Source organism: Nothoprocta perdicaria, unplaced genomic scaffold, assembly GCF_003342845.1.
Source record: "Nothoprocta perdicaria isolate Ctin4 unplaced genomic scaffold, notPer1 scaffold_83, whole genome shotgun sequence".
Taxonomy (NCBI): domain Eukaryota; kingdom Metazoa; phylum Chordata; class Aves; order Tinamiformes; family Tinamidae; genus Nothoprocta; species Nothoprocta perdicaria.
The window spans coordinates 2,085,799-2,157,887 of record NW_020456121.1 but is presented as its reverse complement, the minus strand read 5'-3'; the positions used below and the strand labels follow the sequence as shown (position 1 = coordinate 2,157,887).

Here is a 72,089-nt window from a genome sequence, read left to right as displayed (position 1 = left end):
GCCAGCTGACAAAGGTGAGCAGAACAAAGCTGGCTTGTTACAGCATGAGAACTAATTTTTGATGTTCAGGAGTGAGGCCATTATGCAAAATTGAAAAAGAAGAAGAATTTTTCACATTATGAGATTTTTATTGCAGTTCATGCACAGAAATTCTGTTCTGCTCCCAAAGCCAAACAGTTGGCTAGCATTGCAGCAAATTAAATTCCTGGGACTCTGCCTGACTTCCTTGGAAAGTCTGAAGCTGTTTTAAGGAGGTTGTGAGAAAACAGACTGAATTTCACTAAGTTTAGTCTGCTTTTCAGGGAAGGGCTTGTGGTTACCCCCAGGCATAAACTTGATTATTTAAGGAGCAGAAAATACAAAATAGATCATATTCTTTAATTCTAAATTACATTATTTGCTGTAATAAGAGCTTCCATACCAGATCCAATCTAAAGTAATTGTTTGACAACAGTAATTCAGAGATGTCTGAGGAAGTTGCCCAATTCTTCAATCTCCTCTTCACCCCTCTACAAGTTTAAGGTATAATTGTATAACAACCTATCAGGAAGTTATTTTCCAGCTGCAGGCTAGTTGCTGATTTATGCCCTGAATTGTGAACATTTATATCCATTATGAATTTTTATCAGGTCCAATCTAATTCCTCACATAAATGTCTGAATATGCATATATAACCTTTTACTAAATCTCACCAACCGCCTGGCCTCAGTGATAACATGTCAGCATGTTTCACAAGCACATTACTTCTGTCATTTTAAAATATATGGCCTTTCCCTTATATTATGATGATCAGTATTTAATCGTATGTATAAGCAATGAGCCCCAACCTCCTTTTCTGCCATCGCTGCCTGGCCTGACCAGCTCTCCCATTGGAGTCTGGGTGTCCTTGCTGGATCAGAAAACAGCATCTTCTGCAAATGGGCATTTTCTGCTCCATGACCTGGTCGTTCACATTAGGGACTGGTGAATGGCAGAGAGATGATGCTTTTAGCAAATGAAGTTAAACTGCCTCAAGGACAAATATCTCCCCCCTGCTCCACAACTTCCTGAATTTGCAAGTGTCATTAGAATTTAAAGTTAAAAGTTTATTTTAGGGGGGAAATTGCTTGTCTTGGACTAAAGAAAAAATATTTCTTGTTTGAGACTGTTTTGTGGAAGGGCATAGTGGTTATAAAATTTAGTTATAACTAAATTTTGAGGGGGTGGTTTATCTCTGCTTATATTAGAAAAATATTACACATGGTAGAAGGTTGGATCTGAATTGACTTTGAATAGAAAAGAAAAACTGATTTTACCTACAAAATTTGACTGTAGGTGGACATTTTTCTGACAAAATAGTGAACTGATTTTGACTGGAAGCAAAGATGTCTGTAGGGAAGACCATTCAAAACTAGCAAGAGGGTGATTTCCTTTCTCCTCCCCAAACTGGTCATTAACTGTCTGCATTCATMGACACACAAGAGGTTGGCAGACCCCAGGGTTGCCAAAGTTTGCAAATCAAACCTCAGCCAAGCACCTGTAATGACAAGAGGCCTGAAACCGGCTTCAATAGTCCATATATAGTCACAAAAGTCAAGGAAACCTTCAGCCTGCCATTCCTCAGCACATATACTCTATGTGGAAACACTATCAGGCCAAAGAAAGATTTACACGGACTGGGGATGTATTCAAAGCCAGCAGCAGAAATATTCAGATTGGTTTTCTCAGACAGCAGAATTCAAGAAGCAATAATCATGCACAAAGAATATGTGCATAATGATGAGGTCAATAAGGCATTTGTGAACTGAGGCACAATACTTAAATCTTAATGTAAATTCTTCATTTTGGGAATGCCAAGAGATTTCCTCTTGTTGGTTCACTTAATTCCATAATGAGCAACTAAGATCTTTTCATTCAGATGAAAATTTCCTGGAACATAAATTAGTTTAGAACTAGGGTTTTGGCTCAAGCCCATTCCTAGCTTGWACTGAATATAAATTACTGGCCTAGAACCATGACATGTTCAATTTATCCTCCGTTTTATACGGGTGAAAAGTGCATGCATAATTCTGTGCATATYGCACTTGCTGTAATCTACCATGACAAACAGACCAAATGACTGCAATTGCTAGGTAAGACACTGTATTTTAGCCCACACCCAGACTTAGCTTGACTACCAGGCAAAAACGATGTCTGAATTATTTGATTTGAATCAATGCCAGATTCAATCCTGTGCAAACTCAGAGAAAAAAATCCTGGAATAAACCCAATGCTTTATGTGTGGGAACATAAGGCAATAACAAGCAGTGATCAGACTAATGACAAGAACGGGTCAACATGAAAAATCTGATATTTCATGCTTTTCATTGGAGCTACTGTGGTTGTGGGAGTGGGAACAGGAGTGATATTTTGATACATGGATAACAATACATGAAAGGAAGATGTGGAATCCACCATTCCCACTCCCACCTTCACATCTCTGTGCCATGTTCTCGCACACTTTGAGGTTCTTTAACATTCAGTAGAAGATAAAATTTCCCATTCTGGAGAAAGCAGAAAATGATGCTGCACCCAAATGACAGAAACTACATTACCCTAATCTCTTTCAAAATAACTATACTACATTAAAAGTTTTATCTTGAAATAATGAATCTCAGTGTTGTGCTTTGGTCTTTTGGTTCAATTTGAACATTAGTGTCTTGATTTCAAATTCAGGAGTAATGTAACCCAAACATCCCACAGGGATTATGTTTTGCAGGATGATTTTATACTCCAAAATACAATATTACTGTTTCTTAGGCATTCTTTATTTGGAAGAAACCTTTGTCTGCAGGTTATAGTTGTATAACCCAATGCTGGTGGTTGAGTTCAGAAAGATAGGCAAGACACCTCTTCTAGCTGTACCTACTTAGGCTGACATCCAACTCAACCCAGAAAAAAAAAAATGAGGAGCAGCAATTTAGGAAGTCTGCACCTGCAATGGTATTTGGCCCCTTGCTCCTAGAAGGGCACAGAACCAGCGTTCTCTGAAGTTATTCACAAAAACATCCAATTCGTTTCTGCTCAAGCAATTCTGTTCTCAGCCAGAGACCTATCCTCTAAATTGATGCTTCTCAGTGGGACTTCTGTTCTCTAAATTGTCATGCCAAACAGTTGTCCACTTGGTGKTTTTTTCATAAAAAGGCACCTGCTCCATTTTAGATACTGCTCAGTCTGTTCCACCCCAGCAGCTCCTCCAAGAGCCCCGAGCTTCTGACACACTTAAACTGCCARCTCTCTTATGCTCTTTTCCCCAGCRGMCAGTTTTGTTCCAGAACTCCAAGACGGAGCCATCTTCCATCCCKTTACAAGGGATACCCTCTTGCTACTGAAATTGAGTTCCATAAGAGGCTTTTAATGTCTGCTGAGTGCTCTTACATATGCTAAAGTCTTAGATTAAGCTTTACCTAACACTTCTTCATGCAATACTCATTTGCTGGCAAAATGCATTTGTTTCCGCTGCTGACAAATACTACCAGGTTTATTTCTAATACCACAATTACATGATTAGATTAGTATATAACAGAATAAAATGTTACATGTTGAGCTTGAGCGAGAGACAGCTAAAAGCATGAATTCAGTACAATATACACTGCCATCTTGTGTTCTGAAATTCTAATATAAACATGCACACTACACCGCTAGATATAAAGCTTTCACAAATACTGCTTTTCACTTTTATACTATATATAGTTTTTCAGAAAATAGGAGGTGGCTATAAGGTATGCAAAGTTACCAAGAGATGCTTGCTGTCAGAGTACAGAACTTGTTTTCCTTTCCCTCCCCAAGTAAAATAGTCCTTAACCTAGTAATTCTCATTGATAATACTGAATTTGTCAGTTCTGAGGATCCTTTCCTTTATTACAATTTGTGTGTAATCCAGTCTAAAAGACTGCAGACAGCGGTAAGGTTCAAAACAGTCTCCAAGGAACACCTTACGGAAACACCTATAAGGTGGCCTCTGAGCTTCTCTAAAATGCCAGGGTAGTTGCACAGCAGAGGCTTCTCTTCAGCAAAAAATATGTATGCTAAAAAAGGGGGTAGGTTTTTAATTTTAGCTGAAATCTCTCCCTTTGAAACAACTGTAGTCTGAACAGACCTAGAACATGTGAGGCTAGTAGCTCAGCAGGCTACTGGCTACTTGGGTGAAGGGCCTAAAGCAACACTTGCTTACAAAGAGAAGAAAGAACCTGGCATCTCTGCCCTGCGGTGCTTGTTTACAGCTGAATGCAAAGCAAAACACCACAACAATGCCACATTGTGGCAGATAAATAACTGTGCTTTTCTTGCAAAATAAGCATTCCTTCATAATGCACTGATCAAAGCAGCTGTGTACATGCATACCTCCAATTGCTTCACTGTATTATGGTATTTAGCTCTGCATTTTTATTATGTTTTTGCTAATTCCAGTTCCTTTATGTAGTTATTTACTATTGAAAGCATGCAGGAGCTCCCTGAAAACCAGCTTGTAACCACAGCTCTATAAAACCCAAAGGATTTATTCTATGCAGCTGCTGTTGCCTAAACCAAGCATAAACATGAAAGGCAGAAGGGTCCCAAAATCCAATAATAAGCTTTGAGMCAAGGAGCAGGGCAGGAGACAGTAAATAGCACCTTATGTCAACAAACACCAGGTAAAGGGCAGGAAGGCAGAGAAGAGGAGCAGGGGGCAGAGGAGTGAGGCGAGCTCCATGTTTACTGGCTTGGAGGTGCCCCTCAGGCCAGGCTTTCCCTCCCCGTAAACCTTCCTTTCTGCTTGTGTTGCGTTTCTTAGCCATTTGCACATACCTCTACAATATAGTTTACTGTATCACTTGCCACCTCCAAAGACAAGAGATTACAGCACCCATTTTGACTTATTCATGCAGAGCTGCTGTCTCCAAAGGTTTGTTTTATGGCTTAGATATCTAATATTCCATAAAACAGAGTTTAAACTACCTCTCTCTATTGTGCAACAAGCAAGTATAATGATCCTGAAGAGCTGTTGCCTCTGCAACAATACTTTTATAATACCCGGCCTTGCTTTAAACTTGTCTTCAAAAGACAACATTCATATTATGGTCCGATTGCATAATCTGCTGCTTCAGTAAGATTAGAACATTAAAACTGTTTGCACAACACATTGCAGTCAGGGTTTAAGTAGTGCAAAAGCATATTAAACAGGACTTTGCCATTTCAAAATCTAGAATATTTTGCTAAGAACATAAAGCAACAGAAATAACATTARTCTGCCTGCAAGATCCTTGCCAGTTGTCTTCATTTCCTAACATACAATCATACATTATAAGAGATTCCCAGACAGAAAAAGCTGATTGTCTGCACCTAAGGAACAGTGAAATAGTTACTCAAATTGTGCTGGTAAGTAGCAAAGTGGCAAACTAATTTTTGTAATCAGTGCCATGTTATGGTAATCTCTAACGGGATGCAAATATATATCCACCTCCTCAGTGGTCAAATAGCCCTGTAACAGCAACACCTACTAAGGGAAAAGCAGACAGAAAAATCACTGTAAATAAGTTAAAGCCCTGGGAGGATAATAAAGAGCTCTTCTGTCCTCAGTGCCTGCAGATCTGGCTTGGCACAGCATATGAGCATGGTCAGCATAAACCTTCTGAGCATCCTACACTGCAGGCTTTGAACCTCTGCTAAAGGTTGGATTATATTGCACAAGGTGGAAGTTTAGACCTTCAGATTTGCCTTTAAGTGAGACTTCAGGGAAGATAATCCTGCTACCAGCGAGAAAGCCCCGACTTCAGTTTTACTTTGTTACCTAGAGCAGTTGGCTGCCTGCTGGGTAAAGAGAAAGCTTTGCTGCATGTAGAAGCAAAGACRACAAATACCACAGCCCATCCTTTGCAATATGCTTATGTTGGTCAGAAAATGCCTTCTTAGCTGACTGTTTAGCTATCAAGAGCTGCTTAATTAGAATCCAGGACAACACCATTTATAATGTGTCTCATTTAAAGACACTACAATTCTTGCTGTCCTCAAGCACGGGAGGACAGATGGAAAGACTAGGCTTGGTTTCTGACACTGGCTTTTGGGGTACAGCATCAGCCTCTGCTTGCCAGCACTTGSCAGGACCCCTTGGCAGCTGGGAGCTCCCTGCTAGGCCACATGGAGAGAGGGATCAGCTCCTAAACTTTAAGTAAACAGGGTCTGACAAAAGCTTTAATCCTGCTGTTGGGACTTTCAGAACTGAGGATGCTGCTTCACAAACTCCCTTGTGCAGAGGCATTGATTTAAACCACTTAAATCCAGCATCCCAGAACTCTAGGAGATGTGTGTTCAGGAGCTGCTCTTGTGGCAACATTTAGTGTATTTTAAGGTCCCTCAGCACTGATACACAAGGTAAGTTGGAGTGAGAAAATTAAGAGTTAACAGAAAAAAACATGTCATGAAAAACTTAGAGATGAGGTCACTGGAATCCTTGAAAAGCTTCTTTGTTAAATTAAAATATAACTGATTGAAATGAYAAGGTACAATTGATTAGGCACAAGGATCAGGTCTACCTGTTTTAACAGCAAACAACAATGCCACGTAAGCCAGGTACAAAGTATAGAACCAGGAAGTATCACCAGGGAAAGTGATCCAAGGTAAGTAATCTTCCCTATTAATTACTGGAATGGCATTTAGAAGATGATTAATAGCACCAGKAAAACATCTACACACTTTAACAAAAGTTTGTAGAAAAATTTATAATTGTACAAATAGATGTTTTGCTTAACTATAAAATATGCTAAAAAGCTTTTTCTAGGTGAAATGTGCTGTGTCCCTGCATTCCTGCAGCAGGATCAGGGAACTCTCCACTGAGGATCCAGCCTGACAAGGCAGTGTTTGCAGCAGGGATCCTTTCATTGAAGAATCTCAACAATGCATGGAACAGTGAACAAGGAAAACAAAACATCTTATTGAAAGGAGAAACTCTCTAGGCATTTAAAATAGTATAAGGACTTGAGGAAAAAATCAAGCTAGGGGTCCAAAAGTAGGTACTTCAACACTGTCTTGTTCTTCTGCRTCCCAGGAATCTCACTCTCTCCCTTCCACCTAAAATTAAATGTTTAAAGAGGAGTAAAGCAGTTTAATACTCTTGGCCCAAAGTTCCTTGGTGAAGGTATCCAGGGCAAGTACTACTGTTGTCACTTCAAGACAATCTTTCCAATCAACGTTTCAAATTTCTAACTTTCCCTCTGCTAAATTTATGATCCTGGTTTCCTCTTTCCTTCAGTCACAAGATGGCATTATCCTCACATGCCCTCCATCTACACACCAGCCAGGAGGGAGAGCTCTCGGGAGCAGCCAGCCCTGTTCCCCAGGGCTGGGAGGCTGCTCCTTCCAGCAAGCTTGGAACGACTGTCCTGACCTTAACAAGCTGCCTTCAGTTCACAAGAACAGGAGTCGTCACTTGGTACTTCTTTTAATGCTCTAGTCACTGGGTATATTTACAGTCCTACTTTCTCCTTCAAAGCTTGGCATTGCTTCCTTGACCCCCACTTTGTCTTATTACTCCTAAACCTCCAGGGCTGCAGTGCTGAGGAGCCATGAACTTGGAAAAGTTTTTTTTTTTTAAAACTTGAAAATATAAAAAAATGTTGTGTTAACGRGGAAATAAATTCTCTTTCTTTTCTAAGTGCCCATCTTCTGCAGTGATATCACTGCATGTAATGGAGCAGTAAGCTCTTCCCCCAGCTAACAAAGAAAGCAGTAGAGATTAATTATCTCACAAATATTTTGGAGAATCAAGCAGTTCACCCATTTGTGCTGCTCCATTTCCCATGTTTTCAGCTGAAAGAGCAGGCTGCTGTCTAAATTGATGGTGTCCTTTTCAGCTGAGACCAGCTTAATCTATTTTGTGTTCCTCAGAAAAGGAGCTGCCTTTGTCATCCTTTGCAYGCACCACATTTCTCTGCTGAAACAAAGCACTGGAGAACAGCCCTGGCTTGACAGRGCTCACACCAGAGTCCCCAGCTCTGGCAACACTGCAGTGGAAAGGGCGTTTGAGGTACCTGCTGGCACTAACTTAACAGTAGGAGCTGAAGCCTTGCATTAGTTTTATACACTCACACTTGTACAATACAGTCAACAGATCTACCCATGAATTCAAATCACTTCATCATAAGGAAGTAATAATAAAAATCAATATATAACCAATAACCCCAGGCATTTAAGGGAGCAGCCTTAAAGACTGCTTCCGAGTGACTTGTGTGAGTCCTTCTACTTTAGCACTGCTTGCTTATTTATAGGTCCTGCTGCTTTTTACTGGTTGTTACCCATGACTATCCACCCTACCCTCCTCTAGGAGGCTCTCACTCCCATCACAAAGACAGTTTATCTGTCCATGGAGCAGCTGCTGAACTGCTCCAGTTTATAGCCCAGCGTATCTACATAAATTGCCACTCATTCCTCTTAATATACTGTGCTGTAATTTGCAAAATCCTGAAAAATCATCCATTTTCACTAGCATCTCTAATGYTAAAATATATTTTTAAAAACTGCAACAATTTATATCCAAGCAGAAACATTGCTCTTGCTTGTGTAAGTGGTCTATTGAGCTCCCTTGAACTCCCCAGCCTAAATCATGATTGAATCAACATCCACTTTGTTTCATAGAACAACATTTTCAGCTACATTTTTATGAAACTCCCTTGATTTACTACTTGATCTCCCTTTCATTACCACTGTTACTCCAGTCTCCATCTCTGTATTTTCGCTTCTCAGAGAGGGCAGAAGCCAAGGGCTGCCAACACAGGGTGCAATTGCTGAGCGCCCCTGCCCAGAGAGGCACCCRGGCACCAAGGGCACCCAAAGCTCCGCTCACGGCCCCATTGCCTCCGACCCAAAGCTTCTACAGCACAAGCTTTTCTGGACACTTTGCCCCCATCATATGGGGTTTAGCTCTGTAGAGACTTGAGCCACCCTTGGCACTGGAAGAGAACCCATTACACACACTGTGCCACCAGCTGCTGCTGTCTGCACTCTGCCTATCATCTAGCCCATGGTCATCTCTGTTCTTGGGTGTCTTTCTAAAATTATCATCCTCAGGTGTCTCAAACTGAACATCAACTATATTGTTATCCTATAGCTACTTAATACTTGCTGGAAGAGCCTGGTTTGTCTCTCAGCACCTATGATTTGGCAGAGCAGAGCTCAGCTGGGTAAGCTGGAAAAGTCTGTGCAGGTAGCGAACATGTAAACACAGCGAGGGAAGTTACAGCATTGCAGAAGACTTYAGAGGAATAAACAGTAAAAGAGAAATGATACTACCTAGGGCTAAAAAGACATATAAGTACACCAGATTATGAGACTAGTGGGCTGCCTGGGTGAGAGCCCATGAAGTCGAGTCCCTTACTTACAGATGCACCATGAGGACAGAGCTTAAMCCAGGCCTCCAGCAGGACTTAGTAGCAGGGACAGCCTTCACTTTGATGTGCATTGAAAGACCATGGATTTCAGTTATAGGAGAATATACACAAAGGCRGTACCTACATGCATTGGGGAGCAAATACAGAGACTCCAGGGTAGTTGTATCCCATCTTTACCATCTTCACAAGTCACTACCATATGAATTTCCCAATACATGGCATAATAAAGTTACTTGTTACTCGTTATGCATCTCCATTAACAGCTACTTTTATAGCACAAAGGAAGAGATAATTATGTGGTAACATAAGAGTATATGAGAATATAAATATTATGGAGTGTTAACAGTTCTGTCTTATTCTAAGCAGTAGATGTTTCATTCTGCTTTGACATCCATTTCCTTAGAGATAATGGAAAGCATGGGCTTTAAGCAAGGGGAAAAACAGCAACGATTTCACATAAATTTCAGGGAAAAAGCATCCAAGATAATGGAATTACAAGAAGGGAACCCTCACAGAATCAAATACTTAATTCAAATGTTAACACCAACCATTTAAAGGGCATTTTGTTCATTTTAAGTCATATGATTATTTGCCAGCTTTTATTCATGAGTAGCTTTAGCATGGCCTSTTCAAACACTCCTCCCATCTCAAGTATGCTGTTTACACAATTACATTGCTTAATTGTGTGTCTTATGYTGCATACCATGGTATCCCCTAGAGCACACTCAGGTAATTCTCTTTACATTTAATAGACACTMGGAGAAATTATTCCTTCTCATTAAACTCTGTGGAAGGTGTTGTGGAGCTGATTTGTCTGTTAAGTTGCCTTGTTACCTGACCTAAGTAGTTTGAGTAAACACAGAAATTGTCACACCTTTAAATGAAGGTCAAATAGTTTTCCTAACCTTCCTGCTAAATGCCTATTTTCTAATACTAAAGAATTTCGTAATAGGATTCTGCAATAAGAACTGCACAATTGTACTACTGTTGTTTCATCAGCACCTTTTTCATATTTTAAATGAGTAAATATCCAACTCAAACTGCATGCAAGGAGAATAAGGCCTCTCTCTACCCTTGTATTTCTCCTCATTTCTTGAGGTGCTATTTCTTACTCAAATTGGCAAGTTCTCAAAGTCTTTTCAAAAGGACACATTTGAATTAAGTTTAATATAAACCAAAATCTCCTTCCACAATACAGTTTATGATCGACTTATATTTATGTGGCCATAAAGAGGTAAAAGGAGAGCTATTAGAATCAATAACATTTATGGACATAAGCAAGGGAAAGATGAAACTAAGCAGAAGTTTACTAAGCCCTTCTTTAATTTCTAAGGAATTGACACAGATGGAGAAAAATTCACTGCAAAGCAAGTATTTAAAATGGAGTATTTTGCAAAATAACATAAATGAAGCCTAGGTTCCAGTATACTCCCCACAAATATCTGATATACATACAGATTCCAGCTATATCTGGCACTGAYCTCAGAATCCACACACATTAGAACAAAAGGGAATGGCAGAGCATAATGTTAAACATTCGTGTTCAGCATGTGCAGCTCCTGCTGCTTGGTTCTACATAGCCTGCAAGCGCTAGAGAAACATATCTGAGAAGATATATGGATATTCTAAATGGAGAAGCAAAATTATGAATTAAAAGCCTCAGAAGGAAACTACCAGTTCTGTTCAGGGTATATTCATAAATGGAACCGACAGAGGCAAAGCTCATTCTCAAAGGGGATTTTCACAGTTGCAACATTTCCTGTCAGCCTTCCAAGAAGAGCACAGAACAAATGAAAAATGGAGACTTTGGAAGTAAATAGAGAGAACAGTAGTTACAAGATGAAGTCACCAAGACAGATTACAGGTGAGTGGGTCTCAACAACCAAGAAAGCAACCAGGCAAATAATACCCACAGCATAGCCCTTGTTACACTGGGCAGATACATTTCTGAGACATCTCAAGAACAAGGAAAGGGAAAGAAACTCTTGGGGAAACACCCACCAAACAAAAGCASGAACCACACAAGGTCCTTTGGGATGAGTACCTTGAAAGCTGCTAAGTGTCTGCACATGCCATGCCCACTTGCACCTACTTTCACTGACAAAGCCAAAGGTTGGCATGTGCRGGTTTAACTACATTTTGAGTTTTATTGACTTCTCTCAGCAAACACATACAAAAGCTCTTTCCTTTGACAGGCTTTGATGTTGTGCTACAGTGGGAACTAGGCAGGGCTACACATCTTTACATAACTGAGAGTTCTGGGGAACTTGTCTTTCTTCCTTTCAGTAATTTGGATCCATCAGGACTCAGTAGGAATCTGTAGGATAAGTGCWTTTTAAGCATACTGTAACTATAAACATACTAATTGCTATATTGTTAGCTGTGAAACCTTTTTAACTTATTTATTGCCAGAATTTTTGTATCACTTACCTGTAAGGTACAGTATTTCTTAATGAGCTGATGTATTTGATCCTAATCATAGCAGGCTCTGACTCAAAAGTGAGATGTATCTTATATTTGATCTAGGGCAGACCAGAAATGAAATGTCTTAGGCTGAAAAGGCTACCCTGAATCAGCCTGTGCACAGTCTGATGCACAGACTCACCTAGGCATTAAAGCAGCCATCTAGCAAGTACCACTTTTGCGTGCAAGCAATACAGTCAAATCCAAGGGTTACTAATACACACGTTGAACAGGATCCCCATAAAGGGCTTAGTAAAACCCCAGCAATTGCAGACCAGAAATGCAGTGCTGCCCAGTAACRTTCCCATGTAAAAAGGAGCCAGCTTCCAGCAGGAGATCCCTAGATRGGAGGTTTGATTCGGGCTCTGTAGCCTCTACCCTTCTCAGGTTTCCATTCCTCTTGTCCCCTCATAACCTTTCCAGATGGGGCCTGGCCTCAGCCACTGCTCRAGGGCCAGTGCTCTTATAGCCCAGAAGGCCAGGGAGCTGCCACCTGAGGCCATTCCCATCCTGCAGCACTGAATCCTGCACGCTGAGYCTCATGTTCTCGAAGCTGGTAGCAACGTGACATGGATGTGGCATCCTCAGCCTTCACTGACRCTACAGAGGTGGCACAAAGCCTAAGTAGATCTTGGACAAGTTGGTTCCTTTCAAGAAACCTTCTTGCCCCATTCAGCTATCAACAAAACTCCTCCCAGAGGATTACTTACTCAGTGCTGAATGATGTGTTCATGAATCTGTTGATGCTTCCTACATTTCTGGTGATATAATAACTAACTTAGAGGTAAGCTCTGGGATTTATCTCATTCTCATCTTATCAGCTCCTGAGCCTGTGATTCAACAACACACACCCATTCTGTACTCAGAGTGGCCAAMCCCCCACCTTTTCTGGAGGTGGTGGCTTCTTGTACAGGGTTGTAGAAACAAAGCAAAAAGGTAGGGCCAATACATTAGTGTCAGTCACATTTGAAATGAGGCAGAACTAGAAAAAAGARTATCAAGCACATACCTTGCTCAGCAGGCATTCACTCTGTTTTGGCTACCGCAAGAGTTGCATCAAGGGAAGCCTCTTGAAAAGCAGTTTCCAGTGAAGGACTTCTCTGAACTCGCTGCAGGCTGTTTGCTGAGCTGGTGCTGACCTCTCAGCCAAGCTCTTAGCTCATCCTCCACCAGGAATCATCAGGACTCTCCCCAGCAGCAAGGAGCCCTCCTACCACCCCTAGCAAGGGAGTGGGGAACAAACAGAGAACAGCAGCCCCCAGCTGAGCTTAAATACAGCCCCATGGAAGGGCAGGGTGGGTGGGGGCCCAGGTGGGCCTGATCAGGGTCAATTAAGGYCTGTTAGCACCCCACAAGGATCTGGCAATTTGTTTATTTGTGTAGCCTTTTGTAAGGGGTGCAAAAAGGGAGGTGGGAGGRGTTGTCTTGTGATAGGTATCGTTGACAATTCTCTTGTTATTCAAGTAAKTTATGTCATGCAAAGACCAATTTTCCCGTCTTTCTTCATTGCTTCCTATGATGAGAACGCTGTTCTTTTGCAGTCCTCAAAACCAGGAAGTTTCATTAAAGATGATCTGGTAACTCAAACTTGTTTTTCTTTGAAAGCTAATGAAATCCACCCCTTCTCCCCCCCTTTTTTTCTTTCTGCTAGCTAGTCACTGAGGGATAAGTGCAGGTTTGTAGCAGGAGATTAGTTATCTGTTAGTTTTGAATGGGGTCATCAACTTTATTCAGGTTGCAATTTTTTTTGCATTTTGAGTTGAATACAGTACTCTGTACTGGAGTCTTCTCAGCTAGGTGTGTGGTGTGTGTAGTTGCTGTTTCATCATCCTAAGGCTGGAGGTGTTTCCCACCAATTAATTTTACACAACTGATACCTGCATCTCAAGGGCCTTGGGGCTATCGTAGGTGGTGCACACGGATCTGTTGAACTTCGTTCAGGGCACGACAAGTTACTGGAAGAGTCCTGTCTTCTTACAGCCTGTGTCTGGGTGTAGTCGTTGTCCTTAGCACTGTGTTCTCCCTCCACTCTCATGAGCGACTAACGCRTTGCGGAGCTCTGAGGCACCTTGCTATGGAGGTCTCTGCAAAAGTAAACAGCATTTTTGCTATTTTATGCTGTCARTCTGTAAACTTCTTAAAAAAATGTATTATTTGAAGCTGTCAGTGTGCATGGCTCTGGAAGTGTGCGTCTCTGACGACATAAGGAAATGCCACGTTGGGCTGGCATTGAGCTCAGGCTTGTAGATGCACTCTGATACGTGGGAGAAAAAGCTGCAGAACTGCTGAAACTCTGCAGAACTGCTGCTGCTTGATGACACCGTGTGCTCCAGACTACCACTCCGTAGATCTGCTAGATCTTAATCTTTTAGTGAAACGCCAGTTCTGTTGCCACAATTGTACTTGCAAACTTGCTCTATGGCTAGGGCTTCTTCTCAGCATTATCAGTTAGAGTCCATATGAATAACCTAGGCCTGTTTTATGAAAACCTRTCAGTGGTTCACCTCGGGTAAAGCATGAGGCATAGCAGTCCCGTGATGTGTCTGTACATTAGGTTGCCTCCTTGTGCTGTGAGGATGCCAGGACCCTGGCACCGGCACAAGGCAGCGCTTAGCTGGATTTTAGCTGCATTTTTGTTCTCTGCATGGTAAGAGTTCATAGTTTTGGGACCATACCACCCGGTCCCTCCTGCCAACAGGTCACAATGCAGACACTTGAGAAGTAATTGGGATCACCGCAAACCTTAAGCAATGTGGAAGGATTTTGATAACTATGACTTTAAATCCCTCCAGCTACATCCAGAACTTCAGTAAACAATGTGAATGGAAACACAGTCAGGAGACCTACATTTGTTCCCTAAAGACTGTTTTTTCACAGCAGCAGATAGTTAAATGCAGATACACATGAGTTAATCCAGAAAGTAGTACACAAATTATTCACAGGGGGGAACTTAACTCCAGAACCAAACAATCAAACTCCTGGAGCAGCTACTTACACTGCAGTAATACCAGAAACCTAACCTGGGGCTGAGAGCCCGTCGTGAGTGCAATTCCTGCTCCAGGAAACTATTTTCTAGTCAAAGCACACAAATGGTGTAAAATGAATTGATGAAATTGAAAACAAAAGCAAAACAAATACTAATACCAGGCTTTTATGAACTGCTTATCATCAGTAGGTCTGATGCTGGCTGATCAAACGTTTTCACACAGCCTTAGTGTATTCTAATATTCTGATATTCGATCAGTCCCTGTGAGGAGATACCCTTGGTTTCCATACGGGGAGCTATATGGGCACCAATACTGTGTGTGAGGCAAGAAGAGAGCCAAGGTCTCGCTGCTCCTGCACTGCTTATTGCTCCCTGGAGAACGTCCTGCTGCGGCCTCGCTCCTGGGAAGGCACCAGGACATGGAGGTATCATGGGAGAAACAAGATCTGTAGAGGGATGTGAAGTGCAGGAGTTTTATGATTTTTGAAGTTATTTCATATACCTAACAGAAAAAGCATAAGCGTGTATGAGAAAGGAATGAATGCATAGATCAACAAGAATGCGGAAAATATCATGAAAGTATTAATAGTCACACAGACATCAGTATTTCACTTCCATATGGCTGATGGGCTCCATCAAACTGCACAAACTAATCCTGAAGATGGGTCCCATGGTATGATGGAGTAGGTGCGGAGTATTCTACCTCCCTGAGAAAAAGTTGGAATTACCCCGAGCAGGTCACCTTGCCCGGAGCAGAATTGTTTATATTGACTTCATTCCTCACAGACGTCATATTGTCTGTTCTTAAAGCTGTCTTACGAAGGCACAGCTTAGGTAATCTACTTAGGTGACCTACAACAGCGTTTCATTTTCACTGCCATTAGGCAGCTTTCCTAACACTAGCGCTGTGTCTTGCAGTTCCAGCTCCCTGCTCCTCATGAATGAACCAGAAGCACGCAGGGCAGATTGATAGCTCCTGTTCCATTCATTACACTCTTTTATGTATTTGAAGACTTATCAGATCCCTCTTCGTTTTTTCTTTTTTAGGCTAAAGAGACTCAGTTTGTACAACCTCTTCTTCATCCTCTGGTGGTGAAAAGAAAACTCTATTCTCTTCTTATTCTTTCTGTTCTCCTTTAAATACTTTGCAAGTCTCACTTCTTTCCTGAGATGGAAACTCAAGGCTGATGATAGCACTCCAGGAGTAGCTAAGACCTTATTAATAACACAGCTCCGAATTCCTTGTAGCAGGCACCACTTGAAGTTGGTGCCACCTCCGTATCTCCCCCTAAATGTCGCTTCTTTTCCCTTTTGGTGACATATGTAGGATGACCCTTGCCATGACCTAGAGGGTGCTAGTGCTGGGGATGACAGAGGACGGCGCGGCGCTTCCACGCAGTGAGGCTGATGCAGGGGTGGACAAGCTGTGTGGATTGCCCACCAGCTGGGACAAGGAGGGCTCTGCTCCTGTGGGTCACAGCCCTGTCCATGGGCGACCCTAGGGAAGGGTCTGGGACCAGATCAGTCCACGGATAACAAACAATGTGGGTGGACTAGTTAAACAACGTTTATTTTGTGGTTTAGTCTGCATATGTATGTGTTTTGCAGCCTGGTACCCTCTGATCTATTTAAGCACTCTTCAGATTCCTTCAGGGGCCTGGAAGRAGAGGGGAATCTGTCCTAACAAAGCCATGATAATTTCAAACATTACTTTCAAATAAAACTCATTTTGAAAGTGAGTTGGATTTATAGGAGACTGGGTAACCAGGAGTTGGGAGCCTCTTTTGACAATATATGGTTTTTGTGTTACACAGTTAAAGGTAGGTGGCTAAGCAGTCCTTCCATCCATCACCCAAGGCCCTGCTTTGGGACTCTGCTGTTTGCTTCTTGCCAGCTGCAATGATAAGATCTGTAATAACTCCTGTAGGATTATTTGTACCTGACCAACCTATTTCTTAAGTATCCCACATATGCTAATGCCATTAATTAGCATTTCATAACTCGCTTGTGCAATCCCCCGCCTTCACAGCATCTCTGTATTCCCTCAGAGCCGTTCAGAGGTCTGATACTGGTAATTACGGGAAGATCTTCAATAATCCCCCTTTCCACGGGATGACGGAGGCTGGAAGGGGCCTCTGGAGGTGACGCAGTCCCAGGTGCATGGGGTCACATTCCGGGGGTTTGGAAGGTCTCCAGAGAGGGAGACCCCACAGCCCCTGCGGGCAGCTGTGCCAGGGCTCTGTCACCCTCACAGCCAAGGGGATTTTCCTCAAATTCAGGCCTAACTTCCTGTGCTTCAGTTGGTGACCATTGCCTCTTCTCCTGTTGCTACTCACCACTGAAACAAGTGTCCCCATCCTGACACCTTCCCTTTTGGTATTCATTACACACACTGATAGGATTCCCTCTTAGCCTGCTCTTCTTAGGCTGAATAGGCCCAGCTCTCTCAGCCTCCCATCCCTTTTCACCCCTCTTTCTTCATGCCCCAGCTAACTGACTTGGAAGGCAACCCCTATTTCTGAGTGCGGATGCAGGCTGAGGCCACAAGGCTTTGGAAATGTGGCTGCTCCTTCACAGGAGCTTCCCAGCTACCCCCTGGAGAAAGGAGAAGGCGCCGCGACACTTGAGCCGTCAAACCCGCTCCCCCTGGGACAGGAGCAGAGCAGCGCCATGGCCATGGCCACGGCAGCTGCACCCGCCCCCCACCCGCGCCGCCATCGCCCCCTGCGCGCTTGACACGCGATTTGGGGGGGGGGGTCGGGGGGGGCCTGGGCCTGTGGCGGAGGCGGGGCCCGGAGTCCGGGGGCGGGGTCTATTCAGGGGGCGGGGCCTGACCCGGAGGGCGGGGCCGGCCCCGTGGCGCGCGCGGGCGGCAGTGCATGCCGGGAGAGCCTATATGAGCGGGCGCCGAGGCCGCGCCTTCCGCTCCGCCGACCTTTCACCCGGCAGCGCTCGGCGGCACAACACGGAAGTGCGATGGCGGCCGCGGCGGAGGAGGCCGCGGGCAGCGGCCGGGGCGCCCCGTGCTCCGCGCGCCGCCGCCTCGACGTCATCTCCGGCCACCTGCGCGGCCCGGCCTGGGCCCCGGCGCCCGCGCCCAGCCCCTGCAGCGCGCAGGGCCCGCCCGCCGCCTCCATCCCCAAGAAGCGGTAGGTGCGGGCGGCGCCGCCGCGGCCGCCGGCCCGGCTGGGAGGGGCGGCTCTCAAAGGCGCCGCGCGGGGCGCGCGGAGGGCGAGGCCCGAGCGGGGCCTCGTGCGGGGCCGCCCGGGCGCCTCCGAGCGCGAGCGCTGCCCCGGGGAGCGGCCGCCCGCCCAGCCTGGGCGCGCTCGGCACTCCCGGCCTGTCCGTGCTTTGCCMTCTGCCTTACAGCGTTTAGTGAAGAGACTCGTTCTGGGGGATAAAGTCTTGTCAGCTCTCTGAAAAAGCTTTCATTGCTTTCTGAGTCTTTCTTTGCCACGTTCTTTCAGATGCTGCCGTTGTAATGCCACAGTGTAGCATCATGSAACTCACAGGCGTATCCTGTTGGGAAGGCCGACCTTGGTGTTATCCATTTTGCAATCTCCCCTCTCCCAGCTGTGGGTTTCCTGTGGCTYTGTTGGCCCCTTGCTGTGCAGGGGTGTCTCAAGGCTCTGTCTATAGACAACCGAACCGCTGCCTGCTGAGCAGCMTGTGAACAGCCCCGTAGCTCCTCTTGGTGTGCAGAGGTGGCCTCGAGGCAGCGGGTGACAGAGAGCGGTTCCTCCTTTGAGGAAAATCCATCCAGCCTGTGTTTTACTTGGAGCTTTTTTGTGGATGAGTTCAAGCCCCTGAGGGGTCTCTATGGGAGCAGCTCGTGGTGGTGGTGGGGGGGGACGTGTTTTTACGGGCTCTGCTTTCTAGGGCCTGCACTGGGAGGGCATCCGTGTTACATCCCTGGAGTCAGATGTTAAGGACTCGAGGAGGCCGCAGCTTTCCTTGTGAGCAGGTTTAGTATTTGTGCAGGACGGACATCCTCATGTCAAATGATGGACTTTTTGCTATAGGACATGCTTTAACGCATGTGGTGTGCCTCTAAAATGGTATTTTTCAAGGTATTTTACCTGTGTCATTATAATGCCTCAGTGAGGATTTCCCAGTCTTTCCCAGGTTTCTGTGGATATTCCAGGATGGCTTTTAGTCCTTCTCCATCTTGGGTAGTAAGTTCAGCCAGGCCGCCGCTCGCTCAGACGGCTCCACTGCAGCCCCGATGCCGCTGCCCGGTGCGTCCCGTGTCCCTCGAGTCGGTCAAGCGGCTGCAGGTCAGCACGGCCGGGACCAGGCTCGGCCCCCGCTCCGCTCCCCACTCTTTAAGCTGCAGAATCATCCCCATGTCGCGCACTTCAAAACCTGGGCTTTGTCCTTGACCGCAGTCTCTACCTAAATCCTAATATCCCAGCTACTCATTAAGTCTCGTGTATTCTTTTTATGTAACTTACATCAGGTATTTCATCACACCTTGCGTGTTCAGAGGAAACCCCTACCGGACGGGGACACTTTCTTTTCGGTTTCCCTGTTCCCACATGTGTGAGAACTTGGATAGATCAGGGTAGTTGTACGTTGTGCCTGTTGCAGTAGTCAGTTCTCTAGAATAACAATATGTTATATTCCTATAGCAAAAAAAAAATGGTATGGGAGAACGCTGTTGCTGAACTGCAGCAGTACCGTGTTGAGCTCACAAAACCGGAGGCTGTGGGAAGTGCAGTCAAGAGGTAGGGCTGGAAGGTGATGGTTGAACTTACGCCTAGGGCGGTGAGTACAGAAGAGTGAAGTATGGAGGAAATGAGCTCGTTAAGTACAACACAACTGCTCTTTGAAGTGCAAACGGGAGTGAAAGGAGCTGTGGCGGTTTGGTAGCTAGTTGGTTAAGTGCCTCTTCCTGAAATAGGACTATTTGCATTATGTTCAGCATTTAACCTTTGCTGGTTACGCTGCTTTTTTAATTTCTGCTCTTCTGTGTTACAGCTCTGCAAGGTTTACAACCACCTATAAAACAAAGACACTCAAGTATTCTAAGCCTTGACATAGTTCTAAGTGTTTTTATGTCTTCAAACCGACTACAAAAAGGTTCTGAAGCTTCCTTAAAATTTTGAACTTGTCAAGTTTTTCTGCTTTTTTGAGCTGTATGGGTATTCACACCTATCTTTGCACCACACTGTACAATATACTTAGATTGAAGCACACTAGTTTAATAGGTACCAAATTTTACATCACTGTCAAATTAAATGCCTTTCAGTGCTTAGTAAGGCTTTCTTGTGTATTCTCAGTCACAGCCACAGAGGTATGCAGTACTAAGCTCACAGATGTTCTTTTCTCCCTATCAAGGCAACAACAAAAATTTTCAGGAGTTAAGTTCCTGAAATGCTTGGCTGGAAAAATCTTATAAGAATAATTGATCTCTAAGTAGTTATGGTGATCCTGTGAGGCTTTTGTAGGGCAACCTGCACCAACATGCCTTTTTTCCTGCAGACCATTCATTAAACCTGTACCTGGCAATTCAGCTTTTCCCCCTCTTTCTAAACTATTAGTTTAACTGTGCCTAGCAAAGCTGTAAGCAAAGATAACTGTTTTCATTGTCTTGCATCTTTCAGGAGTGTTTGAAATAAGCAAATCAGAACATGGCATGTGCAAGATTCAGTTCAGTCTGGTTTCCCACCTCAGTTTTTCAAAGGATAGTAATCTGTCAGAATTGAATTTATCAATAAGTTTAGTAGATAGCTTGTTGAATTTTTAATATCAGGTAAACCTAAGTAGATATATTCATTGGTTAAATTTTGCCAGACAAAATCCCTGTGCACTAATAAAAGTCTAAAGTATGTTTGATACGCAAAGCATGATGTGTTATATGAAAACAAGTAGCTGTTTACAGGAAGAGAATTTGATCGATGACCTTCATGATATTTACCAAGGTGTGAATTCTTCTGCACAAGAAATGAAGACTGCCTATTTATTTACAATTTATTTGAACAGAATAGGAAAATTTCTGTTAATACAATAGCCTAGAAGAATTGCTTTGACTTCCTGAAAGGGGCCTTGAACTGAGCTAAGACCATCTGTAGTTCAACACATAGCGGCCAACCAGGGTTCCCTGCAGTGCTGCTGTTACCYGATTGCATGGCCTGTGCTGGCCAAGCACGGTGCCTTATTAAATCCCTAAGTGGCTGTTGTGCTGCAGAATATGCTAAAGATTAACTGCACAGTAAATTAAGTAGTACTGTCCGGGAGTTGATGTTCTTTTACTTGAAAAAATAAATAGTGGATTCTTGTTCTGTTTATTAACTTGAGCTTTTGAAGATGGAAAAGTAGATCTCATTCATTTTGCTAGCTTAAAAAAAATGCTATGGCAGGACTGATCTCTGGATTCAAAAAATAAAAACTTGAATGACTTTATTACCTGAAAATAGTAAACACTTTCCTAGGGAACACTGCCACACTTCTGTAGTGTGGCAATATCTTCAAAGAGAAAAACAAAGCTGGCATGTTCTGAAGCAGAAGATGCAGTATTTATTGCTTCTTGGAATGTATTCCATCACATAGGAATTATCAATTAGCTAAGTGTGCTTATTTGGAAGCTTAGCAATACTGGTTTTCCTAGTATTGATTTTAGTATTTAATATTTAATTCGGTCATATTGACTGAAACTTTCTAGAAAAGAAACTGTTGTTCTTTAGGGCCTCATTTGTTCCATGTACCCTAGCAGGGTGTGTAAGGAGAGATAATGCTTTGCTATTGTAACAGCTGGAAATGAAGAGCACACTTTGCTTCAGAGTACCTGGTACATTAAAGTCTATTTTATGCCTTAACTTTTGTGATTGCATTTGCAGTTTAACTTAGTGCTTAGGTTTTAAATGTGAGCSTGGGTTCCTGTTGCTGTGTTTGCKCTTTGGCAGAGAATAGCAGCTGAGTTGGATGTACAGGCTATGGGAGCTGGAAGCACAGGCTAYGGGAGCTGAGTGTGTCCCAGGCTGTAAAACATTGCTTGGCTTCACAGACTTGAGAATCCTTTTGGTTGCTGCAGGGAAGATGCTCCAAGAGGACAGAAGTGTAGGAATGATGCGCAGATGCTCGCTGCCTACAGCACACCATTCTTCTCCAGAACAGTGATGCTTTCTCAAAGCAGCTTGTAAAGAGAATCCTGGGGCTACGTTCTCCATCCCAACTTCTAGGTACCCAATGACTAACTCGATGCTGACTTCAAAACCGCCTGAGTGGCTTCCCTTCCTGGCGGCTGATAAGAGTCACTGTGCAACTTAAATAGGGACTCTGCTGCAGATCGGGAGGGTGAGAGACCTTCCAGTGTCACTGACGGGCTGGCGTCTGAATTTCCAGTCTGTCTTCTGCATCAGCTCAGCCAAGCCGGGCTTTGAGGCATTGCTGTTTGGATGGTATCTTGCTGATGCAACTCCTTAGCACCGTAATACTGCCTGAACCTTACACGTACCTTGGATTTTGCAGGACCTTTTTGCATTGCTACCTTAGGTGGCAGCTGATGTTTTAGCCACTGTGGCCGCTCTTAGAGCTGCCGCTTTAAACCGGCCTCTGAGAATGTGCTGGGTGTTGGATGACAGAGCAGGAGTATCTGTGTATATGGATCGTTTCTATGTGTAGGTTTCAATGCTTGGCATCAGCTGCTGATGGAATTGAAAATAGTGGTGGGTGTGGTGAGGAAACCATAAACCAAAATGTAAACATTTTGGTTGTGATGCTTTGAGTTGCACTGATTCTGTTGTGCTGGATTGCCCCGTGCTTTCATCCTGTTCTAGGGAAATACTTGGAACTGAATTGTTTGGTCTTCTAGCAAATCAGCTCCAGTTTGCTTTGCTCTGGTGTGGTGTGCYGGCTCTCCAGGCGGTGCTGGAGAAGAGGCAGAACTTGTGTAGCTGTTCGATGCACATCTGTGTGTCTTGGATGGAAACTCTGCTCTTGCCATTTGGTCTGCACTGCCTTCCYGGAGAAAGGGAATTAATTTCTGCATAGTCAGTGTCACTAAAGCGTGAGACTTGGAGCCCGCGCTGGTTTAATTCAAATGCTTAGTTAAGGCTGGAGGCCTTGGCAAGCAGGGGAAGCGTGAGGCCGGAGCCTCGGGGGTCCTGCCCTGCGGTGGGCAAATGCTGCCACCGCGTGGGCTTGTGTCTCTGCTCCAGGTGCCCTTAAGAGTGTCCGTGCTGAGTGCTGGGATTTGAAGAGCTTCCTGTGTGGTGACTCCTGGCTGTTCTGTAACGAGCTCTCGGGGGCAGTGAGGAGAGGCTTGGTTTGTTTAACAGACATGTTGCTGTAGAAATKAATCCTTGCTGCTTTAAGTGAAACGAGTGTTTCGATGCTGAGCACCGCAATGAAACGAAACACCTGGATTCACGCAGGCGGCTGCTCTGCTCTYGCAGCGCTGCCTTCCCGTGTCCCTGTTGCCATGGTAACTTGTCTTCCTTCAGATTTTTCCCTTCAGGCAATTCCATTACATATAATATTAAAAACAAGCTTTGCTTCATATCTAGTGCTCCAAGGCTTTTCCCACCTGCCCCCTCTATAGAACATGTCTGGCTACAAGCCAAAGCTAGAGGAAGGGGAAACCTGCTTTTTTTCTACCCACCCTCTAGTATTTCTGGCTAAAATATTCCCACTTTTACCTCCAGCAGAATATCAGGATAATCTAGCATTATTTCTGCTACTGTGAAGGTAGTGACTAGAAAAGCTCTCTTTGAACGATACAGTTGAGGTAGAATGTTGAACTGAATAGTAAACAGTTTAAAAAATGAAAAATAGCCAATGTTGGTGAAAGTCTTTGACTTTTCTGTGTATTTTCTTTGGAGGATGATAGGAAAAAAATGTGAGGATATGCTTATAAGATTGTCATGTTACATGTATAACATGAACATGCCAATCAGTCAAATCAAACTGAACTTCTGACTTTTTTTCAGTCTGGGTCATGAAATTATTAACACCTTTTGTGATGATGAGTCCATATACCCTGAGTAATGTTTAAGAGTGTGAGGTTTTTGRTTACTGTTTGGCCAGCACACACAGAATCAGAGCAGACTCGATATTAGTATAGCAAGTCTGAAGGCTCAAGCAGCTTTGGCCTAAGCTAGGGAGCTCCTGTCCTGTGAGGCAGCACCAAAAGCAGCAGCAGTTAAATGCAATGTACAGAAAGGCTTGAGGAAGAGCAATATTTTTTTTCCTGAAAAATCAGTCTGCTCTGACYGTTCTCCAAGCTGAAGGGATCAGGTGGATAGAAATACTGTGGATAGTCAGCAGAGGGAGAAATCCTGTCTTGAGGACGCGGGTCTGGGACTTTGAGGGATCCCTGAGTTCAACAGATGCCCCTTTGGTTGGTTGGTCCCTGCCAGCTGCACTCAGCTGTACAGTGCTAGGAATCTGGAATTCTGTGTGAAAATTATACATTTTTATAGGTAATGTAGTACATAAGTGATATAGAATTGCTTAGAATTAGAATTGCTTCAATTTGGAGGAAGGATGTTTGCAACATGCCTGGTGAAACACTTCTGGTTCAAACTAGTGCCTTAGGTGCCCCTGTGTTTTTTGTTTGCCTGATTAAAACCTTGCTTTAAGGTAACATTCAGGTTGCTTGGTTCATTATGCCTGCACTGATTTCTTTTTTCTTCTTCCYGGGAGTGCTTTGTTACATGAACATTTTAAAAATGCAAAAATGGGTTTCGTGTTGATGTTCTATTAAACTTCAGTTTATTTCTTGGCAAAGACTGGCAGTGCTAATTGTCTTTCATTCTGAAATTCAAGTACTGCGTTTTGGTGTTAACATTTGTATAGAATTAAAAAGGGCCTATTTCRAGCATCACTTTTTTGATGGCCTGAAAATGTCCTTGTATAGTGTGTGTTGGCTTCAACTGGTGGTCATTCTGTAAAATGCCATGTTTTTCAAACATTAAGATTCTGTGTCTGCAGTCTGAAAGAAAAAGTTACTGCACATTTTTTGATGCTGTCTTAAGCTGTGTGCCTGTKATATGCACTTGCTTTCTCAAATTACCACCTAAAGCTTTTTCAAAGCCATAAAAGTGCAGAGATACTTGTGGTTTGCATGTGCTAACGTATTCTCACTTTGTTTTTCTCTCTTTAAGGCAAGAACTTCTAAAGTGGAATGGATGGGGATATAATGACTCCAAATTCATATTCAATAAGAAAGGTCAAGCAGAATTCACAGGAAGAAGGTATATTGAACATTTATCATTGAAACAGAATAAAGTGTTTTATTAAATATTTTTCAAAATGCTAATAAATTTAAAAACGTGCAGTTTTCTGCCTTGTTTATTCTCAGAATCAGTTTTAAAGTTATTTGATGTTTATCTGGTTTGTTACACTCTATGTATAGTCTTTTGTATATGTTTTAAAATAGACTGTGTGGCTTAAAATAAATTTTATTAAAAGTATTATAAAAATACAAAATCTGCGTTATCCATAACTTCATATACCCACTGTGCATTGAACTTTTTTTGAAGAATGGGATCAGACTGCAAACCTGTGTTGCCTCCTAAAGGTCTAGGGAACATGCAGCAGTCCCGTGCAATTTGGCAAGTTTTAAGAATCTCATGAGCATCAGCAAGTAGCTTTACTATTTAATTTGCAATTCATTTTTTCCTAAACTTTCATGCATGGAGCTCTTCAATCCTCTGAACTTAAAAGTTGCTCTTTAATAGTGCGTTTTTGGTGGTAACTTGCTTTTCTGGCTTATTACCTCCTAGAGCTTTATTAGCAGACTTAATTTTCTAAGAATTGTCATCCTTGAGTAAATAACAGGAGGATTAAATCTACTTAAACGGGTCACTCTTCTGTAGCATTTCAGCCTATCACTTCACATAGTTTTTCCTGCTTAAATGGAAAGAGACTTGCAGTCTTTCTCCTGATTTTAGAAGGTATAAATGCGGTAACTAGTCGCTTTCCTCTGTATATCRTACTGGCATGTTCACATTTAAGCGAGTCCTTCATACTGTTTCAGTATTTGTATCTGAAGAACACAATGGTGGCTTCTTGCTAGAAATAATGGGATATGTGAAGCCATTTCTTGGAGTTGAAAGCCATTCTAGAACTTTTCTAAAGGTCAGGTAGGACCTTCTCTTCCTTTCCATGCGGTTTAAGATCTGCAGTAGATTCCAGGGACATTTGCTTTAGTGGCTAAACTGCAGCCTAGTTATGAGCACGCATCTTCCAGATTTGTTGTGTTCTGTAGGCACAGCTGCTGCTCTGTGGCTTGCCTAGCCACAAACAGGCCTTTTAAGCCTGGGAGAGCCACTGATGGAAATGCCCTTCCCTTGGGATTTGCTTGAGGCTTTTGAGATTGCACTTTTAGTTGCCTGAATTTTGGCCAGATCTATCCCTTGTCCTTATTTCTTTGCTTCCAAGGAAAGAAATAGGAAGCACTGAAAGAAAATGGGAAGAGTGGGAAAACAACCRTAAGTACTCAGAGCCACTTTCATAGCTCGCAAAGCTGAGGGTTTCAGGATCCTAACATGCCACACTAATGAAGTCAGAATATTATATTGTTTCCATAGTTTCTTCGTTAGGATTGCATGGAGGAGGTGTTTTTTCTAGACTTTTGCTCCTGTCTCTGTCGCACGTTCTTTCAGTTGGTATTTCTTTAGCTGTCCATCTGGAGTGGGTTTATGCTCCATAGGAAGCTTCTCTCAGGGTGCAGTGAAGAGAGAAAGGGCATGGAGCAGGAGTTTCATTTCAGAAAGAAGCACTGAGGCTGCTGCACTGGTCTGACTGATGAGTGCCAGTCAGTGCTCCAGAGTGGTGCCGCTCTTGCCCATCTGCAGTCTCTAAGTGATGGATAACATGAGAAGGGCCCTCTTGGGCCATGCCTGTTCCTGTGCACTCATCTCCCAGGGATAGGGGGCTCTTTGAGAAGAGTGGGAACTCAACTTCTTTGTGACAAACTGCTTTCAGCATCCACTAGGATTGTTGGAGGTGCCTAGTGCTTTTAGTGTCCATTTACAGATATATTGTTCATGAACTTGCCAAATACCCTTTGAGTCAGTAAACTGATACTGTCTGGCGCTCTAGCATCCCGTGGGAGCACCTTCTGGAAGGTCACTGCTGCTGTGTAAAGTACTTCTGTTTTAAATTGAGTACCCCTTATTTCTTGTGTGGCAGGATTAGGGGAACAGTGCTGCTTCGTTCAGCTTCTCTGCTGCTACCTTGATTATGCAGGACTTGGTCAAACCTCCTTCCCAGCCTTCTGACCATACAGAGAAGTCCTGGATCTTTTAGTCCCTCCTTGCAAAACTCTGTCCCCTTGATCTTACTAGTTGCTGTTCYGTGAATTTTCCCAAATACTGCCTGCCTTGGTGCAGGGGTGGGAGCTGCACACATGAATCRGGGTGGATGAAGGTCTTTTAAGCAGCAAAAAGTGTCTTGTTTCTCAAAACCCTCCCTGGTGCTGCCTGACACTTGGCTGCTGTTGAAGTTGTTGGTGATGATGCAGGAACTTTCACTGGATCAACAASCAATCTGAGAGGAGCAGAATGTACACGGGCCACTTGGTCTTTTTTCTTACTCCTGCAGTTATCTACATCAAAGCTTATCTTTTTTCATTTGCCTATTTAGTTTTTTTAAAGGTTCTGGAGTTTTCTGCAACCAGAGTGGCACTTCTCTATCCAAAAGGACTTAATTTCCACCTGCTTGGAGATTCCACATTTTGTTTGAGAAGGTGGATGAAGATTTTAAAGAAATCTTCAGCATTGTTCCTGCCAGTATTGCTCTGTGGGGACCTGTACTGCTGAGTTTATTTTGGACAGGAATCAATAATCCATGCCCTTTACTTCCTGTCTTAACTTTTCGGTCAAAGAGACTTTCTGTAGCAATATACTTCCTCTAAAACCTTTGTGGAAGTCCAAATGTTTTTTAATTGTGTGTTCATTCATATAACTCCATGATTAGTGAAACAGGATTTCCTTTTCCAGGAAACTRCTACTGGTAGGAACTACTTCTGTAGTTCTAGTTTGTCTTTTGAACAGTGGTGAAGGCTGATGCAGCTGAAGTTCCCAAACTTCAGAACTGTGATGGGTCAGGGTTGCAACTGGCTCAACGTGAATAAAAAAAAATCTTTAAGAACAGCTATCAGGCTTAATGCAGTGATGCAGGTGCAAGCTGTAGTAAGGATTCTCAGCTGCTGAAAGTTTCTAATACTGAAGAAGACTTTTTATTCTCCTTGGAGAATGTTTGTGCATAGCTGCATATGCGCTGTGTGTCCATATAATTAACAAYGACTGCCTGAACAGTGTCCTGACCTCACCTCTTCTGCAGGTGGTTGCATGGCTGTAATCAGCTCATCTGTCCGCCCAGCTAATTCAGAGTAAACTTTCAAATATTTTTATCTGCCCTCTGGATCAGCTTTTCCTAAAGTAGAAGCTAAATATCTTTCAGTCTCCATGTTTCCCTTTCTGAGTTTGACCTCAGACTTGTCATGCCATAAAATTTCTGCTGTTAGGACAGTGCAGCGTTTCTTGCCCTTCTGCAGCATTTGGGTTGTTCAGCCTGGAAMGTGTTTTTTGCTCACCAAGACTCCAGTCTTTTGTTGAAATATTCAATGAGAAGAGCGAGTTGCTTGGATTAGAAAATACAGAAAGAGTAAAAGCAGTTGTCACACAGCTTTCTGCCTTACTTGGAGACATTTCTTAAATGGAGAGGGTGGTAGTGTTTAGAAAAACAACCAACYRAACAAAAACCATATAAACCTAAATTTTGCTATGWTTCCCAAAGATCTTAAAGTGAAAATGATGTTTAAGTTAACAGTTGATATGATTTTGTGTTAAGTACAGAACACTAAGTACTGTGAAATATGTGGTTGTGTGAAAGCTGAATATGTGGAAGTCTTGCAGACATGTAGATAAAGCATTTCATTTAAARCTTACTCTTTGTGACTGAGTAGAATAAAAAGTGGAATGTCTGATATGCATTGTTTTCATTTAAAATGACCATATGTAATATTGACTTTACAGGTACAGGTTAGGTGGTATGGTATTACCAACTTTTAAGGAATGGATAGAAAAAACCTTTGGAGCAAGTCTGGAGCACAAATCTACCTCTAGAGTAAGTAAATAGCTCAAAAACCAGTTCCTCTGAACATTCATMTTGGTGATCAAGATCAATTTGTCTACTAAAAATGATTTGGAAGTTGTCAGATGGCCTTGCATATGGTTGACTTAGAGTGTAGTAACACTGTAGAAGAGCTGATACTTGTTACCAAACTGCTATATGAAACCTTCAATAGAAAAACTTCGTGTTCTCAGTCAGCTGATAATACTTTAATTGCAATAAGTTGCAAAGTAAATTTTTGTCCTTAGTTCTAGGTGAAACTTTTAGTCAAGGGGGAATTTCGTTRACAAAGACTCCTGGTTATTCACGATAACAAGTGTAGAAGATAGTGAACTTAAATATGCAGTGTTTTCGGTACATTTATTATAAGCAGGCTAAGCTCATGCTGTGCTTATGAAGTGACCTGCTTTGGAAAACAGTTTCTTCAGTTAGTTGAAGATTTAATTTTTGCTGAAGCAAATAATCTTTTAGGGCCTGAAAATGTGAACATGTCTTCAGTCTACTGCTGAYCATTCCTCTTTTCATCTGCTATGGCTTGCAGGACAATAGAACTTTCAGGACAGTTGGGAAAAAAAGAAATCTGTCTTCACAYGAGCATCTTCCTTGACCTACATTGATGTGTTTGTTAAAATTCTTTTCACTAGTTGTGACTAGTGGCCTGAGAGCAGTTTTCCCCCTTTTTTACATACAGAAACATAGAAAGGAGTAAGATTAGAAGGGAGAYTTCTTAAATCTTATCCTGCTTACACAGCACACCTTGCAGACCAGCTCTTTAGGAGATCGGTCAGCAGTGTGAGTGCCATCCTGTTATGTAGGAAGTTCTTATTCTAGTGTAATCTGAAATTTGTTGTAACCAAATAGGAGACCTCTCTGGAGTCTCTAGTGTAAGTCTGGGCTTGTAGTATGACTCTGGGTCTTCTGTTTGGATGTCTCAGTGACGGTTTCTAGTGTGTATTGCTTTTTACTGTCTACTGTCATCAGAGAATAAAGGAACTCGGGTATAGGAACAGTGGTAGGAAAGGGACTTCTTGGCCAGTAAGTCTTTCTAACTCATTTCTTGCTTGTGTTCAGTAAGACTAGAGTTTTTTTGCAGTGCAAGTTGTTTTCTTGCTATCACTAGCATGCAGTAAATGTTCCTGCTTCCCTGATGCTCAAAGCTTCATGAGTTCTTGGCTTATCAACAGAAGCAATTAAAAGTTAGTTCAAGTAGGCTTTATTCCAGCCTTCCAGTATATGAATCTCATTCAAATAGCTCAGTCCTACAAGAATAAAGGTATATTTTTCAACTGACGTTGTTATAAATAGCTATTATAAGTGAATTATAGATTATAAGTGAAAAGTTCCTGCCTTCTTCAATAACTTTCTCGCAGAAAGCACAAAGCTGAGAAATGGTCAACCTCTTAGATGTCATCTGGGATCAGTGTTATTGTGGGCCAGTACTTGCAGTGTTGTAGTAACAGGTCTACCTTTTTCTCTCCAAGACTTGATTTGTTGAGGATACTTTCCTTAAGGAAATTAACTTACTTGAATAGATGAGTCTGTTCAGAGTGAAYATAGACTTCCCTAGAAGATGCCCCAAAACCAAGTTTAGAGAAGAATCATTCAAACACACAATACACATGAAATCTGATCCTGGCTTCCTCTGTGCTTATTGTGTTAAGTTGTCATCTCTTAGAAGCAATGTGCTTTTCTTGAAGCTTGAGGCTCTTTGAGGCTTCAAGACAGCCAAGTAGCTGCCTCATGCAGATGTTTCTTAAAGAATTATCCCTGTAAGTACTTTCAAAAATCTCAACATATGTTATTTCTTTTATAATGGGCACCGTTAGGTAACTAGGCAAGTTGCATCGTCATGCAGCCTTGTTACCTGAACACTTTCCTTTTGAAGGTTGTCTGCCTTCCTGTAGGTGTCTTGCTGCAAGAGCCAGTCCCTTCAGTAGACTGGAGGGTGCCAGATAAGAGATTATTAATCTCCATGTTCTCCTTAATTAGCTTGGAAAGTGCTGTTGTGCTCTAAGGTTTTGTCTTAACAATTCGCTCATAACATGGCAGCAGAAAGTGTAGGCTGGGTGGAACAAAAATACATGAAGCCCTTTCTTCAAGGACAGGAAACTCTCATGARTGAATGTATTTTTTTATAGAAGGCTGAAAATTTAAGAAATGAAAGAAAAAAATCAGCTTTTACTTCTCAATAAGCATAAGCTAGTTCAAAAAAGAGTCTACATAATTAAAAGAGAAGCTTTCTTGTATGTAATACTTGGTCTTTGGTAGTAGGATTTTAAACAAGMTCATTTGGTGTCTTTAGGCAGTTTATACTATTTTCTGTTGACTTTCAAACAATTTCAGGAATGCCCTTTCATTTCAGTAGGAGCTGGTGTCACTTGCTAGGGTTGTCTTTGTGTTGAAATTCCGAAAGACCTGCAGCATATACGTCAGCTGGTTTTGTGCAGCTAAGTTTTTCAGGAGAATTAAATAAAGATATTGAAAAACTTTCTTCTGTTCTTGAATGACTCTAGTAATTAGAAGATACTGTGTTTCCCCAAATAGGAATGCATTGAAGTATAGACAGGTTTTCAGACATAAGATTAAAATTTTATATTCAATTAAATGATACCYTTTTTAAAGGCCACATGTAGTGGACTTACTTCTTTAGAGAAGTAACACATGGGAGAAAAAAAAAGTGTGAATAAACCTGAAACTTCCTCTATTCATTATATTAAAAAAGCTACTTTTTTGAATTTTCAAAAGTGAAYCTACCTTTTTAATGAACTTCTTGTTTTGTAGGCAACCTTAAATGTTAATGATGTACCTCCATCCATCGTAAATGAAGAATTCCTTCAGGATCTTAGAGCCACTAAAATCTCATATTCACAGGATGCAGAAGATAGGGTATTCAGAGCTCATGGTAAGAGAATGTCATTTATATAACTGTGTGCTTTTAGATACTTCCTGTTCTAACATCTTAATTTGTTATTTGGATTTTAGGTCACTGCCTACATGAGATATTTGCACTCAGGGAAGGAATTTTTAAGCGAATTCCTGATATAGTTGTCTGGCCTGGTAAGCTTTAGTTTTTGTTTTCCCTTCTGATCTGGGAAATTGTTTCTTAAACTCTGCATTCTTGTTATGGGGAGACTCCTAAAGGAGTCTTTTCCATGAGTGGTAACGATGATTATTTAACATTTGGATTACTAGTTTTACCTGGGAAATCCCAATACTCCCAATGTTGCCATGGGGAAGTCAAATTCATTGTTAAATGTAGTTGAAGATTTTTGGCAGATGAATTGGAATGCGTTCAAAAAAAAAAAAAAAAAATATGACCAGCAACTCTACTGTAGATGTAGTCTTCATGTTTCAGAGGAGACTTTTCTCATTTCAGATAAATTGGATATCCCACTGTAAAGGAGCTTTGAATTTAACTTACTGTCCGATGCTTCTAGCAGAAAGGTTTGCTAGGAAGTCTCAATCCATGAGTATAACAAGGCTGKTTTTTTCCCAGGAAACGAAAGCTTGTAGCTTTTCTTTAAAAGAATGTGATTGTTTAGATCGGAACTTCACTCTCAACTCTGATACTTTTGAGCCTGGTTTATATTTACTACCTAACTGCCTTTGAAATATCTTCCCTGCTGGTGCTCCTGCTTATTCAGCCTGCTTTGTAAACACAATTTTTGTTTGTTTCTGTGTGTTATCGTTGTTTATTTCTTTTTAGTTTGCCATGAAGATGTAGTTAAAATTGTGGAGTTGGCCTGTAAGCACAATCTCTGCATAATACCATTTGGTGGTAAGTATTAGCAAATCTCAGTCTGTTTAATATAGTTAAAATGTACTTGAAATAAATTTTGATGTTATTGTAATTCCAAAGTACTTGAACTTGATACCTTGGGGGATGAGGGATATTTAAGCAAAAAGCTTTCTCTTTTGTTGTGGGTATTGTATCTGGTGGTGTTCTTGAGTGTTTTATGTGCTTGGTTCATTGGCACTGTGTCTGGACTTGCTATTGCCTAAAAGGGATTCTTGYGGTACCTTGCTGGTACTTTCTTCTTACGGCTTTTGTAGGCTTTGAGAAGTCAGAGGATTCGCAGAGACTGTTCTATGTTATATAATAAAGATGCATTAGAAACCTCCACAGAGGTTTGCCATTTGGTTTTATGCATCTGTTTTTATACCCTTCCAAAAGTTTCATACTTGATTTAAGGTACGTATTGTATTCCTATATTAAGGAGATTTCTTCAGCTTTTGAGAGAGGAGCATTAATATCCTTGTAATTCTGTCAGTTATTTAGAAAACAACTGTTTCTTGGCTGACTTTGATATTGCCCTATTGTAATATTCTGTTCTGARCTTTATTGTGAGCAGTGAGGTGCTAGCCACAGATAAGCAACATAAAGAAAGTGATCTTTAAGTTCAAAACATGAGAGGAAATAGAACAGATTGCATGTAATATTCTAAGGTAACTTCTATTAATCAATGTATTTTTTTCCATATTTTCAGGAGGAACAAGCGTCTCTAGTGCTCTTGAATGTCCTGAGGAAGAAAAAAGAACAATTGTCTCCTTGGATACATCACAAATGGTATGTAGTGCCTTTGTAAGAAACAAGCATGTTGAAATTGAAAGCACCCTATAGCTACTTTAAATGATGATCAGTGAAGAATGATGTTTGTGCTTGATGTAGGAATAAAGAGTTAGAAATATTATGTGTACTATGCTTGATTAAATTCTCTTTTAATTCAGATGGTATTTTGATGTTAGCCTTATATTCTGTATGATCAGAAGCCACCATTCTTCATACCATTGTATGATAGAAAGTAATAGCCAAGGGTAAGTGAAAGCCTAGCAGGAAGTGGTTTATTGTAAATTTCACTGTTTGTTTTTTTGCAGACTAAAAAAAAATACTTGAACATTGAAGACTGAGATGGCCTAAGATCTGTAACTCAACTCGGGAAGGCTTAGCTTACCAAAGACTAGATTTCATATAGAGGGCATCTTGAGAACGTGAAGTTCACGGCTTCCTGGCGTTTTGGAAAAAAAAAAAAAACTAGTTCTTAGTGTCAGTTTCCTGTTCTCAGCTTTCTGTTATGAAGAATTCTTCATTTGTAAAATCTCTTTGGAGATTATGCAGTAGAGAGACCTCGACAATGGCTCTATATCCTTAATGTAAGGCTGAGCTCCCACTGAGCTTTTTGACTCTTTCAGCCTGAGAGTAAGGTCTGGATTTTGGGGTTCTACCCACCCATTCAGTGGTGATTGGGTTAGGTGAGCTGCTTCTCACTCTTTCTGGCTACAAAATGAGCTTTCTTACAAGAGTGGTAGATAAACACTGAAGGCAGCTACTTTATCATTTGGGCATCTTTGTGAAAGTGAAATCTGAAGAGTACAATACTAGAGAAAATATCTTTAAATGATAATTTAATCAGGCCTGTAAGATGCCTGCATCTTTTATCATTGAATAAATTGAGGGAAATGGAAGTTAGAGCTGTTCTTCTATGCAATATGAATACATAATATAAAAATACTTAAACAGAAATGAAATCGAATGCCTTTTTTGATCTGGTATTGCACTAAATGTTTCAGAATGAGCCTCATTTATCATTTCATGAAATCTGTGCATTTTAATACCAGCTGTTAMTATGACTTCAAATAGATGGGCATAAAAATAGGAAAGCTTCTGCCTTTGAGTAGGAGAAACAGCAGTCTTCTGCAGCAGAAAACTTCTGAACTTTTTTTGTGGTACTTCTTGGGAGCCTTGTTTCTTAATGCTTCCCCKACTTAGGGGCTGTAAGTTGTACTCCATGGAAGCTGTCTATCTAGCTGTGGCGCCTACAGGACATCTGTACCTGGAAACSTGAAGAGTGGACAAAGTTGTTTTTGATAGATGAAGCTTGATGCAGTTTCTGTCGATGGCTTATGCTCTGTGCCATATCTAAGTTCTCTAAAACAAATAAAAAAACCTGAAATCACGTTGAAACCACTAGCACTGCACTTGCTGGGTGAGCAGGTGGATGCTGCCTGGGAGATGATGCTACGTTCTGGGTATACCTGCAGTTCTGTGTCCTTCACTGCTCTTAATGCCTTGTTGAAACTGAGCAGTGTAGCCTCGTTGAGGGAGACAGGCATGTCAYGTCAACTGCTTTAATATTCACACTTTCTTTGCTCCAAAACTTRCAAAGAATTGTTACTACCTGTTCCCTCTATTAATAGCTTAAATTTATTTTCATAATGCTGCTTTTTCTAACCTGTAGTTCATGTTGACTAGATAATAATTMTGAGTGAAAAGGGAAGTTGAAGGTTTAGACTTGCTTTATGTGAAGTGAGCTAAAGCTAAACTTGCATTTTTTTTCAGTTTTGCCTGGATTTTTTCACAGGGATTGTTCTTCACATGGATTGTTCTTTTTGACAGTGATTCTTAGGGTGGCATGTAATTCATATTATTTGCTGGTTTCCTGTTCAATAGAATATGCTAATGGGACAATGAATGTTCCCATCAGGCAAAATGATGCAACTTTGCAAATATTTTAATTTTCTAAAGTACTGATAGCATGTTGGAGTTTATTTCCTGCTTCTAGTGTAGTGTATCAGTGCCCAAGAGCTGAAGTGGATTATTGCCTGTGATCTACTTAACCCACAATACCTACTCAGGAATACTTTCTTTGGTGCACTCTTAATGTCTAGATATGTAGATTCAGATACCTTCAGTTGTTTTAATTGTGCGGAAAAAAAAAATTGTATCATTCATTTCTGTAAGAGCTTAATTACTTCTGGCTTTTCTACTTGACTTCTCTAAACACTACCAGGGTAAATTTTGACTAACAAGTATAGTGTTATTTATAGTACTATTAAGTGGCTATACAATATACAGTGTAATATACACTTTACAAGTGTATATTAAGTGACTATAGTCACTTAATAGTGACTTTACAAACTGTAACCTGTCGTGTAACTGTTTGAGGAGACGAAGGAGCTCAACTTCCACTGCTGTCACAAGTAGAATTGTGTTAAATTTTATGTSCAAGTATGTGGGCTATGTAGTTTTTTTGGAACAAGTAAACAAATCCTTAATACTKGTTCTTATCTTTGACTTGTTTTTCAACAGAATCGGATTCTCTGGATAGATGAGAAAAACTTGACAGCTTGTGTAGAAGCTGGCATTGTTGGGCAAGATTTGGAAAAACAGGTATTTAGAGTCATCTGGAGTTTCTTCGTATTATTCTTAACGTTGCTCCTCATATCTTGCCAAAATCATTGGATTTATGGTATATTTTCATGCAGGCACTGAGCTACTAAGCATTAAATACATGATTGTGAACTATATTATACTGGATGCTGTATTTGATATATGTATATTAAAACTATTGTTAGCTCTATCTATAAAAAAATGTGCAGTAATAAGCTGACAGTTGATAGGCTGTAAGAGTGCACATCTTGCACATCTTAGCTATGTCTTTTTGTGATTTTTAAGCACTTCAGTTTGAAGTGCTATCACTTCACTGTTGTTCTATGCCAAATGTTTTAGTTATTTTAGCTAGAGGCAGAGTTTCCTTGGAGAGGTTGTAACATATAGCAGGGTGTGCTGCTGCTGGTGATGGTGCTTAAAGTTCTCTAGAGGAGAGCTGAGGCAGTTGAAAACATGGATCTCAGTGGAATAAATAATCATTTCTCAGTGTTCTTTGGATGCTTTTAATTGATATATCAGACAAGCCGTAGCATCTTGTCGGAGTCTTCCCAGTGTTCCTCTGTAATCAAGCGAGCTGCAGATATTTGCTACTGTTCCTCAGGAGGRACCCATTTGTTCACGAACTGTTAGATGATTTCTAGAACTTGCCCTATTTGACAGCAATATGCCATCTAAACTTTTTGAAGGGCCTTAATGCACTTTTTAAATATGCAAAAACTTGCTTGAAAAGTTTCTTTGGAACATCTTTTCACCCTCCTTTCCTGTTTGTGGATGGATGGAAGAGGAAGAGAATTTGTAAAGCTTTATTGACAGAGCARTTTATGATAGAGATGGGTTTTCATCTCTAGCTAGATTGTTACAGTTAGTACAAACTGGTTTCAAATGTACTAAATACAGTTTTTTATTGTGAGACTGCTGGATCTCAGTTTCTGTTGGCCTGCTTTGGCACAGCAATTTTGAGGATGTTCACTGGACCTCAGGTGCTGTGCAGATGGTAAAGCCAAACTAATACAGAAAAATGAGAAACAAGTGACTACTTAATGCACAGGAATGCCTGATCTGCATCACAAATAGTTGACAGCATTGCATGCAGGAAGCCCAGACAGATGGCTGTATATTAAAACACATCACTCCTTGAGAGAATTAAATACAAGCAATTTGGTCACACTTTCCATAGGCCTGCTGCATATCATATTAGGATAGAAGGAACAAGAGATTAAGTGCCTTATTTATTGGCAATGTTTGTGTAAAGTTGGCAGTTACTTGATTATTTTTTCCATATGCACTTGAATTGTACCTTCTTACAAGCAGTAGTATCTGTTTTAAAATGGGGGGAGGATTACAGGTGATTATACAGCACAGCATGTGCAGGGTAGAAGCAGAAGCATTTTGCATTGCACTTAAGTATCAAAGCAAAACACATAAGTTTGACTGCATAACTGATGGTGGAGGTGGTAGGATGTTTCTTGGTATTAATACTCCCAGGCTCAATATTTTAATTTTTTTAAGTAAATGCAGGCTCTATGTAGCATGTATTGTTTCCTTCCTTCAGCTTGCTGAAAGTGGCTTCTGTACAGGCCATGAACCAGATTCCATGGAATTCAGTTCCCTTGGAGGATGGGTAGCAACACGAGCATCAGGCATGAAAAAAAACATCTATGGAAACATTGAAGATCTGGTAAATATTTCTAATGCTTGTTCTGATTCATTTTCTTGATGGTTTGAGGGCCATCACAATTTTTGTAATGACTAATTATGATGGAAGAARGAAGGTGAATTGCAGTTCTGTTAACAAGCGATACAGTCTTGGCATCCAATTTGGCAGAGGTGCTTGTTTGCTTGCTTTTGGTATTAGTACTGATAATACGTAACACTGACATAAAAACAGGCCTGACTTTTTTGACGCTCTGTGGCTGCCTTATCTGTTGTGTGTTCTTGAAGCAGTCACGCTGGGTCAGCCCTTTCTGTCAGCAGGCTGGTTCTCTTACCACCTTCGCCCCTTAAGCTGCTTTTTTTCACRTTGGCAAGCTGAGCTGATGGGCCCTGTGGGTACCCGAGCGCTAAACGTCGTGTCACCACGGGACATGCAGAGTCGTGAAGAAAGCCAGGGACWGGGATGGCAGCGTTCTGCCCTAAATTCCTTTTAAGTATTAAGATACTGACCCAAGTAATATAGGCATATCATTGATTTTAAGAAAAAAACTACCTTTATTGGTGTCATTTATGAATAAAGCTGAAAGTAATAAACCTGGAAAGAAACACCTAAAAACGAATGAGCAAAAAGAGTCTTTTAGCCTTACATATAAATTTATATGTATATAATATATAATTCATTTCACAAAGCTGTCTTCTCTTTCCTCTAGTAGAAATATATTTCTGTAGCAACTGATGACTGAATGAGATTAGCTTTCTTTATCAAGCTTAATTTAAACAACAAAATGTGTTTCTYCTGCTTAAAAAATATTTTTTTTTCCTGTTAGGCCTTATATATTCTGGATGAAAATTCTAGTATACAAAGAAAGTACTGTCATATTGAGAGAAACAAAGTGGTTTTAGCCACGACTGTGTGCAATCAACRGTTAATTTCATTTGGCAGGGACCTGGGAGCAATCTGTTGTGCTGGCAAACTGTACTGCATTAGAAATAATGGTTAACAGTTCTCTGTTATCCCAAAAGTTTTTAGGGCAGCCTGCAGAACATCTAAAGCCTCCAAAGCTGAACTATGTCAAGCTTAATAGGAATTTTATAGTAAATGATTATTATCATTAAAAAAGAAAATCTATGCTTAATGCTACAACATGTAATCATTGTATATTGCTTAAACAGGTGATTCATATAAAAATGGTAACTCCTAGAGGGATCGTAGAAAAAAACTGTCAAGTACCTCGCATGTCAACAGGACCTGACATCCACCACTTCATTATGGGATCTGAAGGTATAAACACAGTAATACCATATAACAGCATCTTAATTCAGCTTCTGTAATGGCCTTGTGATTTGAATATGTCTAACACTATGGCTTTCAATGTGTTTATAGGTGACATTCTGCAGACATGKATTTCTTATGTTGTGATAACACATTGAGACCTTAATTAGGGCCATAAAGTTATGTAGCTGTGCAGTTACTCTGTATTTCTAGTAACAAACCATGTGATTTAGAGAGTAGCTTGTAAGTGCGTGTTTTCTTTTTAGCTGTGTAAGTTGTCAGGGATAAATCATCTAGCAATTCGGTGTTTAATTCTGGAGACTTCTAACTTACATCAACTTAAAACTTGTTTAGCAGTTGCTAATAAGTTGGGTAACTTGAAGTGCATCTTCCAGCACTTTACTACCTGTTTTTTCTTTTTCCCTGAAGGAACTCTTGGAGTCGTTACTGAAGTTACAATAAAGATTCGCCCAGTGCCCGAGTACCAGAAGTATGGCTCTGTGGTCTTCCCCAACTTTGAAAGAGGGGTGGCCTGCTTAAGGGAAGTGGCAAAGCAGGTAAGGACTTTATACAAGAATACACATTCTAGTGTTGTCCTGAGTGCAGTGCCAAGGGGAGGCTGATGCTCCAGTCTGCCTGCCKGGGCATTGAGTAAAGATTTGAGAGCCTGTGTAATGTGCTAAATACTTGCATGCCAAAGATCTTTAGATGTTATAGTCCAAAGATGCTTTGAGAAGTGAAATATTTTGTTGAACTATTTTGAATAGTGTTAGACATTTCTTACTGTAACTGTATTCTTACTGCAATTGTAATAAAATGAGAAGATTTCTAGCCTTAAACTGTATTTTGATAGAAAAGAATAGGAAGTATAGTTATGCAGACTTATCTTGTCTGATAGGTCTTCTATTGAAAATGCATGGAAAAGTCCACTTGAAGGTTGTCGTATAGTAGTGAGTGGATGCTCTTTATAGAGTATCTTTCCAATTTTAGGAAGATATTTTGTGTAACTATCTGACAGTGTTTTTTTCATRTTGCTGAACCTAGTGAGGTTCTGGTACACTGAGTTCTAAAGACTGTGTATTATGTAGATATCTGTGTGTAAAAGCCTTGTGAACACATTTTTACTGAAATGCATGACAGTGTTTTTAATTCTTCCCCGTCCTTCCTGCAACTTTGCCCTCAAGAGATGTGCTCCTGCCTCAATTCGCCTTGTGGACAATGCACAGTTTCAGTTTGGTAAGTTCATGCATCTTGTCTCAAATGTATACCTGTTTCTGAGTTAAAGTAGCTCAGTTGGCCTTTTTCAGTCAAAAGTAGACAGTAATGAACCCCAAGGTCAAGCTCCAGACAGTGCCATAATGCTAACTGTCTGTGAAAATCCATCTTTTGCTCTGGAAAAGCATGTTTGGATACATACTCTGCAGTTAGATACAGAAGACTCTTGGGACATATTCCTCGTTATCACAATTGTATACCAATTTGTTTGGTAAAAATTTTTGCTGTTTTAAATACAGAAATAGAACAATGTCGGACATACAGAGTGATCATATTTGAGCGCCTCTTAGAGGAAAYGATCAGACTAAACTGTAGCAGCTTTGTGGAAAAAAGCAGTATTCTGGCTCAGAATACTTTCGAAGAGTCCCTGAAATTCTACCGTATAAAGAGCTGATAGTTTACAGTACATCAAGTTCTTGCTAAGACTGTTGTATTTTGATTGTGCTCTCGTTGAAAATACCAAATCTGACCTCCAAAACTGATGTTTTAATACCATTTGGAAGAGTYGGTGATGAAACTTAATTTTTAAGTGCCTTTATTCCAATGGTATTGAGGAAGCTGAACACTCTTTTGCTCACAAAGTCAAGATCCCTTTTTAAAGGAAAAAAATAGAAGTAAATTGAGAACCCACAAACCTTGTTGCTTTCTCTGGCCATTTTTTTGTTGCACTGTTTCTCTGACACTGGTAGCAGCAGRCAGATGATTCTGTGCTTCTTTTTAACTGAACACAATTAAGGCAAATTATAAGCTTTGAAACCAGCAGTTAATCTCCAAAATCCAATGTTCCACTTTGCAGTTTTGATCTGAGGTTGTTTGGTTACCCATGAGAGCTTTAGGTTTACTGAGATACATCCACTTGCATTTATAGTTGTGGTTTAATAAATTCATCTCCTTTCATTACCTTATTGGTGCTGTTTTTTCCTTTTTGCATACTTAAACGTGTTGATCTGGATACTTTTGGGGTTTGCTTTTCTCCGCATCTTGTACAAGGGAGAGCCCCTCCTTGAAGAGGGGTGAAGGGGGTAACCAGTTACTGAAGTTCTTGCTTTATTCAGGAGGAAATACTTTGAAGTGTTTTAGAAGGAAGTATCATGTAAATGGTGCGTAACTTTTTTTATGAATTGGGCTTTCAGCATGCAGGCCAGATGCATGCCTGCTAAAATGAAGTAGTTACATGAGTTCAGAAGTTGCTTGTAACTGAAAACAATGGAACAAATAGTAAAAGGCTTTCATCTCAATTAAACCCAGTCTTGAGGCAGAGATGTTAATTTAACAGACTCCAAGACACCATTTATATATCCTGGTAATTGTAGTTCTCTGTATGTGATTAAGGAAGCAATTACTAGTTTTATGTAGAAAATTTTGCACAAGTGACATAACCATTAAAGGAAAAATTGCTTAACTCCTTGCTTGTACCACTTTTGGCTGTTGCTTTCAGTGCTTTTGGCATAACTTTAAAAAGGTCACTGGTTTTGTTTAGCTTTATAGAATAAAGCCTAATGAAGTGCTTTTTAAACAACTTTCTATGTACCATGTACTCGTAAAGATTTAAACCAGGTCAGCCTTAGTTACATCTCTGCATGAAGTAGTGTTAAGTGGAATATTCATGGAGGTGCACACATGCCTTTTAAAAATTAATAAAAGCCTCTTTGTAAATCCGTTTTCCAAATGATTGGAGAAAAGTGATTCTTGCTTTACATACCARATATTTCCTTTGTTTGATGGTAGGGCTAGGAGTTTTAAGATGACTGCTTGCCTAAACACACTTTTTTCCCACTTCTTTTGCCAAAGGTCATGCTCTTAAGCCACAAGTTGCTTCCATTTTTACATCATTTTTGGACGGACTGAAAAAATTCTACATCACAAAGGTACCTGGTTGGGGTTTTGATACTTTTGGGGACTTTTCATGCCGTTCATGGAGTTTGAGATTGTTGTTGTGCAGTCTCCAGTGGAGCAGACATGATGAGTGTAACAGACACTTCCTTCAATGTAGGAAATTGCACATCAGTTACCTGGACAATATCAAGGTGTTTTAATCCAAAATAAGATTGTCTATTTGAGCAGTTTTTCCCTGGAGCTGATCTCACCTGTGATATCTGTAGATAAGTGCCTTGTCTAAGAATGAGTAAGTGGCAGAGCAAGACTAGAAACAAAATGTGTAATTTAGAACCCATTGGTCCTTACTTAATACTGCTGGAGTGAGGCTAGCATTTCACAATTTTCGTGTATCTCTCCACATTTTCTCAAGACGTAGCTTATCTTGCTATTGTGCTAAGCTAGGAATTTGCAAGAACCTCAAGTTATTTTGTTGAGTTTTTGATATCGTTTGTTCTTTCTTGTAATTCGTTCAAATAGGTGCCTGTCTTTAATTCAGAATTAGTCGATTTAAGAATAATTTCACCTAGACTTGTATACTAGCTACCCTGTTTTGTTACTGATTTTTTCCCTAAAATATACTTGCTAAAGATTTTTACACAAATGCAAGCATTTTAATGTAGTAAACAATTACTGCTTATTCTTTGAAGATAATCAGCAATATCAGATTAAAATGGTTTCTTTACTATGTGCTCCCAACAGAACAGGCATCTAAAAATATCTTCAGATAGACAGACAGGACTGAGAAGGTTTAGTGGTTTGCATGCATATTTCAGCAGAAAGTGCTCTGGGTTTCTCTTGCTTGGAAACCGTGTTAGCTTTAGAGATGTCCTGGGAATAATTGTACCTCCTGTATAAGCTGTTGTAACACAAGAATATTCAAAGAAATGAGTGTTTCAGCAATACAATCTTCATCGGGTTTGCAATTGTAATCCCTGCAAGTCGTATCTACTGCAACAGCTTTACCACTTACCAAAGAAAATTGTATTGCAATCCCAACATCTGGAGGAATATGAAAAGCACCAGGTAACACCACAGGAAGTCAGCGTTGGTGACCAGTTTGCGTTTCTGCTTTCCCTAGTAGGGCATAGTCCTCTGGAAGTGCACAAGCAACTCACTTCAGTAAAACTCCCAGCTAGGAGGGGAGATGGGCGTAGAGAAAGGAACAGTTTTGATGACCCTGCTGGGGCTGCCCTTGCCATGTGCCCTAAGGACAAGCTACTCCATTCTACGGAGGAGTAGCAGCATCCTTGGCAATCCCCAGTTGCTGTTCATCTCTGAACTGTTTCCCATAATAAATTTGTGGTCTGAGTGACCCTTTAGGCCCCTTGCTGTATGAACACTTCTAGGTGCCTTGGAGGGTCCCAGTTCAGACAGTCACATACGAGTGTTTGCAAAGGCTCTAGGTATTTTGCCTGTCGCCAGTTCACACTGTACTCACTCTCCAATGTCTCTGAAAGAGAATTGTGTTGACTGATTATTGTGGTAGAAAGATGGAGCAGAAGACTAGAATAAGATTTAGTTAACATTGCAATCTCGATTTCAGGAAGGATGGAGAAAGATRTAACTCAGTAATTCACAGCATCTAATTAATCAAAGAGGTATCTAGAAAACAAGCAGTGCTCTTACTCTTTGGACTGCTCAAAGATTTGGTTCTTGCCTCTTCAACTCTTCCTTCTGGAACAAAGCCATGCAAGCAAGGCGACTGCATGACTGTTAAACCTTTCATGCAGATTTCCTCTCACTTCCACTGGGGTATGCTCTCTGCACAAGTTTAATGGTTATCTTCCCTCCTTTCCACAGTGTTTTCCCTGATTTAGAGGTTTTTCTATGGTATGCTCCTACAGACCATGACCTAAAGTGTGTTTTTTCTTCTTATTGCAGTTTAAAGGATTTGATCCCAACATGTTGTGTGTAGCCACCTTACTCTTTGAGGGTGACAGAGAGAAGGTTCTTCAACATGAAAAGCAAGTCTACGATATTGCCACCAAGTTTGGGTATGCTTTTCAAAAAACTTACATATGAAACTGCAAGTTAAATAAAGAGACTCTTTTTGTAGAAATTGCTGTATGGATTTGTTCTCAGTTTACCAACTGTGTGAATAACTGATTAGGTAAAGTCCCCTTTAAATATAGTCTGTGCTAATTCCAAATAACGGTTAAACTTACTGAGGCACTTGCGCTATTGATAATAGTGCAAAAAGTTTTGATTAAATATACTGTTGAAATTATTAGACCATGAGCTAGCCATTATAATTATTTATAGACTTGAAAGCTGCTTGTTTTGCAATGCTAAAATAAGCTTTTTTACTTTAGCTGCAAAGGGGTAAAGACAGAGTCATAAAGGTGATACTTAACATTTTTCAGAATCAACATMAGAATGTGAATAGTTTATTTTTAACAAAATATTTCCTTTTAATTAAAGGAATTTGATGTATATATCCCAACCACCCTGTCCCAGAAACCTTTTTATACTCTTAAAGAACAAGGAACAGAAAACACTACAATATTAGGCTGAGTAATGATTGAGAGGTTTCTGTCCATCCATTTTGKTTGATTATAAGAGTGACTGACAAGAGCAATCAAGAGTGTCATTTGTCAAAAACATACCTTTTTATTTTTAAAAACAGTATTGCAGGTATCTTAACTATTTAAATACACAGAAATGCCTTAACTGTTTCTAGAGTATTTTTTTCTGACACTTATGCTTTCATTCTGCCACTTAAGTGACTTAAGTTTCACGGGGGCAGTTTGGTATCATTCAGTGATCCCTTTTTTGAGGATGTGGGGAATGTGGAGAGGAGTTCAGGTTTTTGTTCACATATAACTTTTTTGAGATCTTAAATCAGTAGCTTTGCTGCTGTGACCTGCGAGCATACAAGTACCCAAAGCCAACACATTCTCAGAAAAGTAATTGCAGGTATTAGTGTAAGTGAACATCAAGGACGTACTCTGCAGTTTTTCCTCTGCTTTTTCATGAAGCCTAAACACTTAACATGACCTCAAATGTATATTTAATGTTCAGCCCTCTTTAATTCTTCACAGTTCTATCTTTATTCAGTGAAGATCTATGTTGAAATAAGTTGTCATTGCCACAGAAGAAAACAAAATTGCCAGTCTATTATTTTCCAGGGAGATGAATGTTTCTGAGAATTTTAGGTTATCATCACAATGCAGATATATTTAAGTGGTACTTGTCTGTACCTGCTATGCAAAAGATAAGTTCTCAACCATGAAAACAGTCCAAAGTTAAACCTGAGATGACTCATGGTTAATCAGGAAGCATAATAAATTCTGTTCTTAGCTGCAGCCTGACTGCAGCTCTAATTCACTGTCACACCTCCCTGTCTGTGACAGATTTGTACAAAAAGAATAATTAAGAAACCCTCACTGTGTTAAAGTGGCCCTCTTCAGGTACTGTTCTACCAGCTGGCGYGCATGCAGCAGCTCTGTAGTGATGAAGTGTAGCAGCTCTTAGCAGATTGGCAGGACTACAGCAAAGTAACAGATAAATTTTCATGTAAATTGGAGAACTTGAATCTACTTCAAATTTTAAACTATTTAAATTATAAAAGAAGTAGGAGAAATTAGTCATTGTACTTTATTAAACTTTGCAAAACCTCCGTAAATAGACTCTGAAGCTATTTTATATATATATTGTATAAAGGTTTATATGCTTCTGTAATTAAGCAATTAGTCTGTTAATATAGAAATATTAACATCTTATTCTTTAAAAAGCTTATATGGGAACGACTTCACTGATTTAGGTCAAAGATCTGTTTAGCTGAATAATGTCTGAGTGGAAGATATCTAAGTACAGTGTGTTAAACTAATACAGTTTCAATATTGATCTGCAGTATAGTGCTTCCTAAAAAGGTTTAATTTCTAGATGTGTTCTTCACTTTACTAGGTCTGAGGTAAGTATATCATATATGCTTGCTTCAAATTATTTTCTTTAGATCATAGAATCACAAAGGTTATAGAAGACCAAAGACTGTATTCCTCATGTCGGTGCCTTTTCCACTGCCTCCAGAGTAGTGATGTCTGACGTGTTGCTGCAGTTACCCCCTTGTTACAGGGAGAAGGTGAAACTGAATCCAGAAAACATCATCTCCAGATGTTTGATCTGATTTGGTTGTGTCTCGAGTCTTCAGAATAGTGCAATCTGCCTTCTGTTGAATGTAGAATTATTGCTGTTAAAAGCAGAAGACTGTCTAAGGGGGGAACTTTATTACAGCAATCTTAATATTGAAATTAACCCTTATTTTCTAGATAAGCTGAAAGAATCTGATTAAGGTTTCTAAATTATTTAATCATTGCTACATAGATTGGTTTTGTATTATAAATTGTCATCGGTCCAGATTTAGCTTTAGTTACTGATTGCACCGAAGCAGACTGGAAATCTTTGTAGTTTCAGGCATGTTTTAGCTGAGCTGGTGGAAGGGATCCTCTAAAGGATGTTAATTTACAGATGTCTGCTATGAAGTTCATCCTACCGAAATCTGCATTTTTTTTTGAGATTGTTTTTGATTCTGCTTTCCAGAGAAACTATTCTACATGAGCATGTCAGTGAAGGGAATAAAATGTCATTTCAAAATAAGTATAGGGACCCCATAGTTTAACTGTTTTAGCATAGCTTTGATGTGGTTAAATTTGTGCATGTATTTGATTCGAGTATCGATTTTTTTTTTAAATTTTTTYCCCCATATTTGTAATTCGTTTTTGAAACCTGTGAATACATTGCTGAAAAGCTCATTAACTTTCATTTTTTTTTGCAGTGGCTTGGCAGCTGGAGAAGATAATGGACAGAGAGGATATATGCTGACATTTGTTATTGCTTACCTTCGGGTAGGTCACCTTTTATTGGCCTACTGAAACTTCTGTTGATTACGATATTAAACCCTAAAGATGTGTTTTTCCAAGATACTTCTATGAATTCTAACTGCAAATTGCCTTGTTATATTCTCAAATTTCTCAATCTTCAGCTCCGTAGTGCTCGTTTATAACATTTCATTTATAAAAGCACCATAAAACATTGAAYTATGCACCTCTTAAGAATATAGAGTGTTGTTAGTAAATGCTAGGGTAAATGATTTTGAAGAATCACTGACAAGTTGCTAAATAAACAAGGTCAGTCTTAAAATATCCAAGAGCTGAAAGTAGTGGTTGAGGTCTCAGCTTTTGTCTGTCAAAATACTCATGTTTTTTCAGCTCTTTCTTTTAGGACATCTGCCTGTGGCCATGGTTTGAATCTGAATTTCAGGAGAAGTTAACATGAGTCTGACTGCAGTTGCCTTTAGGAGTTTAAGTTCCACTGTCTTTTTAGAGATTTATCAGAATATGCTGAACATCTTCAGTGTTAACGTTTTATTTTGCTCTTACAGTTTGGAGCAAATCATTAAGCCAGCCTTTGTTAGCAGGCTAAATGGGAAAAATGATTCTTGTCTGTGGTCATGACAACAAAATGCTGAAGTCATTTGTGTATTGGAAGTTACCRTAACGATTAACTGCTGTAACTGGGACAGCTGGATGTTTTTCTAGATGGACTGTTTCTGCTTCTTATAGAAATTATCAAATTGAAGAAGTACTAACTAGGTATCCTACACTGTAATCCCAGATGTAAGTGCTGAATGTTATTGATAAATTCCTTTCTCTGTTTATTAGGACCTGGGCCTGGATTACTATATAATAGGAGAATCATTTGAGACATCTGTTCCTTGGGATAGGTAAACTTGTACCTGATTTTACTCAAATTACTGCTAACTCATACATGAGGAAACTTAATTTTGTTTTATATATAGTAGAGGTTTGCTGATGGGCCTCTAAAATCTTGCACCTGCGTGTTCTTGCTAGAGTTCCTGGCAAATTACATCTTGGGGGTTGTGTGCACAATGTAGGCAGGTATTCGATAACATTTCTATATAAGGGCTAGCTTACTGWAACAAAATCAGGACTTTAAAATGCCCAGGCTGGAAATGGGGGGAGTGACTACAGTAAGATCTGTTTAAGCAGCTGCATGTGTGTGGAACTGGCAGTTTATTTCAAACAGAAAAGTTTCTAACAAAGCTCGTAAGTTTATGCAGATAGGTTTGACAGCTGCGTCGTCCCCCTGCTGTGATGCAGGGATAGGATTGCTTAAAAGGATGAATTATTACCAAGGTGAAGATCTTAAACTTCCCTGTTTAACTCATCTGTCAAGCTATAGTAGAAACACTTGACAACAGCACAACTTAACTTTTTCTGCTTAAACTTATGATAGAGTTTTTCAAAGCTGATCAGTTATCCTGTATGAGACTAGTTGGGGATGCTGGAACAAAATATTTAGCCTGGTATCTTCAACAAGTGGTTATGTTTTTCTTTTGTATTACTGCCATCAGTAGACCAAATGGTTTCAATCTGTATAACATGTCCAAGTCCAAATCAGATAGTTTGGATAGCATCTCAGATCTGTGTAGGAGAATGTACTGATTAAACAAGTGGTAATTGGAAAAATACAACGTTTGAAGTATTTTTGCACTTTGGATACACCTGGATCTATCCTGGGAGAAGAGGGGGAAGAGAAGTGGAGGAAGAGAAAAAATACATGGTTTATGACAAGCTTTAACAACTCACTGGCATATTAGAATTTCAAGCTTGCAAAGTAATGCACAGYGGGGAAGCTTTTCTCTTTACCTCGCAACACACCAAAGGTGTGGTCTGAGCACCAGGCCTTAGAGCTGACTTGTTAAAAGGAAGTTGTATGAAAGGACATCTTAAGACTCCATTTTATTGTTTTCTTTTATAGGGTTTTAGACCTCTGTAGGAATGTTAAAGAAAGGATAGTAAGAGAATGTAAAGAAAAAGGTGTTCAGTTTGCTCCTTTTTCCACCTGCAGGTAAGTTATTCACCAACTTAAATATTCATTATTCTGGAATCTTTTATTTGTTAAATAGCTAAGGAACTTTAGTACCAGCATAGAGGTCCTTAAATTTGCAATATAGTAGGTAAAATGAAACTATTAGTATAGCTGTTAATAATCTGACTTTCTCTAATCTGCTTGTGGATTACATAGCAAAGTAATCATTTCCAGAGATTAGTGGCACTTGATTAGTTTTGACATTTATTATTGCTTATAGACAACGAGTCAATTGGACACTGTTTTAAGAGCTTCATCTTGAATTGCTTAGCATTGATTCACTCAAAGTATGAGCAGAAAGGACACAAAGCTTGAAAAAGGAAGTTTCCTTTTTAATTTAAATAAATTACCTAATGAATTGCTTAGTGTTACGTAGTGGCTGGTTTACCTGGTAAAGCTCTGCTTGTAATGTACTTCTCTTTAACAGGGTGACGCAGACCTACGATGCAGGTGCATGTGTCTACTTCTATTTTGCCTTTAACTACAGGGGAATTAGTGATCCTATTCATGTCTATGAAGAAATAGAGGTAATGTATATACGAACAATGTTTAAGGTGGGATGTAGGGGAGAAGCAGGTGATGTATGTTTGCAGTGTGTATTTTAAACCCATTGGCCAAGCTAACTAAATGCAGGAGAGGGATATCAAGAGTATGTTCATCAGCAGCCAAAGGAAAACATGCACATTGATTGCAAAGATCAGATAAAACCTGGTCTAAGCCATGTTATGTTAAACTAACTGTAAGTTTCTTTGTTTGCCAAAACCTCTGGAGTATGTTGTTCCAGAGAAGCCCTTTTTGGACTTGTAAGCTTAGTAAGAATGCACAGGAGAGCCAGTGTTAACTGCTTTAGTTTGGTGAAAGGCATACGTATGTTGGGGGGAAGCTAATGCAAGTTCTAGGTCTTTAAGATTAGTGTATGCAACAGGATATGACTAAACTGTTTTCTGGTTCATATAGTCAGTAGCAGATAATTAACAGGACTATYGAGAAATACTCCTGGTAATGAGGATATGATTCTTTTCATGCTTTTTGCTTAATTTCTTGTTAACTTGGCCATTGGATGCAATGTTGTATCTACAGGTTCCAAACTTTTCTGCTGTTAAATTTGGGGCATTGGAGAACATGCTTCTAAAGCACTAACTGAAACTCCATCGTGCTGGAGTTAGCAGCTTGCTCACACTGATGCATGCCTTCTACTGCAGAACTCTGTGGAAGACTAAAAAAATCTGTAAATTCGCAGATACAGTCATACATTATTCTGGGAGGTGGAGGGGAGAGAAGGAAAGAAAGGATCTTTTTATCAAACTCACCACAAACAAGATGATGTCTGTGCTTAGGAAAGCTTTCTGTGTTACAGCTTTCTTGGGAAGCTGTCTATTTGTGATCAGAGCTAGTTGGGAAAGATTTTTTTTTAATACTTGTGAATGAGTATGATATCAAGTATTTTTTTTTTGTCAAATAAGCATCTTATCTTTCCAATTTAGAGGGCGGCTAGAGAAGAAATACTTGCTAATGGAGGAAGTCTGTCACATCACCATGGAGGTATAATTCCCAGTCTCTTTATCTGTCCTACAGTGCCAGATATTTGCCAGTGTATACAGTAGTCCTAATGGAATTTGAAAAATACTTCAAGGATATTAATTGAAATTACTTAGAAATCTTTTGACCTACTTTCAGGGAACCTCTCATGCTTTTGTCCAACTTTGTTAGCCCTAGTTCCGTGGCACGTGGTTAAAAAGTATTTGCATAAAAGAGCTAGTGACTTTCAACTAGACTATGCTGTAGGCTGCTGTTTGTTGCACAGCTGATGTGAGCATTGGCTCACATATCTGTTTTGCTACCTGCTAACTTCTGATTTATTTCTTTACTTGTAGTTTGGAAATGATTTGTCATGATTTACTGATCTCTTCACAAGTTATACTGTGCTCTGATAAAAATAAGCTCATGCCTGAAGTGTTACCCTAATRTCTTACATATGCTTTTTTCCACACTGCCTAGTTAAACTTGATTACATATGTCCTGTATCCTGCTGAAAACTCAGATATCTTGAATACTTGGTCTGGCTTCAGCATGATTGTACAACTAACTTGTAAATTGTTAAGCTTGCAATGTGTTTCTCTTCTCTCTATTCTTTTGGGGCATTGCCTGGTCACAGTTAAGAGCAAAAAGAAAAAAGCCTAATATTTTAAAATTAATTTAATTTTGAAATTTTGCATGGGGAACAGCTGGAGAGCAGAATGACTGTTTTGTAACATATTGGTGACTTTCTGGACTTGGAGAACATCCAAAATTCAAGATTTATAGCTAGACCTGTTCTTCTATGTACAACTTTTAATACAAGCTTTAAGGGTTCTTGCCACAGAAACACCAAAATAGGAAGGGATTGGATGACTCTGGCTCTGTTAACATGTAGGGGAAAAAGTATTGGTATTTTATGTGCCTTTATTGTCCACTGATGGAATTTTTTTAGTGTGGTATTATAGTGGACTGGTCAGTTCTTGCSCATGGAGTGGTGGAATTTCCCCCTCGGTCTGCGCTGGTGTTCTCCCCTGCTGTGGCACCTGTATTTTACTGTGACTAGTGTTTCATCCAGTAACTTGCATGCAGCTGTAGCTTGTCATATGATTAGATGTATTTGTGTGCACCATGTAAAACCTTGGGCATGTGTACAGCATGTGTTGGGCAAGAAAAGAAATTACTTGTTCCTGCACCCCTGAACTTGTGACTCAACAGATATAGGGAAACTTGCTCGCAATTAAACTCCAACTGCATTATCTGTCCTGATAAATATTTTCTGCTTTAAGTTTATTTTGTCTGCCATGGCACTTTGTACAATATGTAAGATCCATTTTTCTGTGTTTAGTAGTAGATTTGCTGCTGAGAATTAGTCTAAAGGTAGTGCTTTTATTTACTGACCTTCAGGCCTTGTCACACTTAGCGCTGCTAACACTAGTGTATTGTGTAGGGTAAAGGAAAATACTGTTGCAATTTCTTCTAGTATTTGTCTTGTAATTGTGATTAATAACTGTTGTTTTCACTATCTGGAAACAGACAGACTGGTTTGTCTGCCTACAATCATGCTGTGATAAATGGAGCTATTTTAACTCTGGTTTTGTGTATCAAAGAAAACAGATGTAGTCTGGGACTTGAGGCTATAGAAAATGCAAAGCCTGCTTAATTCAATCTTCATATACTTCCTGAGTGAAGACATGGTCATCTATGTCAGCTTTGGATATCTGTTAAGATCCGGTTTAAATCTGGAGAAATACTAATTTTGAGTAAACACATACCTCCTACAAGGAGAACTAAAACTGTGATAAAGTTAAAACTTTGTAAAGGTTAAATTCAGAGATTTTAATTTGGATTCTGTTTTATRTTGTCCCCAAGTCTTGCGCCAGTGGAAAGTGCTGTAACTTTCTGGCAATACTCAGGAAAAAGTTAGTAGTGTCAAGAGATTTTCCACACACATGGGAACACTTCCGAAATTTAAAACTTAAAGTAGCATTTTGAAAACCAAGCCTTTCCCTTTGTTAATGTATTATACCTGACTGTCCTGCAATATGTAATATCATACATTGCTCTATCTTCCTTTTTTGAAGAAGAAGAAGGTTATGCTAGCAAAGAAAAGTATATGAATACCAGCCTCTTACAGCAAGAGAATCTCATACAGGCAAGAGGTCGCAACAAGGCTAGAAGTGTGCATTTGTGTAACGGGGCTATCCTTTCAACATGGCACTGACTTTTATTTTGGTGTGTAGCGTCTGAGATTTTTATAAGGCCGGATATGATTTTTCTGACACGATAATTTAAATGACTTTTTGTTCTTTTAATCATATTGCTTTTTCCTTCCAGATTCTATTTCTCACTCATGACTTAAGAGCATTAATTAAATCCATATATCTGAAACATGTCAGGAGTGATTTTTCTACTTTAGGTTTATCAGCCTACATTTAAGGGCCTGTTTCTAGATTATGTAACAAACAGGATTTTACTTAGGAAGACTCTTGGGCATGGTAAAGTTGCCATTGTCTTGTAGTCTGCTCACAGGTACCTCTTATCAGAAAAGCAACTTTGGAAATRACAGCTTTAAAGATACCAACTTAAGTAAATAAAATTCTTATAATGGCAGACCCTAAAGCAACCGATATGAAATGTTGCCTTATTCTTAAATTCCTGTTTTAAAACAGACATTTTGTTGCATACATAAAATAGCACATGCTGAGGAAGTATCACTAGGAAAGACTGATGTATAAACAGAACTATTCCTCTTTGAAGTTCAGCATCATAATGTTGTATTTTCCATGGCTGGATTTGGGTCAGATCCTTTTGCATTGTCAATTCTGTAGCTGTGTAAAATGAGCTAAAGAACAATTTAAAATGAATGACAAATTGTTTCCTTTGAAGAAATGTTCTAGGAAATGGTTACTTAAGGAAACAATTATTTGACCTTTTGATTCGAGCAAGAACATTCATTTACCTAGTTAATACAACTGTTTTTCTCTTCTTGGAGAGACCGACAAGGATAACTGTTAGTGCAGGCTGAGCTCCACAGGTAAAATATCAATTTCCTGGCAGTTTATATATAAAAAATAAAAGCATGTTTGGTACTGCAGTTTTTCTGTATTGTGAAGGGGCCATGGCTTAGTTGTACACTGCAGTAATTAACTGCAGCTTTATTTTCTCAGCTGTAAAATAACCCTCACAAATTGCAAAATCTGGAATTATAAAATTCCCTTTAGGGAAGGCAGTTGGACACTTTCTTTTTGTGCATAGAAAAATTATCCTTTTACTTTCGCAAGTTTAACACTGGAGGTGGATCTTGTTTGGTCTGTAAACTGCACCCTGCTCTGTTGATGAGAATGAGGCATTTAAACTGTGACTCTTCTGAGATGGACATCAAGAAACCTTGTGATGTGAAATCACTTGAATCACTYACACCGGATTTGCTTCCTTGGCCTATTGAAAGCCTTGTCAGGATTGTCATCTTCAATATCTCTTCCTTAGCAAATGCAGAGTATTTTTTGATTCATCAACACCGAATKTGAGAGCAATTATTTGATGGCAAGTACAAACCTGCCAGATGTTGGACAGTGATCGGGCATGTTARTTATGTAGCAGACAAGGGCTCAGATATACTGGTCCCATCTCACTGCAGTATTAGATTAATTAATGTGCTGACCTTTCCCAGTGAATTGCAGAGCTCTCTGGAAAAGTAATAACCTGCTAAGCAATTTCCAGGAGTGGAAAGATGTTCCCCATAGAGAACCAACCTCAAGAAGAGCTTGCAGCAGCCACAAGAGCCCCATCCTTCTTGAGACCCGTCCCAAGCTGCCATCCCTTCTTCCTCTTGCAGAACTGTTCTGCAGCAACTGCCTCTAAGTTGGAAGGACCAGAGCAGAGGAAATCCAGGGCCATACGCAGGGCCACTAGAGCCCATTTCAGCTGAGACACACGCTTACAAACCTGTTCTGTGTGGGTAGTGTTATTTCTGGGTCCTATAGTTCAGTGCCACTTAAACTTCCCTTGTAAGCCTGTTTTCTTTCCTTTCCTGAAGGAAGACAACTGAATGCTAAGCAGCCAGATCTTGGGGCCACCCAGTTGCATTCTCAGAGATGAGCAAGCATGGCCTTGTTGAGCCAGAGCTTTCCTGTTCTAGCTGCTTTTGGGGGCAGCAAGCAGCCTGTCCACCATGCTCTGACACTTGGTGTCTGTGGCAAAGACTGTAATGTCAGCGGCTGCAGAGGGTAGATTGCACTGGAAAAGAATGGTATGTGGTTGCATTTTACCAGACTCCGTCATCTGGAGTTATCTTTTGTTCATGGCAATGTCTTATTGCTGTGGAATTTTCCTTTCTTTGTAATTGGGTTACTGTACTGAGGAGGAACAGAATACMCTGAAGCTAACCTGAAGGGAAACAAACATAAAGACTGCTTCTCTATATGGTGTTCTCATCTGCACTTAGCCTTTCATTTTTCTGTGGAATCCGATGGACCGGCTTAGCAGTCAGGACAGGATTGCCTCAAGGCTTTAACCCTGTGATATCAAACCTTGCAGGGGCTGACACATCCACACGCATCTCATGGGTGTGAACAGCAGGAGGTTGGGGCTCAGCCTGCTGTTATCTGGGGGTTAAAATCTCTCCATTCAACGTGTCTGTGAAGGACCACTGCTCTCTGGAGTAGAGCTTTTCTCTTTCCAGTTCGCTAACCAAATGTATGTTAGATTTATTATTGTGAAAGTATAAACCATAGAAAATTTGACAAGATAGATGTGTAAATTATCACTTTGACAGAACTAATGATGCACTCCGAGCCCCTTCTGTTTCGTGGCCCTCGGTGAGGGGCTCCATTACAGGCGCAGCGGCGGCCGGTGCTGCGGAGCCCCGCGCGGGATCRGCGCCACCGGAGGGGCCCCGCTGGGCTTCTAATGGGCTCCCCCTTGTTGGAGCAGTTGTTTGCAGGCTTTTCAGGACGATTGCATCCATAACCACGGGACGCGTTCGCTGAAAGTGTATTACAGATAACGGTGGAGAGTGGTAATGACTGTTCTTCKGCTTTTTGTGCCAGAGGCGGAGTGTCACTGACTTGAGGTGATGGTCAAGCCACATCCATTTTTTTTGTCCTTTAAACCATCCCCACATAAAACTCAACASGATCACCTTGCTCAGATAACAAAGCTGCAGTGCTGGTGCACTTACAGATGGMGATTGTTTGGGGCTGGGTTCTGAAATACAGCATTAGCCCCTACCCCGGGGCAAATGCTCTTGTCCGTCAGTTATGATCTTAACTCGTGACACGCRTGCTGGTAATGGTTATTTCTTACCAAACTGCACATTTCATTCTTTCTCACGTTTGCTTTTTCAGTTGGCATTGTGACTAGCTCATATTCCTTAAGGTATAAACAAATATGCTCTGTTCTCCAGAGGTGTCCCTGTAATTTATTATTCTGATGACAGCTTGATGGTTACCCAGAGAGCAGGATACAAAAGATGGCTTGAATTTAGCTTCAGATACTCTTAAAGCATCTGCCTCTCAAGCCTTTACTRTATCACATCATACTGATAAATGGACTGTGTTTTAGGCTGACAAGCTAAATGCTACACTGTGTTTAATGAAAAAATGCCCTCTGTTTTTGAATGATCTGTTAAATCGGAGCTGATGGCTTGGTTAATATATGGATGCTTGGCCATGTAACAGGACTATTGTGAGACTTTTAGTGTTTAAGCTGTGCTTTCTGTACGGTATGTTGTGAATATCAATTTTAACATGGAAACTAAGTTCCTATGTAAAATAGGCTGTGCAGGCGTCAGTCTGTGTAGAAATTTTGAATGAAACAAGATGTTTTATTGATTGAAAGCCAGGTTTTGTCTTGTCTTTAGAAAGCAATTTTTACTTATTTAAGCTGTTTCTGGCAGTAAGTTCTGATTCTGCTTACTGGAAGGAATGAAGCAGTATGGGATTCTAGCTTTAATAATTTTCAGCTTCCTCCTTAAAATGAGTTTGGCTTTTTAAAACTTATAATTACTTTTTTTCAGTCTCAGTGTTTTTAATAGAACATTTGATCTCAGCCTAAGCTTCATCTAAATTTCATAGTTTCTAAAGAAAGTAGGCAGTGTGGAACACAGGCTTCCTCTGGGAGTATGCTGAGCTTAATGAGCTTGATAGTCTGGTGGGCTCAATAAATCAAACAAAGCAAAACATTTCTCATTTTTGAATAAAAGCATTTATCATGCAGTGTTTATTCATTCATGGTCACAAGATTGATTGGCTCCTAGAATCCTGCCATATATTGAAATGCTTTGTTTTTGTTTTTCCAGTAGGCAAATTGCGGAAGCGCTGGATGAAGGAGAGCATCTCCGATGTTGGCTTGGGAATGCTGAGATCTGTTAAAGAATATGTGGACCCCAATAACATCTTTGGAAACAAAAACCTTTTATAAAGCCCCATGCTGTATGATATACTAAAACTTAAAAATTGCCGTTGAAATTCTTGAAATTCCTTCATTTTCATTGTATTGATATCCCAGTAATCAAATATAACATAGACTAAGCTTTAAGACTACAATATTAATTACTTTGTCTTTTCCCTTCCACTAAAGTGGAATGAATGCTTTCATTCACTGTTAACGTTTATGGATTTTTACTTACTGTGCTCTTAAATTCTCGAGCAACCCACTGGGCACATCAAAGTATATTGCCAACCAGGAAGTGCAAATTTGGTTTTCCAGGTTTGGTTGGGCAGCACAGCTGAAAGTATCTTCCATGCTGGATGCAGCCAGCTGTTTGTTGCTAAAGCATCCCCTGCAAGGAGAACAAAGACTGACAACAGTGTTGTCTGCAGAAGCAGCTGCTCAACCCAGCCGCTTGTCAAAGGAAATGTGCTAGGAGAGATGAGATTACACCAAGGAGTGCTTGTGCTGAAGAATCAAGTATGTCGGAGACTTTAACCAGCAGCCCTTTAAAGCACAAATGCAGGCTTTGATCAAAAGGGACAACTGTTAAGTCGAGCTCCCCCCGTAGCTCTGCTGAGAATCTTAAAATTAGTGTGTTCTGAGTTGTATTTGCATTGCTGGGATAATCTGCTTAAATTAATCCTAGGTAAGTCACTAAGTTTTGTACAATGAACGTTTCTCACTGTATGTTGAAAACAGATTTGTAACATAAAACTTTGCCTTCATCTGTACTACCGTCCTTGTGTGTATGGTTTTGCTCCTGTTTTGTTTTGCAGATATGCAAAATACCCTTTTTTTCAGAGAGAGAAAAAAAAAGGTCTAGTTATTCAAATGAAAGTGTTTGCCCAACACTGTCTTTTAAAACAGTCTCAACAGTTTTGCTAAGCTTAAGTGGACAACATACTGTCATCCTAAAAGTGAAGTTTTCCATTTTCATTTTGTACAGTTTCCTATGACCTTTATGAATTGTTTACTTCACCAGTAGCCACAAATGTAATTGTCCATTTAGCTTTAGGAAAATTTTTCTTGAGTACAGTATGAGTAAACATTTTTACATTGAAACTTGAATCTTAATCAGTTAATAAACTAGAGGTATTTGTCAATACTCATGATCCATTTTTAAGGTGGGTTCTTTTCTTAAAGCAAATTATCCAACTTTTTGATAAAGTATATGATCACATAGGATAGAAACAAAATCCTTTGAGGATACTGTCTCTAGCCAACTGCTTCACTGCTCTGTAGTGACAGTTTGGGCACCTTTTGTATTGGTAGTGCCCTTAACAAGGAGAAAAAGATAAAATTGCAATTCTGTTTTTAAACTATTTTAGGATACTGTCTAATTAGTTCTCAGTTTTGGTAATATGCCATAAAAAGTATAATACACATGCTTGAAAAATAGTGCATATCAAACAAACTGTTTAAACTTCAAGTATGTAATTAAAATCATCTAAAAATCATGGACAGTCAAAACATCACTTTAAAATGCATGCAGTTAAGATACCAAATCAAAGCCTTTTATGATCCACAGGTCATAAACTAGGATGTTAATGTGGTATTTGTCATACAGCTAGATTTATTTCTAATGGTCTTTGTTTCATAACATTTCAATATAAAAAATTCTTGTCTTCTGCATTTTTGTTAATCTTTTGGCCCACAGAGCTCGTATTTCAGCAGCACCCAAAACAATAGGTATCTGTAGTCCGTTTTAGAAAATCAACTTCTGGCACTGTGGTTAAGTGTTCCTTATTTGATATGTGCACAGCGGCTCTCAGCAAGGCGGACCTGTACACGTTTCTGCAGGAGATGTCCTCATTTTGCATGCCGCACCCCGGTGATAACTTGGCCACAGCTGGACACTTGCTGCTGACCAGTGTCACTGTGAAATAGAGACCTTTCTAGGAGCTGGTAAATATGAAGGGTATGTTTATTTTTATGTGCCTCAGTGAAAGCATGGTATGCTAACATGAATTATCAGTTTTGAAAGAAGTTGTGTAGATAACCAGAAGCCTTTGTGCAGAATGACAGCACAAACAGAACTTTAAAAAAAAAAAAAAAAAAAGGTGGTATAGTTCAGTAATATACTTGTCTCTTAAGACATTAACTTTTTGACTTAAAAGTACTACATAGTAGTGCTTAAAAGTACTACATAAAGTGCAACTTCCTAACTCTTTTACTTCCTAACTATGATTTCCCCAGCCTTTTCTTATTGAAGTTACACAGCCAAAACCTCCTTATGTCCTTTATTTTCAATCTCTAAATAGCCAGTGGCTTCGAATATTATTTAAAATGCAGTAAAAAATTTCATTGCACATCAGTTGGTCTATAGGAAAGTGAAGTAACAGCTTGAGTCCTACAGCTACAACACAGGATAGCCCCAGGGAGAGGATTAACTGCAAATGTAATGGATATCTCTTTCTAATAGCTGCCCTACAGCTGTCTTCCTAAATATTTTTCTACCATATGAACTGTTTGGAGCTTAGTGAAATCCCACAGTTGAAATGCATATTTCATTGGCTGCTTTTAATTCTTTAATGAGAAGACAGAAATATGTAACAAGTACAGGAGACCTAGATATTAAACCAGACCTAGGCACAAATCATTACCCCTTTAAAAGAAATCTTCCCTCTCCTAGCAGTGAATTAAGTCTTCCACCATGCTCTTCCTTCTGTTTTCCTTACAGAGGTTGCTCTTCCCATAACTGCAGCCTGTTCACAGATGGAGTTTGTTCCATGTGGATCAAAAGTGTATCCTAGCAAAGCATTTTACCTTTTTAATTTGATTGACTGCTTTGGCCATGTGTGAGAGAATTTTGTTTAAACTTGCCATAACTTGCAATTACAGAGCTGCTGCTGTTCCCTGCTTTGAAGAAAGGTACGGAGTGAATATGCTTGACTGCTAAGTGTATTTACACTGGAGAGAGAGGGACACTTCTATAAAAGTTGAGGGAAATGTCATCAAAGAACATATTAAATTAAGAGAGAAGGGATCTTAAAGAAAACCATGCCTCTGACTTTAATACTGTGGTTATTACTACTTACAGTATATTGGTTATATTAGAGATGTCATCTTTGCCTTACAGCTGGGAACAGAGGCCAGGCCAAATAGTTCTTCCATAGCCATGTAAGTTAATTGAAACCAGCCACAGAGGCAGGAATGTGAGCACTGAAATCCAGAAAATATGATCTGTTTCTCAGTCTTGAAAAATGTGTGCTTATCGAGGCTTCTACTAGTAAAGCCCAACAATGTTTGTCATTCTAGTGTGAGAGTAACTGTAAACCAGTTTTAATGTTAAAAGATTACCAAACCTTATGTCATTAACAATAAAAAAAAATGGGCCTAAACCATCATGTGTTTTTGTGCTGAAACTGAAAAATGTGTTCCCCTAATTAGTCACACTGGTTCATCTTAATTTGGTGCATCTAAGGAAAACCACTAGGAAGGCTTTGGCATTCAGAGAGAGAAAGGAGAATGAATTTGAAAATGCTTACGAATAGAACATTTATTTTTGCATTCTATTTAAGGCAAAATGGAAATATTAAAAATACTCTATTTTCATTGAAGGAAATGCAAAACCATACTTGACCTCTGGATTATATGGATTCATTGGCCAGTTCAGAGGCTTCTCTTCTCCTGTTTGGGCAGCAAGAGCCACTTTCTACTGCTCATGGAGAGCTCTCTGTCAGACACAGAAGAGCATCTTATCTTAATTAGCTTTCCCTTGTTCAAAACCTGTTGTATTAAGTTATTGCAGCACCTCTGACTTACACATGGAACAGCAGAAGACTTCTTGATAGGAATTATTTCTTAAAGCGCTGTAAATCTCTATTTGAAAGTTTTGTGTGTGCAAATATGCACATTTGAGCAGAAGCATATTTCAACTCTCTGTCATTGCTATAAAGTTTTTTATTATGTCCTTTAAGCTAAAATGACTGAAATTGCATCCTGCTGAAAGGCCTGTTGAATTGTCTTATGCTAATGCAGTTTCATTAATGCATGTCATTTGAAAACTCTAAAAGGCAGTGTAGGCAGGGGAAGGGAGCTGTAAAGATATGCTTTAATTTGTACAATTATAAATGACAACATTGCACAGTTATCCAAAGCCTGTATGTAATTTTTAGGAAAAATTTCCTAAATTTCCCTCCTTCACAGGAAGGAGAAAATTACATGATATTTAGGCATTGTATTGGTATGTTTTTTCTGATTAACAACGTAAATGTGGTGGTTTTACTTGTTTTTAGATCTTGMTGCTCTCTATAGGAAGGAGATCTTGGGTGATATGTAATATTACTCTCAGGATGAAAACCAGGTCGTATTAATCTCATTGAGAATCTTTTAAGAAAATCCTGCATTTTATAAAAACTTAAATCTGAATTAGCAGCTGCATAGATACAGTYGCTTGGTTTTAGACCCCAAACTGACTCTGAATTCTACATGGCTTTTGAACAAAAATTGATGTCTTTCTCTAGGTTATGGAGACTGTACTTGGCAGGGCAGTGCTTTGTTCRTGTCAGCTTTGAGGTTTCTTGTGGTGCTCAAGTGCAGAGCTGGTCAAAGCTCTTTTTCAAAAATATTTGGATTACTGTCTTTGAAAAATATCAACACTGTCGGTTTGAAATTTAAAGCTTACTGTTTCCAAAAGATGAGAAATTCATTTTAAATCTTACTGTTACTTGCAGTATTTACCAATACAAGTTGCAATAATATGTACCTCTACTGAAATGCTGTGAAATATTTCATTTATGAAGTTGTTTTTGCACTTTTGAAAAACAAAACTTTTTTTTTTATGGGAAACTTTATGAATGTTTCATTTTGATTCAGAATAAACCTAAATTTCTTTCAGTTGACTGTTCAGGAACTCCAGTAAAATGATCCTCTTTGGGGAGTATCCAGTCCATTCCTAYATTCCTACCTTCATGATAAAAGCATGGGGAAATAACAGCTTTGGAATYACTATATTTGTTGTAGAGCTGTAAAGTATATCACAGCAGCCGCCTTTCCAWGAAATGGGAGTGTGGATCAGAGAAGTGAAACTGTATGTGTACAACGTGATGGACACAATCTGATGATGTGACTGTAACTCTGTAAAGTTTAAGCTTCTAGAACTTCAAATCAGAAATCAGAAAAGTGATAAATGTTAGTCTTTGTTTAAAATTCATTTAAAATTAAACTATATTTTCTAATGAAGAATGTCAAATGACTTTGTTTTTTACAACTGTGCAGTTCAATATCACGTATCTTACTGTGGYTGGCTTCCCAAAGTGCTGCTGCAAAATAAAATATTAAATGGGTGCAACCAAAGATAGGGCTTTGAGTAAAGGTGCTCTCATTTCAGATTACTGGAAGAGCTTGGATCCATTCCCATGGCACTTTGAGGACAGGGATATCTGGTGCTGCCATCACACCAGTCAGCGCTTGTTGAACAATATAAATATTCAGAACAGTTTGAAGACAAGGAATAGCATTATAATGTACTCCAAGGAAGTCCAGCACTGAATGCTGAAAACACTGTAAACACTTTAATTTGGGTAGATGGATGCATGAACAGGACACAGGTACATGTAACTATTGATAAATTGGTATTGATGTTGGTAAGGGGTTGAATAGCAGTCTTGAATTGCCCAGGATAAGGTAACGATGGAGCCTGAGGAGCCGGGAGTAGGTACAAATAGAGCAGTTGACCTTTATTCCTCTCGCCCGGTGGCAGCAGCCATCAGTATTTCCTGTTGCACTCTATTACTGCTGCCGCGCAGGAAATCCCAGCTGCCCGGAGGCAAGGGTTAAAAGCTGCTCTGAAATGTGAAGTGACACATAGACTTGCCTAGAAAATACGGAGCAGCTGGATAAATACGTGTAGAGATGGGGCAGTAAAAGCCAGTCATTAAAAAAAGTAAATCTGACTAATGTTAGGAAGCAAATGTAAGAAAGTCCTGAGTGAGGAGAAAGCTGCATGAAAATTGAGGCTTTATAATTTTTTTTTTTGTTTGTTTGTTTGTTTTGCTAGCCTAGGGCATTACCCATTTGAATGCTCTACGGAGTTAGAGTACAGAGGCCAGAGATGGAAAGATTTGGGTTTTAGCCTATTTTTAAATGGAAAAAAAAGCATGTGCAGTCTCTTATTTTATATATTTTTACTTCTTTATTTTTATTTACAGCGTTTTCTCCACCAAAACTTTATAGAGCTTTGTGGGTGCTTCCAGCCAAACTTGGATAGTTGCATGTCTCAAGTATATTAAGTTCTCACAGGMTATGGTGGAAAATGGACAGCCATGTAGTTAAGCAACCCTAATGTGTCCCGGTGAGTAGCAGAAATGTTAGTACAGCCCTTATTAGATAGTGGACAACCCAGGTGGTAAAAATGATTTCTCTGTGGGAGAACCTGATTGGTATTTGCTCCACTTCAGAGGAATCAGTATATTCTGTTATGTGGTTCTCCAGTTACTAGAAGCAGCTTCTCTTGCAGCTTTAAAATATTTTAGTGAATGGGTCCACCACAAGGCAAAACCACTGCAAACTTTTGAGTACTGCTGCTCCTGAAAGTACAGGACAACACTTCCAGTTAGTGTTTTTGGTATAATATTTCCTTAATAAATTAAGGTCTTGCCTTTATTCATGCTTATCACTGCCATGACCTCCTGGGTTGTGCTCGGTGCTATTTTACAGTCTGTGTTTTGGCACAGGGACGTGTCAGAACAGACTTGGCTTCCTTGGGATTTTTCTGGGAYTCAGGTTAGTGTCTCGAGTGGAGCTTGGGTGGTAGGTTCTCCTTCACAGGGGAGTTTCCTGTAAAGTGTAGCATTAATGAAGGAGCTGAGAACCCACAAAAAGGGTTTTGGGGAGAAGAGGGAAGAGAAAAGGTGCTAGTAGGAGCCATCAGTGAGCCAGGTCTGCTGGTTTGTTCCAGCCTCTTTGTGAAGGAAGCGTTTTCTCAATGAGGAGTTGTCCTACAGTGGTGTTACCAGCGTGTGGTTAAGGAACCAGGATTTATGGTTTTAGAGAAGATGAGTGACTGCTGTACAAAAGGTTTTGAGAAAGGTTTTCGGGAAGAGTTTTGGCATGGCCATGAGGTTAGAACCGCAACCTGCTGTGCGGCCTGTGGCCTTTCCACCTGCAAAGCTTCAGCAAGCGGCACGGCCTGTCAGCGCMCGCAATAAAAGCTGCTTTGTGCAACGTTGCCTGTCTGTTGTCTGACTTAGCGCCCATGAAATAGTGACCAGGAAGCACAGAGAATTACTAACTGGGAAACCAGAGCAAGGCCAGCGCAAGCCACGTCTCGCTACTTTGGCTAAATCACCCTGAAATGAACATCTGGCAGCAACAGCCGAGCAGAAGGAACTTGGTTACTATAGAGAAACAATAAATTTTAGGATGGCAACAAATCTGCTGCCTTAGTTAAAATTTAGTACTTTTTTTAAGATTGATGAGAGGAAATCTCTGTCTCTTCATTTGTCGAACTGTATGCAACTCTGTGGACATGAAGGAAACATTATCTCCTTTTATAAGTCTCCCCTTAGTCTCTGTGCTTTAGTCTTCAGCCTTCAGGTGTTTACTACCAAGCATTTGCAGGCTGGCCCTCTAACCCTCCTAGTGAATGCTAGGTGCTTCCATCCCATCATAAGTTTCAGTGTGACTTAAGTTACTAAAGCCAAAATTATCCTTGTGGCTGTTGTTACAGAAAGGATAGCCTCAGTGTGATCCATTGCTTAAATAATAATAATAATAATAATAATATAATAATAATAATAATAATAATAATAATGTAATTTTTTTAAAAAAAAAGTAGAAGCAAGAGTTTGGGTCTGGGCTTTTTCTGCTTTGCTTAGGGCCAACCAAGTGCCTGATATGCTGCAGGTGCAGAGCAGCCACTGCCAGCCAAGTTACAACACCTGTGCCTAGCTGCTAATGAAGGGTGTGTCTGCAATTAGCAACACCTGCAGCATTAACAGTTAACACTTAAACTAATGGCAAGCTGCCCTAAGGGTAAGTGGGCTGAGGAATGAAGGGTCCTGTGTTGTGGAGGTGCTATGCTTGTGCTCATCAGGCCCCTGTGCACAGCCTGCGTGTGGTGCCAATGTCTGACATCCTGAAGCGTAAATATGAGCTCTGCGCTTTCTGCAGGCCCCAGGGACAGTGGTTGCCCACAGCTTGTGTGTGAACTTGCCAACAACCAAAATGACTGTGCCTTGATGGCCTGTTGCAATGCCTGGGGAGTCGCACAGCAACTTTGTGGGTGTTTTGAGCCTCCTTCAGCCAGAGGCCACAGCTTGTGCTCCGGTGTTTTCTTCTGAGCACGGTGAGTTGCATTTCCCAGCRTCTCTCCTTTGGTTCCTGGTGCATGGAGGTTGTCCAGCTGCGGGCATCCTGCTCCTTACAGGGTTGCTGGCCCTGCCCAAGCCAACCTCCACCTGAGGAGAAGGGGCAGGAGGCTGCACGTCTGCACACCTGGGACCCGTTGGGCTGCCTGCCCACAGGTGCGAGCGCCTTGAAAGCCGGGAGCGAYGCCCGGGCTGCTCCCGTCATGGAGGATCTGCCGGAGAGCAGCACCGCGTGGAGAACGCCTGYGCTGAGGTGAGACCGCGTGCTCGTGGTGTCCCTGCTCGCTCCTGTGCGGTTCCTGGGCGCGAAGGTAGCGTTTTGGGGTAGGAGCAGTTGGGAACAGTGTGGGGCAATYCATGGCGGGCCGAGCAGGGCTGAGCGGCCATTTCCTGAGGGACCAGGAGGGCGCCCTGAGGCGGTGGCACCGCGGCACGTTCAGCTCTGCTGGCAGCAGTGCTGGCAGGGAAGGGCTTGGGGCAGGGTCAGGAATGAGGACGGATGTGGGCATGAGTTGTGTGCCTTTTTGTAAGAAGCAACAGGAGATCTGGTATGCTGATCTCTTGGATAACGTTTGCTGTTTCTGTTGGTGTTGCAGAGTTGTGTTTCTTTTTGTAAGAAGCAAGGGGAGATCTGTTACACTGATTTCTTGGATAACACCTGCTGTTTCTGTTGGTGTTGCAAAACCTTATATGCTTTTCCTAAAGAAAAAGCGCTGAAAGAGTTAATAAAGTGGAGTTGGGAAAGTTCATGGGAAAAGCAGTGCTSGTTAGTTGGCATGCAACAGCATCATTTGTATAAAGCTGCTAATGTCTTCAAGAGGAAGAAACAGGTGTGTTGTTTTGCTCCCAGATTTTTCTTTGATCCTGTTGAATGAGCAGTTCCTCTGCTGCAAAGCAAGGATGGTGCTCACCATGTGTCTTCGTGCTCTAAAATGGCTTGGTGATATTTTGGCTTCTGCCTTTGATGCCTTTCTTCCAAATTTTGCTTGCTGTATCGATGTGTGTAATGCTCTTCAAAATGGAGGCTCGGGTTCTACTGCTGCTGGGTTGTGCTGCTGCTATGTGTCATTGGTGTTTTATATACTTGTGTTTTTCAAACCACTGCTTTTCTTCCCTTTTCATTAACTCTAAAACATGTGACTATAAAATGTTGATACAGACATTCAYATCTCAGTTATGAAGAGCTGTACAATTTTAGTCCTTGCTTCTTGAGAACAATGCATAAAAAGGAGGGGGAGTGGGAAGAGCATTTCCATGTAGTGGAAGCTATAATTGAATTTGCTTTTAACCAGTGTATAACAATGACTTGAGTATAACCTGCCTGTAAAGCTTCCCAGCTGTTGCAGTCCTTTCCCTTTTGGAAGCTTGACTATAGAGTAAATTAAGAGTATAGAACTGAAACTGAGATGTGAAATTAAAGTTTAATAAAAGTAAATAAGGTCCTGGACTTATTTTAAAGAGTGAAGCAATAAAAAGGAACATATAAAAACTTGCAATTTAAAATAACATGCATTCTTTTTATGTCATTCTTCTGCTTTCAATTTTATTAGTGCAGTGGACTTATATTTATTTTGGTTGCATATCTGAGTTTTCCCTACTGCGATGGTATCTCATGTTTGATGCTGTTAGCTTTCAAGATGCCATGGAGGAAATTTGGGGAGCAAAGTGGTTTCTGTTCTTGGCTGTGGCTTTTCTTGGGGTAACAGGGACATTAATTGGGTCTGCACTGGTCAGAGCTGTGCGGGTTTTCTCATAGAGGACAAAACTTTTTCTAAGGATGATTCTCCCGCTGTTTGATTCCTTCAAAGAAAGCAATTTGTTTTGCACATTGGCCAAGGTGAAGGGAAGTGGTTTAGACTCCCTGGGACACCTGTAATCCCACAGCTAGAGGATGAATCTATGGAGGTTGTGTTGTTCGTGAGACTTTCAGTATGGACCCGTCTCCCCTCAGACGGCTGAGCTGCCTGCTCTGTGGGGGCTTAATTCCCATCAAGGCAGCCTACACGGAGAATTAATGCAGACTGGCTGCAGTGCTATAGCCCCTGTGTCACTAATGCATTCTCCAGCCCTCTTGGCGTTAACATCAGGGTGGATAAAAGCCTAAATTATCTATCCTGGAGCTGTTTCTCAAAAGTTGCGCAGTCTAGCRCAGCTCTGCAAAGCTGCTGTTCCCTTCTGATATGGGGGAATGGGCAAGATTGCTATTTTGATGCTAAGGTGCCCATTCTCACCCACCTCCRGCCCCTTTGGTTTTGGAGAGGGAGAGGTGAAAGACATGTTGGCTGCAGTGCTGGGGCAGAAGGGAGGAGGTGAAAGCGTTCGTGGCTCCTTTGCTGCAACCATTCTGGCGTTGCCATCTGGAAGTCGCTGGGGGAGCCTGTTAATTTAATTTTATTGCTGTATATTTTAAAGACTGTCAGGGAAGCCCAGGGATTTGGGACAGGTCTTCATTTTAGTTTAGTCTAAATCAAAATAAATAATAAAATCTTCGTGAAGATGTACAGGCACCAGGAGATACTTATTCAATCTGACGTGATGAAAAAAATAAACTAATGATGTTTTATAGGCTCATGAAAAAACATTTACTTCATGTGATTGTGCCAATAAAGTTTTAAACAGATTAAAAGCAAAGACAGATGCCCATGTCCATTCTGATGACTTTGCACATGAAAAACTAAAGAAAGGAAATAGAATTATCCCAAAATGACACAGCTTTCCAAACCACATTTAAAGTCATTAAAATAATGTCTGGTGCGGCATGAGCTTGTTTGACTTCTAAAACCAAGCAAGTTTTGCTATAAATTTGGTAAACTCTTAGCAGTAGTCAAAGAAAATGGTACAAGTGCATCTGGGAAAGATTTTGGATCAGAACATTAGCTTTGGGAAAGAACTATACTTGAAATGAGGCTGTTTCAATGTATGTAATTAGGTTCCTAGAGATGCTTCTTATGTCCTGAGGCTGCCAGAGAACAGGTTTGCTCACCAAAAATATGGGTAATTGCAAAGGACGTGTGTGAGCCTGGCTAAACTGAGCCAAATGTTGCAGTGGATATAGATACGCTTCTGTAAGTGTTCAAATGCTTTAAGTGCTATATATAGGAAGTAAAAATGCCCAGGAAAATCAAGGGATATGAGCAAGTTCTCTAGTAGTGCGATATCCCCGAGGTCCCACAGTAGTGGACCATAAGGGACTAGTTTTGGGCGCACATGCATTTCTTGCACGGGGATTATTTTGGCACGCAGTTGAACTTCTGCTGTGATTTGCATCCTCTGCTAACACGAACCAGACCAGTAACTGTAATGTCAGGAAACTTTGGAATCAAAATCCCTGCCTGGGGCTTGCTCCCTGACGAGGATGCTTGTGTTTCACCAGGGCAGTGATGAAGCGAGCAGGAATAAAATGGAGCACCTGGAGGGTGCTACCAAGGAGAGGAAGTTTCGTTTCAAGGAGGAAACGGCTCCCAAGAAAAAGATACATGGAAATGGCCAAGATGAATGTATGGTATTGGCTAACGTGTGAGCGTGTGTCTTCCTTTGCCACGTATCRGTGCTCTTGGCCCTTCTCCCTTGGGGTCTGCTAAGTCGTTAAGGAATTTCCCTTTGGCTCTAGGCAGTGCTCTGCCAATGACTGGGAAAGTGCTGCAGTTGCATGGAACTTACTTGCCTTTTTCCTTCCCTCCTTCCTGGTCCATTAAAAGGCTGCTTATAAAGGGTTGTTTTATTCCCTCAAAATTGGTATCCGCTTGAAGTAAGTGCATGATGTGCAAAAATCAGCAGYGTCAACTCAAAAAAACGGGACTAGGACGTGGCAGGAGCATTGTGCAAGAGGCCAGATAACCATGGGGAGGGACTGGGATCCRCAACAATACATCCCTGATCTAGGACCATAGGGATCTGTGGCATCTAGGGATCAGGGATACATCCCTGACCACTGAGGGGTGTGAGGGATTTGTGAGCTACTGATCTGGAGCTAAGTTTGAACTTAGCTTTTTCCAGCAGTATCCTCACAAGCAAGATGTCTTGGGCCTGGACTGAAGGGATTGCTTAGATACCTGCAAAGAGTTCTTCATAAGCCAGTGCATTTCTGTTTCTTGCTCATTCTTTTAATTCACTCCTGCATGCTGGATTGTGCACAAACTGGTACGTGTGTGAGGTGCTCAAATCGCCTGACATATTCCTGCCTGCAGGACATCCATAGTTGGCGTTGTTGTTGTTGTTTTAATCGCCTTGTGAASTGTCTGAGCAGCCACATGTGTGCTAAAGTTTAACTGCTGTACAGAATGGCTGCTTTCACAGAACAGGATGATGCCCGGGACGAATAAAAGGTGTGAGCTCTGTTAGGTGATCCAAACTATCATGATACGACTAGCAGTCATAGATCCTAAGGTCTTACCCATTTGTTTGTTTTCTCTCCTGTCTCTTTTCTTCCCTTKAAGAACCAAGCTGTAAACCAGAGGGGCAACAAGATAGCTGGGATATGAGGTGTCGGTGTCAGTGATCGCGCCGGAGCTGAGCGCGGGCGCCTGTCGCCGATGGCTGGGGCGGCAGTGCAGGAAGGAGGGCGTTTGCAGCCCCTTTTTGGAGCAATCCTCTTGCTGTGGGTGCTGCGTATTCCGTAGCTGGCAAACTGCAGAGCTCTGGCCTCGCTGACGCTAACAGCAAGCAAGAGGAACTTTTATTAGTGCTATTTATTYATAATTACCTTGCCCTTAATGGGCCCTGGCAAAGCAGTTGTGTGCTGGAACGTGTTAGGGTTTCATAGGGGCCTCTGTTTCGCTCTGTCTAGACTATGGCTTGACTATGTGCTTGTTTGCTACTTGGCTTTGCTCCTGTGCCACCACTTTCCCTCGGCTTTGCTTCTGTTCAGCTGGGCTGAGCAGCTGGGCAGGGTTTCTGCTTTGCAGAAACTGGGTGTGCAGCATTTCTGGTACTTTGGTGATACGTGTTGTGTGTCCCGGGCTCTAGGCAGGATCCTTCTGCTCCAGACTGTTACGCATCAGAACTTCTTGATGCCAACAGATTCTGCCATTTCCTTGCTCCTTCTGAGGTGAAGGGAAATACCTTGAGGGGAATACCCCGCTATACGGATTTGCTCCAGCATGAACAATCTGAGTCTYTGCAGGCATTTACATTGTGTCCTGATCTCTGAGTGTAATAGGGGAAATGACAGAGCTTGAGCCCAAACGTGGAGGGTACGAGGTAAAACAGAAGGCATAAATCTCTGGCCCCCTTCCAGGCCAGATGCACCAAAGGCCTGACAGACTTACGGTTTTAGGTGAAGAACAGCACATGCTAGGGTTTTTATTTCGCCCGCCATTAATCAAAAGGTATTTTGTATAAACAGCGTAATCGCAGGCTCTGGCTCGCGCGGGTGGGCTGACAGGAAGGCTCTGCGGCCCTTGGAGCCTGGAGAAGCTTCCCCAGCTCCTGCGGCTGCCAGAAGGGGCTCTGGGCAAAACACCCGCTGCGGGTGGGTTTGCAGGGGCGCCGGGATCTGCCCTCCAGCTGAGCGAGCACCCTGACAGACCGGGCRCATAGGCCTGCAAGTTAGAGCAGTTACGTGTGTAGGTGCCTGAAATTCCAGGAATGCTCTGAGTACCCACAGTTCCCAGGAATTATCCTGGGATGTGAGCACCCTCATCCCTGAAAACTGTACATCCACGTTACTTTTTCCTGGACGTGCACATCTGTGTTGAGGAACTGAAGTCAAGTCTGGAGGTGTTGGCCGTAGCCCGCTCCCCTCTCTTCACTGGAGGGTCGTGTTGTCTGGTAACTTGGCCTTCGTAAAAGCACCTTGGAGCGCTCCATGTAGACCACAGAGTTTGCTGCAAGAGCAAACACTGCTGTTTTGCTTGGATTTTCTTTGATAGTGTTTTCTGAGAGTTTCAGCAGGCTCTCTGAATCGGAAGCAAGGGTGAGAGGAACTTGGCTGTTACAGTTCGGGTTCTATCTGCTTCCTTGGTCGTAATACGAGTCCCACAGTTTTTCAGGCTTTCGTTGCAGACCATTTCCACTCCTGGCCAACACATTTTACGCTGCAGAGGAGACAGCTGCATGCGAGCAGATGACGGCCCTTAGGTAGCAGCACGTTCTCTGTCACCGCTTGTCTGCGCGTTTTTTGTCCCAAATCCAAAACGTGTCTAGAAACCAGAACGTGTGAGAGGGTTTTGGGCAAACCAGAATGTGTGAGAGGGTTTTGGGCAAACCAGAATGTGTGAGAGGGTTTTGTGCTGCCGCCAGGCACAGAATGGGACCTGGCTCTGCTGCTCCTGGTGCCTCTTGGGGGAGCCTCTGCTGCTCTGCAGATCTCTTCCATCCCATATGAGACAACAGGAGAGGGAATGAGAGGGATGTCCCCCCTCATCACCCTGTGCTGGCCTGTCCTGCTGCTCGAGTGCCTTTTTCCCTGGAGGAGGGAGAGGCTCTGGCTCCATGACAGGGCCTCTCCTGCGAGCAGAGGAAGGATGCAGGAGAGGAGGAGCTGGGAAGCTCCAAGGCATCGGAGTCATTTCCTGAAAGGAAAATGTTTTACTGTCCCGTTTTATGCTGCTATTTGGCACCGTGGTCATTTATCTCGAAGGATGTTTTCCGGGCTGCCGATGCCGTGTGATCTGAAAGTGCAGCCAGGCCGGGATTCTGGCGCCAAGGTGATTTTGAATAGCAGCCGGCGTGAGCAGGAACTGCCAGGAGGGTAATAAAGTGCTCTTTCCAAAGCGCTTCCAGCRGACTGCAATCTGTTTTAATTTTAAGAAATCTATCCCAAACTTTTAGAAGTTAC

The 72,089-nt window shown here is 40.9% G+C and overlaps 1 protein-coding gene across 1 annotated transcript; it reads left to right on the top strand.

Moving 5' to 3' along the window:
- Positions 1–17,805: 17,805 nt before the first annotated feature.
- Positions 17,806–61,511, top strand: AGPS (alkylglycerone phosphate synthase). Its single transcript, XM_026052042.1, has 20 exons — positions 17,806–17,978; positions 24,936–25,025; positions 28,815–28,905; positions 31,693–31,813; positions 31,894–31,968; positions 32,618–32,689; positions 33,399–33,478; positions 35,999–36,079; positions 37,632–37,757; positions 38,906–39,014; positions 39,435–39,562; positions 40,190–40,241; positions 42,072–42,148; positions 44,040–44,152; positions 46,933–47,002; positions 47,819–47,880; positions 48,939–49,028; positions 49,477–49,576; positions 50,534–50,591; positions 56,866–61,511. Exons 1-20 carry the CDS (start codon positions 17,806–17,808, stop codon positions 56,985–56,987), a joined length of 1,890 nt encoding a protein of 629 aa, XP_025907827.1. The 3' UTR covers positions 56,988–61,511.
- Positions 61,512–72,089: the final 10,578 nt, after the last annotated feature.

Excerpts from the sequence above, each read along its gene's own strand:
- AGPS (XM_026052042.1), top strand. The coding sequence starts at position 17,806 with ATGGCGGCCGCGGCGGAGGAGGCCGCGGGCAGCGGCCGGGGCGCCCCG. Across the intron at positions 42,149-44,039 it reads AAAAATTCTACATCACAAAG|TTTAAAGGATTTGATCCCAA; the intron begins GTACCTGGTTGG and ends TTCTTATTGCAG. Across the intron at positions 49,029-49,476 it reads GCTCCTTTTTCCACCTGCAG|GGTGACGCAGACCTACGATG; the intron begins GTAAGTTATTCA and ends TCTCTTTAACAG.